At 41.0% G+C, this 72,089-nt stretch overlaps 4 protein-coding genes across 4 annotated transcripts; 2 read left to right on the top strand and 2 right to left on the bottom strand.

Moving 5' to 3' along the window:
- Positions 24,746 to 25,771, top strand: LOC109234653 (uncharacterized mitochondrial protein AtMg00810-like). Its single transcript, XM_019400722.1, has one exon. It carries the CDS (start codon positions 24,746 to 24,748, stop codon positions 25,769 to 25,771), a length of 1,026 nt encoding a protein of 341 aa, XP_019256267.1.
- Positions 33,186 to 35,169, top strand: LOC109234029 (nodulation-signaling pathway 1 protein-like). Its single transcript, XM_019399848.1, has one exon. It carries the CDS (start codon positions 33,311 to 33,313, stop codon positions 34,988 to 34,990), a length of 1,680 nt encoding a protein of 559 aa, XP_019255393.1. The 5' UTR covers positions 33,186 to 33,310; the 3' UTR covers positions 34,991 to 35,169.
- LOC109234030 (2-hydroxy-6-oxononadienedioate/2-hydroxy-6-oxononatrienedioate hydrolase-like) lies at positions 35,266 to 38,287 on the bottom strand. The gene is made up of 4 exons (XM_019399849.1): positions 37,440 to 38,287; positions 35,845 to 35,937; positions 35,672 to 35,739; positions 35,266 to 35,582 (listed from the first exon to the last, which is right to left on the bottom strand). Exons 1-4 carry the CDS (start codon positions 38,157 to 38,159, stop codon positions 35,438 to 35,440), a joined length of 1,026 nt encoding a protein of 341 aa, XP_019255394.1. The 5' UTR covers positions 38,160 to 38,287; the 3' UTR covers positions 35,266 to 35,437.
- On the bottom strand, positions 59,066 to 59,542 carry LOC109234652. Its single transcript, XM_019400721.1, has one exon. The coding sequence runs from the start codon at positions 59,540 to 59,542 to the stop codon at positions 59,066 to 59,068; it is 477 nt and encodes a 158-aa protein (XP_019256266.1).

Genomic DNA, 72,089 nt, shown 5'->3' with positions numbered 1-72,089 from the left:
AAAAACAAAGAAAAATAGCAATTACAGAATCCAGTTGAGGATACTACAACACAAGCCTCAACTAAACACGGGCAAACGGATGTGGACTCAAGGCCCGTTTCCATCCAAGAACCAGAAGAAAATGGAGACATCAAAACAACGATTGAAGAGTTGGAGGCTGTAGAACTATTCATACAACGGCCTGAAAGGAAAGTCTANAGGGGAAGAAATTAATGGCGTGACGTACACGGCAGCCAAGAAAGTTTCAAAAGTCACAGTTATACACGGGAAGTGGGTCCGACATATTTGGAGGAAGAAAGTATTACATTTGATGATGCGGACAGCGTGCTAACTCCACATAATGATTGTGATGACCCAAGCGGAGTAGATACCCCCGCCTATTTGAGGCATCAGGTATGTTTCTCGACTCGCTCGAGGACGAGCATTTGTTTAAGTTGGGGAGGATGTGACGACCCAACCCGTCGTCACGTGTGTTACCACCCCGTTTCCCCCATTTTATGCTTCTTCATGTTTCATTATCAGTATTTGATGTGTTAGAGTTGGTTTGGAATGGTTTTGATAAGAAATGAGACACTTAGTCTCTTTTAAGAAGGCTTAAGTTGGAAAAGTCAACCGGACGTTGACCTTTGTGTTAGAGGGCTCGGTTATGAATTCCGATGATTCGGTTAGCTTCGGGGGATGATTTGTGACTTAGGAGTGTGATCAAAAGTGATTTTGGAGATCCGGAGTAGAATTAGGCTTGAATTGGCAAAGTTAGGATTTTGGTGAATTCCGGTCGATAGGTGAGATTTTGATCTGGGGGTCAGAATGGAATTCCGAGAGTTGCAGTAGCTTCGTTAGGTGATTTTGGATGTGTGTGCAAAATTTCAGGTCATTCGGAGGTGTTTTGGTTGGGTTTTTGATCGAATGCGTGTTTCGGAAGTTTTGGAAGAACTTAGGCTTGAATTCGATGAGAAATGATGGTTTTAGTGTTGTTTGAGATGTTTTGATGATTGGAGCAAGTTTGAATAAGGCATTGGATCATGTTTGTGTTTTTGGTTGAGGTCCCGGGGGCCTCGGGGTGAGTTCGGGTGGTTGAACGGAGAGTTTTGGAGTTGTGGCATGTTTAACTTTGCTGGTATCTGGTGTTTTCGCACCTGCGGTTATGGGACCGCAGGTGCGGTCTCGCAGAAGCGAGCAGGAAGGCGCAGAAGCGGAAAAGTTGGTCCATGTCAGGTTCCGCAGAAGCGGAAGTTAGGACCGCATAGGCGGNCGCTGGTGCGAAATTTGGGCCGCAGAAGCGGTCAAGGCCCTTAAGTGAAGGTCCGCAGAAGCGGACGTGGACCGCAGATGCGGAAGTCGCAGAAGCGACATTTTACCGCAGAAGCAGAAACAACTGCTCAGAAGATGGTTTTAATTCCTTAGCAAAATTTTACAGAACACATATTTTAACTTCGTACTTGGGGTGTTCTTGAGCGATTTTGAAGAGGGAATTCAAGGACTTCGATCAGGTAAGCATCCTTGAACTTAGAACATGATTTTATCATGCAAATACATGAAATTTGACTGAAAACTCAAAGAATTAAGTTAAAAAATGGTGGCTTAGGGCTTGAAACCTAAGAGAACAAAAATAGGAATTTGAGGGGTCATTTGGACTCCGATTTTGGTGTTCTTTATATGTATAGACTCGTGGCGAGATAAGGAATCCGGTGATGTTAATTTTCTAATTTTTTGAGAAGTGGGCCCGGGGCTCGGGTTTTGCCAACTTCGTGATTTTCGATGTTTTTCGAGTCTTTTCAATTGGGTTATATTCCCTTAGCATATTGTGACGTATTCATTGTGGTTTTGGTCAGATTCGACGCACGAGGAGGCGAATTCGAAAAGCAAGGGCATAGCAAGCTAGGACTTTGGCCAGCTTGAGGTTAGTAATAAATCTAAATGCTGCGTTGAGGGTTTGAAACCCCGAATTTGCACATCGTAGTGCTATGTGAGGTGACTTGCACGCCGGATAACGGGCGTGGGGTAGAGCACCATCGGGGATTGTGACTTGGTCCGTCCCGCTTAATAAAATTACTACCTATTTGATTGTAGTTTTGTGATTCCTTATAAAAATGGATTAAATTGTTATATTTGGGCTTTGTGCCAACTACTTGAATCCTTCAGGGATTGTTTTAAATAGTTTCTTACCATAATCATAAAATATTAAACTCAGTCCTGGCATTTAATATTTTGTTTGGAAACTCAGCCACCTTTCTTAAACTTGAAACTTAATTATTATTTTTAAATGAAGTTTGGGCTGAATATTTTTATACTATCATGTGAATTTGGACTGAGTATGAGATCGGGTTGCACGCCGCAGTGGTATAATAATGATATTGATATGAGGCTAGGGGTCTGTTTGATGCCACGAGATGGCTTATTATTGCGCTTGGGCCGTAAGGGGCCCCTCCTGGTGTCTGCACACCCCAAGTGAGCGCCGTCGACATTAAATAAATGGAGCGGGCTGCACGGCCACAGCGGGGTACTGGAGGTACTGGTTTATGTGTTGCATTGCATATTTTAATTGTCATTTATTCTTTATCTGTTGTGGTATTATTAATTGTCTTCGCTGTTTTACTGTATTTATAGCTTTACCTTGTGTTTAATTGGGATTTCTTATCCTCAGACTTTATTTATATTTATTACTTTCTGGGTTGGAAGTACTCACAATACTCCCTGCACCTTGTGTGCAGATTCAGGTACACCATAGGGTAAGTGAGGACTTGTTGGCTGAGCAACGTTTATCCGGGAGTATCGAGGTAGCTGCATGGCATTCGCAGCCTTGATCTCTCCCATCTATTTTATCCTTTTATTCGTATTTTTCCTAGACAGACTTGTGATAGGTGAATATTCCGTTTTAGAGGCTCATGTTCGTGACACCAGATCTATGGGCTATTTAGTATTTTATCTTGGGGGTTTTCGAATGTTAGAAATTATTTCAGAGATTCCACATTTAAATTGTTATTTTTACTTGTGAATATTTATTTATCCATCTAGGTTATTTGGTTAAGGTTGTGTAAATGGTCGGGCTTGTCTAGCAGTGTGTTGGGCGCCATCACGACCGGGGTTTGGGTCGTGACAAGGTGGTATCAGAGCCTACGTTACTTGGTCTCGCGAGTCATGAGCCGGTTTAGTAGAGTCTCGTGGATCAGTACGGAGACGTCTGTACTTATCCTCGAGAGGCTGCAGAACCTTTAGGAAATACTTCATATTCTTGAAACTCTTGTCGTGCGGTTTTGTTGAACTGTGAACTAAATCTTTGCTATTCTATTCTCTCACAGATGGTGAGAACACGAGCTACCGAACGTGACGGACGACCACCAGTGCCACCTACTGAGTCCGCCAGAGGCCGTGGACGCGGTCGTGGTCGTGGCAGGGGTAGAGTAGGCGGGGCAGCACCTGCTAATCCGATAATTGCCCCAGCTCAGGATCAGGCTCCAGCGGTGGAGACTCCAGCAGCACCTGCTCTGGCACCAGCTGTGCCTATTGTGATTCCGGGTCTTCAGGAGACCTTGGCACAAATCTTGAAGGTCTGTACTGGATTGGCTCAGGCAGTTTCAGCTACTACAGCAGCAGCAGTATCTACTTCACAGACCGGGGGAGGCAATCAGACCCCCGATGCCCGCACACCTGCGTAGGGAGTGCAGGGAGTGCAGGGGCTACAGACACTGGAGGCACCTCCAGCTCAGCAGGTTGCACCAGCTCAGGGTTTTGTGGTTCCAGTTATGCCAGACGATGAATAGCGTCGTCTCGAGAGGTTTGGTAGGCTCCAGCCTCCGACTTTCGGTGGTGCTGAGGGCGAGGATGCCTAGAGTTTTCTTGACAGATGCCAGCGTATGCTCCGTACGGCGGGAAACCTCGAGTCGAGTGGTGTGGCATTCAATACATTTCAGTTCACGGGGGCTGCTCTTACTTGGTGGGAGGACTTTGAGAGGCGTAGGTCTGCCGGTGCAGCACCTCTGACTTGGCAGCAGTTCTCAGCTCTTTTTCTGGAGAAGTATATACCTCAGTCCCGCAGGGAAGAGTTGCGTAGGTAGTTTGAGTGGTTGACACAGGGAGACATGACAGTGACTCAGTACGAGATGAGGTTTTCCCAGTTGGCTCGTCATGCTACTTGGATGGTTCCATCAGATCGTGAGAGGATCAGGAGATTTGTGGATGGTCTTAACTACCATCTCCGTATTCTGATGACTAGAGAGAGAGTACTGGGTGCTACGTTTGAGGACGTGGTAGACATTGCTCGTGAGATTGAGTCAGTTCGCCGTAGAGAGCGAGAGGAGAGGAAGGCTAAGAGGCCTCGTGGATCGGGCAGTTACAGTGGTGCTCCTTCGAGAGGTCAATTCCAGCAGGGTAGAGGTCGCTCTTTCAGGCCTGCTCAGTCAGCTCGTCCAAAATATCGTGGGGGATCTTCAGGCTGTGGTCATCATGGGCCCCAGCAGGGTCAGACTTCACTCAGCGCTCTCCCAGCTCAGAGTTCACCTCATGCCCCATCAGTTCAGGGTTCTTCTGCGCCGAGTGCATCTGCTAGTCACTCCAGTGCGAGAGGTTTTCATCAGTCCCCATCTTCAGTACCGGGCAGCTGCTATGAGTGCGAAGAGTTGGGTTATTTTAGGAGGCAATGCCCTCGCCTCCGTGGCAGACAGCATCAGCAGAGGGGTCAGCCCTCGACTTCTGCTCCAGTTACTTCACCACCCGCCCAGTCAACTAAGGGTGGAGATCAGGCAGCCAGGGGCCGCCCCAGAGGTGGAGATCGATCAGGCGGTGGCCAGGCTCGTTTCTACGCGATGCCGGGCAGGACAGATGCTATTGCTTCAGACGTTGTCATTACAGGTATTATTTCAGTCTGTCACAGAGACGCCTCAGTATTATTTGATCCCGGTTCTACCTATTCATATGTATCCTCATACTTTGCTCATCATTTGGGTACTCAGGTGCAGTTGAGCACAGCCTTTCACCCTCAGACGGACGGGCAGTCCGAGCGCACCATTCAGATATTGGAGGATATGTTACGTTCCTGCGTTATTGATTTTGGAGGGTCATGGGATCGGTTTCTACCGCTTGCAGAGTTTGCCTACAACAATAGCTATCAGTCCAGCATTCAGATGGCACCGTATGAGGCCTTGTATGGGAGGCAGTGTGGATCTCCAGTTGGTTGGTTCGAGCCCGGGGAGGCTAGATTGTTGTGGACAGATTTGGTTCAGGATGCATTGGAGAAGGTGAAGGTGATTCAGGAGAGACTCCGTACAGCACAGTCGAGACAGAAGAGCTATGCAGACAGGAAGGTTCGAGATGTATCTTTTATTGATTGGTGAGAAGGTCTTGCTGAAGGTTTCACCCACAAAGGGTGTTATGAGATTTGGGAAGAAAGGGAAGCTGAGTCCGCGGTTCATTGGGCCTTTTAAGGTACTTAGGAGGATTGGGGAGGTGGCGTATGAGCTTGCCTTGCCACCTAGCTTGTCGGGCGTGCATCCAATTTTTCATGTGTCTATGCTCCGGAAGTACATTGGGGACCCGTCCCACATTTTAGATTTCAGTACAGTTCAGCTGGAGGGTGACTTGACTTATGAGGTAGAGCCAGCAGCCATTTTGGATCGTCAGGTTCGGAAGTTGAGATCAAATGATGTTGTATCAGTGAAAGTGCAGTGGAGAGGTCGGCCCGTGGAAGAGTCTACTTGGGAGACCGAGCAGGAGATGCGGAGCAGATATCCTCACCTATTTGAGACTTCAGGTATGTTTCTTGACCCGCTCGAGGACGAGCGTTTGTTTAAGTTGGGGAGGATGTGACGACCCGACCCGTCGTCACGTGAGTTACCGCCCTGTTTTCCCCATGTTATTCTTCTTCATGTTTCATTATCAGTATTTGATGTGTTAGAGTTGGTTTGGAATGGTTTTGATAAGAAATGAGACACTTAGTCTCTTTTAAGAAGGCTTAAGTTGGAAAAGTCAACCGGATGTTGACTTTTGTGTTAGAGGGCTCGGATTTGAATTCCGATGATTTGGTTAGCTTCGGGGGATGATTTGTGACTTAGGAGTGTGACCAAAAGTGATTTTGGAGGTCCAGAGTAGAATTAGGCTTGAATTGGCAAAGTTAAGATTTTGGCGAATTCCGATCGATACGTGAGATTTTGATCCGGGGGCCGGAATGGAATTCCGAGAGTTTCACTAGCTTCGTTAGGTGATTTGGGATGTGTGTGCAAAATTTCAGGTCATTCGGAGGTGTTTTGGTTGGGTTTTTGATCGAATGCGTATTTCGGAAGTTTCAGAAGAACTTAGGCTCGAATTCGATGAGAAATGATGGTTTTAGTGTTGTTTGAGGTATTTTGATGATTGGAGCAAGTTTGAATAAGGTATTGGATCATGTTTGTGTTTTTGGTTGAGGTCCCGGGGGCCTCGGGGTGATCTCGGATGGCTAACGAGATGAAATTTGGAGTTTAAGGACTACTGAGTGGTCTGGTATCTGGTATTCTCGCTTCTGCGGAAATGGACTGCATAAGCGGTTCCGCAGAAGCATATGAGGAGTCGCAGAAGCGAGGTTGGACATTTTGGATATTTTTGCAGAAGCGGACTATTTCCCGCATAAGTGGCTTCCGCAGAAGCGGTTAGTGACCGCAAAAGCGATCCAAGGTAATAAGTGAGACTCTGCAGATGCGGTAGTCGCAGAAGCGACAAAGGCACCGCAGAAGCGGAAATAACTGATCAGAAGTGGGTTTTAATTCCTTCGCAAAATTTTACAGAATACATATGTTAACTTCGGACTTGGGGTGTTCTTGAGCGATTTTGAAGAGGAAATTCAAGGACTTCGATCAGGTAAGCATTCTTGGACTTAGAACACAATTTTATCATGCAAATACATGAAATTACACTGAAAACTCAAGGAATTAAGGTCAAAAATGGTGGTTTAGGGCTTGAAACCTAAGAGAACAAAAATGGGAATTTGAGGAGCCATTTGGACTCCGATTTTGGTGTTCTTTATATGTATAGACTTGTGGCGAGATAAGGAATCCGGTGATGTTAATTTTATAATTTTTTGAGAAGTGGGCTCGGGGCTCGGGTTTTTGCCAACTTCGTAATTTTCGATGTTTTTCGAGTCTTTTCGATTGGGTTATATTCCCTTAGCATATTGTGACGTATTCGTTGTGGTTTTGGTCAGATTCGACGCGCGAGGAGGTGAATTCGAAAGGCAAAGGCGTAGCAAGCTAGGACTGTGGCCAGCTTGAGGTTAGTAATAAATGTAAATGCTGTGTTGAGGGGTTGAAACCCCGAATTTGCACATCGTAGTGCTATGTGAGGTGACTTGCATGCCGGATAATGGGCGTGGGGTAGAGCACCGTTGGGGATTGTGACTTGGTCCGTCCCGCTTGATAAAATTACTACCTATTTGATTGTAGTTTTGTGATATCCTTATAAAAATGGATTAAATTGTTATATTTGGGCCTTGTGCCAACTACTTGAATCCTTCAGGGATTGTTTTAAATAGTTTCTTACCATAATCACAAAATATTAAACTCAGTCCTGGCATTTAATATTTTGTTTGGAAACTCAGCCACTCTTCTTAAACTTGAAACTTAATTATTATATTTAAATGAAGTTTGGGCTGAATATATTTGTACTATCATGTGAATTTGGACTGAGTATGGGATCGGGCTGCACGCCGCAGTGGTATAATAATGATATTGATATGAGGCCAAGGGCATGTTTGATGCCATGAGATGGCTTATTATTGCGCTTGGTCCGTAAGGGTCCCCTCCCGGAGTCTGCACACCCCCAGTGAGCGCCGTCAACATTAAATAAATGGAGCGGGCTGCACGGCCGCAGCGGGGTACTGGAGAGTACTGGTTTATGTGTTGCATTGCATATTTAATTGTCATTTATTCTTAATCTGATGTGACTTTATTATAATTGTTTTCAGTGTTTACTGTATTATGTTATTGGATCACGTTGTTGTATTTATAGCTTTGCTTTTTGTTTATTTGGGATTTCTTATCCTCAGACTTTATTTATATTTATTACTTTCTGGGTTGGAAGTACTCACAATACTCCCTACACCTTGTGTGCAGATTCAGGTACACCACAGGGTGAGTGAGGACTTGTTGGCTGAGCAGCGTTTATCCGGGAGTATCGAGGTAGTTGCATGGCGTTCGCAGCCTTGATCTCTCCCATCTATTTTATCCTTTTATTCGTATTTTTCTTAGACAGACTTGTGATAGGTGAATATTTCGTTTTTGAGGCTCATGTTCGTGACACCAGATCTGTGGGCTATTTAGTATTTTATTTTGGGGTTTTCGGGTGTTAGAAATTATATCAGAGATTCCGCATTTAAATTGTTATTTTTGCTTGTGAATATTATTTATCCATCTAGGTTATTTGGTTAAGGTTGTGTAAATGGTCGGGCTTGCCTAGCAGTATGTTGGGCGCCATCACGAGCGGGGTTTGGTTCGTAACAAGGTGGTATCAGAGCCTAGGTTACTTGGTCTCGCGAGTCATGAACCGGTTTAGTAGAGTCTCGTGGATCGGTACGGAGACGTCTGTACTTATCTTCGAGAGGCTGCAGAACCTTAGGAAATACTTCATATTCTTGAAACTCTTGTCGTGCGGTTTTGTTGAACTGTGAACTCAATCTTTCCTATTCTATTCTCTCACAGATGGTGAGAACACGAGCTACCGAACGTGACGAACGACCACCAGTGCCACCTACTGAGACCGCCAGAGGCCGTGGACGCGGTCGTGGTCGTGGCAGGGGTAGAGTAGCCGGGGCCGTACCTGCTAATCCGATAATTGCCCCAGCTCAGGATCAGGCTCCAGCGGTGGAGACTCCAGCAGCACCTGCTCAGGCACCAACCGTGCCTATTGTGATTTCGGGTCTTCAGGAGACCTTGGCACAGATCTTGACGGTCTGTACTGGACTCGCTCAGGCAGTTTTAGCTACCATAGCAGCAGCAGCTACTTCACAGACCGGGGGAGGCAATCAGACCCCCGATGCCCGCACACCTGCGCAGGGGTGCAGGGAGTGCAGGGGCTATAGACACCGGAGGCACCTCCAGCTCAGCAAGTTGCACCAGCTCAGGGTTTTGTGGTTCCAACTATGCCAGACGATGAGCAGCGTCGTCTCGAGAGGTTTGGTAGACTCCAGCCTCCGACATTCGGTGGTGCTGAGGGCGAGGATGCCCAGAGTTTTCTTGACAGATGCCAGCGTATGCTCCGCACGGCAGGGATCCTTGAGTCGAGTGGTGTGGCATTTAGTACATTTCAGTTCACGGGGGTTGCTCTTACTTGGTGGGAGGACTTTTAGAGGCGTAGGCCTGTCGGGGCAGCAGTTCTCAGCTCTTTTTCTGGAGAAGTATATACCTCAGTCCCGCAGGGAGGAGCTGCGTAGGCAGTTTGAGTGGTTGACACAGGGAGATATGATAGTGACTCAGTACGAGATGAGGTTTTCCCAGCTGGCTCGTCATGCTACTTGGATGGTTCCATCAGATCGTGAGAGGATCAGGATATTTGTGGATGGTCTTAACTACCATCTCCGTATTCTGATGACTAGAGAGAGAGTACTGGGTGCTACATTTGAGGAGGTGGTAGACATTGCTCGTGAGATTGAGTCAGTTCGTCGTAGAGAGCGAGAGGAGAGGGAGGCTAAGAGGCTTCGTGGATCGGGCAGTTACAGTGGTGCTCCGTCGAGAGGTCAGTTCCAGTAGGGTAGAGGTCGCTCTTTCACGCCTGCTCAGTCAGCTCATTCAGAGTATCGTGAGGGATCTTCAGGCCGTGGTCATCATGGGCCCCAGCAGGGTCAGACTTCGCTCAGCGCCTTCCCAGCTCAGAGTTTATCTCATGCCCCATCAGTTCAGGGTTCTTCTGTGCCGAGTGCATCTGCTAGTCACTCCGGTGCGAGAGGTTCTTATCAGTCCCCATCTTCAGTACCGGGCAGCTGCTATGAGTGCAGAGAGTTGGGTCATTTTAGGAGGCAGTGCCCTCACCTTCATGGCAGACAGCATCAGTAGAGGGGTCAGCCCTCGACTTCTGCCCCAATTACTTCATCACCCGCCCAGTCAGCTAAGGGTGGAGATCAGGCAGCCAGGGGTCGTCCCAGAGGTGGAGATCGATCAGGCGGTGGCCAGGCTCGTTTCTACGCTATGCCGGGCAGGACAGATGCCATTGCTTCAGACGCTGTCATTACAGGTATTATTTCAGTCTATCACAGAGACGCCTCAGTATTATTTGATCCCGGTTCTACCTATTCATATGTGTCTTCATATTTTGCTCATCATTGGGTACATCCCGAGGGTGTCTTGCCTTATCTGTTCATGTATCTACCCCGATGGGCGACACTATTGTTGTAGACCACGTATTCCGGTCATGCTTGGTGACTATTGGGGGTCTGGAGACCCGAGTTGATTTATTGCTATTGAGCATGGTAGACTTCGATGTTATCCTGGGCATGGACTGGTTATCTCTGTGTCATGCTATTCTAGACTGTTATGCTAAGACAGTCACTTTGGCTATGCCGGGTGTACCGCGGATCGAGTGGCGTGGTGTGACTGACTATATTCCTAGCAGAGTTATTTCTTTCTTGAAGGCCCAGCGTATGGTTGGGAAGGGTTGTCTTTCCTATTTGGCATTTGTTAGAGATGTGGGAGCTGAGACTCCTAGCATTGAGTCTGTTCCCGTTGTGAGGGAGTTTCCCGATGTGTTTCCTGCAGACCTGCCGGGTATGCCGCCGGACAGGGATATTGATTTTGGTATTGACCTGGTGCCGGGTACTCAGCCCATTTCTATTCCACCATATCGTATGGCACCAGCGGAGTTGAAAGAATTGAAGGAGCAGCTTCAGGAGCTCCTGGATAAGGGGTTTATTCGGCCTAGTGTGTCACCTTGGGGTGCACCAGTTCTATTTGTGAAGAAGAAGGATGGCACAATGAGAATGTGCATCGATTATAGGCAATTGAACAAGGTAACAATTAAGAACAAGTATCCCCTACCTCGCATTGATGATTTGTTTGACCAGCTTCAGGGAGCGAGGGTGTTCTCCAAGATTGATCTCCGTTCGGGTTATCACCAGCTGAAGATCAGGGATTCAGATATTCATAAGACTACTTTCAGGACTAGATACGGTCACTATGAATTTCTTGTCATGTCTTTCGGGCTGACCAACGCCCCAGCAGCTTTCATGCACCTAATGAACAGTGTGTTCCGGCCTTACCTGGATTCATTTGTCATAGTGTTCATTGATGATATCCTGGTATACTCGCGTAGTCAGGAGGAGCACGCGCAACACTTGCGAGTTGTGTTGCGGAGATTAAGGGAGGAGAGGCTTTATGCAAAAGTTCTCCAAATGTGAGTTCTGGCTCGGTTCAGTGGCTTTCTTAGGACATNTTCTTTATATGTATAGACTCGTGGCGAGATAAGGAATCCGGTGATGTGAATTTTATAATTTTTCGAGAAGTGGGCCCGGGACTCGGGTTTTGCCAACTTCGTAATTTTCGATGTTTTTCGAGTCTTTTCGAGTGGGTTATATTCCCTTAGCATATTGTGACGTATTCGTTGTGGTTTTGGTTAGATTCGACGCACGAAGAGGTGAATTCGAAAGGCAAGGGCATAGCAATCTAGGAGTTTGGCCAGCTTGAGGTTAGTAATAAATGTAAATGCTGCGTTGAGGTTTTGAAACCCCGAATTTGCACATCGTAGTGCTATGTGAGGTGACTTGCACGCCGGATAACGGGCGTGGGGTAGAGCACCGTCACGGATTGTGACTTGGTCCGTCTCGGTTAATAAAAATTACTATCTAATTGATTGTAGTTTTTGTGATATCCTTATAAAAATGGATTAATTGTCATAATTGGGCTTTGTGCCAACTACTTGAATCCTTCAGGGATTACTGGTTTCTTACCATAATTATAAATATTGAACTCAGTCCTGGTATTTAATACTGTTTTGTAAACTCAGCCACTTTTCTCAAAACTAGAAACTAAATTAATATTTCTAAATGAAGTTTGGGCTGAATATTTTTATGTTATTGTGCCCGAGGGGCTTATGTGATTTTGGACTGAGTATGGGATCGGGTTGCATGCCGCAGCGGTATGATATGATATTGATATGAGGCCAAGGGCATGTTTGATGCCATGAGATGGCTTATTATTGCGCTTGGTCCGTAAGGGTCCCCTCCCGGAGTCTGCACACCCCCAGTGAGCGCCGTCAACATTAAATAAATGGAGCGGGCTGCACGGCCGCAGCGGGGTACTGGAGAGTACTGGTTTATGTGTTGCATTGCATATTTAATTGTCATTTATTCTTAATCTGATGTGACTTTATTATAATTGTTTTCAGTGTTTACTGTATTATGTTATTGGATCACGTTGTTGTATTTATAGCTTTGCTTTTTGTTTATTTGGGATTTCTTATCCTCAGACTTTATTTATATTTATTACTTTCTGGGTTGGAAGTACTCACAATACTCCCTACACCTTGTGTGCAGATTCAGGTACACCACAGGGTGAGTGAGGACTTGTTGGTTGAGCAGCGTTTATCCGGGAATATCGAGGTAGCTGCATGGCGTTCGCAGCCTTGATCTCTCCCATCTATTTTATCCTTTTATTCGTATTTTTCTTAGATAGACTTGTGATAGGTGAATATTTCGTTTTAGAGGCTCATGTTCGTGACACCAGATCTGTGGGCTATTTAGTATTTTATTTTGGGGTTTTCGGGTGTTAGAAATTATATCAGAGATTCCGCATTTAAATTGTTATTTTTGCTTGTGAACATTATTTATCCATCTAGGTTATTTGGTTAAGGTTGTGTAAATGGTCGGGCTTGTCTAGCAGTATGTTGGGCGCCATCACGACCGGGGTTTGGGTCGTGACATTATACCTATTGATGAAGTTCTTCCTAACAGTCCGTCCTTATCCTATCCTCGTGCATTATCTTCTGATAATGATATTAATCCTAACTCTATTTCTCCAACTGCACCTTCTGCTTCTTTGTCAACTCCTGCTTCACCTCCCTCTCCCAATCCTGCTTCTCCTCCTTCTCCTAATCCTGCTTCACCTATTTTCAATCCTGACACAATTCCTCCTGTTCTTGAACCTCCTGCTCCCCCCTTAAGGAATCTGACAGACCACACCATCTTCCATCGTATCTACAAGACTATAAGTGTCAGCTCCCTACCTCCTTTTCTTGTTCTTCTACTCAGCCTACTGAATCTGAACCTTACACCTATGCTAAGGCAGCACCTATTCCAGCATGGCAAGATGAATTGAGAAAGGAGTTTGAGGCACTAGATGCCAATAATACTTGGGATATTGTTGAACTATGTCACGACCCGAAATTCCCACCATCATGAACTTGATGGCGCCTAACATCACACCCGCTAGGCAAGCCAGCGTTAGAGTTTTATTCACCTTTTCCCTTTTATTGCGCATGTTAAAATTAACAAAGCTAAATCAAGCTGAAATAAATGCAGAAGTACGTAATGTATCGGTTATCTATATACTATTAACAATACCGAAACTGTTACCACCCAGAAACTAGTGTACAATCCACGAAAATACTATGAATATCTACAGACATTAGTCTGAAAGAAATTACATTTGTTCGCCAGAGAAAAGAAAACAAGAATGTAGAACATAGGAGGGGACGCCAGGGCCTGCGGAGCCAGCAGGATTACCTTGGGTCTCCTAGATGAAATGTCTGCAACCGACCTCTCGATCAGCCACTGCCAGCTCTAAAATTTGCACAAAAAAATGCAGAGTGCAGTATCAGTACAACCGACACCATGTACTAGTTAGTGCCGAGCCTAACCTCGACAAGGTAGTGACGAGGCTAGGGTGGAGAATTTACAATATAACCTGCATACGATATATAATAAAGCGAAAAGGGAATACAAGACAAAATGAAATAGTAACTTGCAGCAAAAATGGATACGAAACTCAAATATCTTGTCAGTACTCAGCTATAACCAAATCCTTAGGTGAGATACAAAACTACGAAATAAATTCAGTGCAGAAGAAGGATACATAAACAATAAACTGATGCGGCGCGCATCCCGATCCCACCATATAAACAGTAGCAATATGAACATTCACCCTTATAACTCCCTATCAATCCACCCTTATTCCTCCTGTTGCGGCGTACATTCCGGTCCCACAGTACAATAACAATCCACCCTTATTACTCCTCAATATATCACCCTTACTCCTCCTGTTGCGGCGTGCAACCCGATCCCACCAGACAATCACATTTCACCCTTATTCCTCCTCAATATATCACCCTTATTACTCCTGTTGCGGCGTGTAACCCGATCCCATCATATCAATACCAATCACACAGTAAGAATAGAAATTTCACAATTTGGCTCGAAACACTCCACAATAATTAAGCCTCAAACCAAAGCAAACAAAAGGCTATACAATTATGAAACTTCACCCAACTAATACTACATAGCGAGACCAACCAAAATATACCAACTTAAACCAACAATGTAATACAATGGAACTACGGAATAATTAATACCTTCAACAAAGAAAACAACATCTAACAAGAAACAATTAAACATGGAAGCACCATTAAGCATGTAGCAGTTAAGACAGGAAGACAATACATTTGGAACGGAGAAAGAATTAGGCTAAACAGAGAATTTGGCGGCGCATAGGTACTCATCACCTCACCTATACGCCACACATATGGATTTTCACATAGCAATTAAGTCGGGGATTCCTAATCCCTCAAGTCAAAGTTAGACATAACACTTACCTCAATCCAACGGCCAACATAACGCTCAATTACCGCTTTTCCTCTAGATTCCACCTCCAATCCACTCGTATCTAGTCATAATTAACTTAATTACATCAATTATCGCTAAAGAAATCAATTCCAATGCATAATTATAAGTTTCCCAACATTTCCTCCCAGAAGTTAAAAATCGACCCTGAGCCCGCTTGGTCAATACTCGAGGTTCAGACCAAAACCCGTTCACCAATTCACCCCTGACCCCAAATATATAATTAGTTCCGAAATCCGACCCAAAATCGAGGTCTAAATTTCCAATTTATAAAAACCCCCAATTCTTCCAAAAATCCCTAATTCTACCATGAAAGAACAAGATTTAGGACTAGAAATTTAATAGGTGTTGATATAAATTGAAGGAAGTGAGTTAAAGAACACAAACCTATGATTTGGTGTTGAAATCCCCCTTCAAGAATCGCTCTAGGTCGAGCTCTAGTGAGGAAGATATGAAATTTTGAACAATTCCTGTTTTGAAGTCTGATTTTAAAACATTGGACATTTCTTCATCGCGTTTGCGAGAGACCTGTCACGATCGCGATGCACACCGGCCTAAGGCCTTCGTGTTCGCGAGCCTATCTATGCGCTCGCGTAAGGCAACTCTCCCCCCGGCCTTCGCGTTGGCGACCCAGTGGTTGCTTTCGCGTAGAAGAGCATGACTCCCTCCCCCAGGTCCAATATTCTTTGCGTTCGCGATAGACAGGTCGCGATCGCGAAGGGTAAAGCCCCCCGCTGGTCCGCGTTCGCGACCAGTCCTTCGCGTTCGCGAAGAGGATATTTCACCTGCCCTATTTTACCTTTTGCGTTCATGATGCTACCTACGCGAACGCGAAGAAGGACATATCAGAACAGCTGCTGCAACACAATACCAGATTTTCTAAGTATAATACATCACGTAGCCTATCCGAAACTCACCCGAGCCCTAGGGGCTCCAAACCAAACATGCACACAAGTCTAAAAACATCTTACGAACTTGCTCGCGCGATCAAATCGCCAAAATAACACCTAGAACTACGAATTTAGCACCAAATTGCATGAAATTTTCAAGAAAGTTTCAAAACTTCTATTTTCTCAACCAAAGGTCCGAATCACGTCAAATAAGTTCCTTTTCTCACCAAATTTCACAGATAAAGTATAAATATCATAACGGACCTGTAACGGGCTCCAAAACTAAAATACGGACCCGATACCAACGAGAACAAATATTAACCAAATTATTAAAAGCTTTATAATTTCAGTCTTATAATTTTCATCAGAAATTCATTTCTCGGGCTAGGGACCTCGGAATTCGATTCCGGGTATACGCTCAGGTCCCATATTTTAGTATGGACCCACCGAGACCGTCAGAACATGGGTCCGGGTCCGTTTACCCAAAACTTTAATCGAAGTCAACAAAAATCAACCTTTTAAGCCAAAAATTATTATTTCATCAAATTTTCACATAAAAGCTTTGCGGATACACGCCCAGACTGTGGATGCAAATCGAGGAGGAACAAAATAAGGTTTTGAACACCTCAGAACAAGGCATCGAGTTCTGAAACATAAGATGACCCTTTGGTTCATCACATTCTCCACATCTAAAACAACCATTCGTCCTCGAATGGACATAGAAAAGTACCTGAGATGGTGAAAAGATGGGGATATCTGCTCCGCATATCGGACTCCCAGGTATCTGCCTCAACATGTTGACCTCTCCACTGCACTCGAACCAAAGGATAACTCTTCGATCTCAACTGACGAACCTACCGGTATAGAATAGCTACCGGCTCCTCCTTGTAGGTCAAATTATTGTCCAACTAGACAGTACTGAAATCTAACACGTGGGATGGATCGCTGTGATAATTCGAAGCATGGACACATGAAACACTAGATGTACCAGTGATAAACCCGGTGGCAATGCGAATCTGTAGGCCACCTCTCCCACTTGATCAAGGATCTCAAAAGGCCCGGTAAACCTAGGGCTTAACTTGCCCTTCTTCCCAAACCGCATCACACCCTTCATGGGTGACACCCGAAGCAACACTCTCTCTCCGACCATGAATGCCACATCACGAACCTTACGATCGGCATAACTCTTTTGCCTGGATTGAGCTGTACAAAGTCTCTCCTGAATGATCTTAACCTTATCCAAGGCATCCTGCACTAAATATGTACCCAATAATCGATCCTCCCCCGGCTCAAACCATCCAACCGACGATCGACACCGTCTACTATATAATGCCTCATAGGGAGCCATCTAGATGCTTAACTGATAGCTGTTGTTGTAGGCAAACTCCGCTAACGGCAAGAACTGATCCCAAGAGCCTCCAAAGTCGATAACACAGGCGCGGAGCATATCCTTCAAGATCTAAATAGTACGCTCGGACTGCCCGTCCGTCTGAGGATGAAATGTTGTGCTTAACTCGACCCGCGTACCCAACTCACGTTGAACTACCCTCTAGAAATGTGAGGTAAACTGAGTACCTCGATCAGAAATAATAGACACGAGCACACCATGAAGACAAACTTTTCACGGATATAAATCTCTGCCAACCGCTCCGAAGGATAGGAAACTGCCACAGGAATGAAATGCGCTGACTTAGTCAACCTATCCGCAATAACCCAAACATCGTCGAACTTCCTCTGAGTCTGTGGGAGTCCAACAACAAAATCCATAGTGATACGCTCCCACTTTTACTCAGGAATCTCTATCTTCTGAAGCAAACCACCAGGTCTCTGATGCTCGTACTTTACTTGTTGACAATTCAGACACCGAGCTACATATGCAACTATATCCTTCTTCATTCTCCTCCACCAGTAATGCTGCCACAAGTCCTGATACATCTTAGCGACGCTTGAGTAAATAGAATACTGGGAACCGTGGGCCTCCTCTAGACTCAACTCACGAAGCCCATCCACATTAGGCATACAAACACGACCATGCATCCTCAAAACTCCATCATCTCCAACTGTAACCTACTTGGCATCACCGTGCCGCACTGTGTCCCTAAGGACAAGCAAATGAGGGTCATCATACTGCCGATCCTTGATGCGCTCAAATAAGGAAGACCGAGCAATTGTGCAAGCTAAAACACGACTGGGCTCAGAATCATCCAACCTCACAAACTGATTGGTTAAGGCCTAAACATCTAATGCAAGCGGTCTCTCGCCGACCAGAATGCATGCAAGGCTGCCCATAATAGCTGACTTCCTACTCAAAGCATCGGCCACCACATTGGCCTTTCCGGGATGATACAAGATGGTGATATCATAGTCTTTCAATAGCTCCAACCACCTTCTCCGGCTCAAATTGAGCTCCTTCTACTTGAACAAGTACTGCAAACTTTTATGATCCGCGAACAACTCACACGACACGCCATATAAACAGTGCCTCCAAATCTTCAGCACGTGAACAATGGATGCCAATTCTAAGTCATGAACTGGATAATTCTTCTCATGAATCTTCAACTGTCGCGAAGCATATGCAATAACCTTGCCACCCTACATCAATACTGCACCAAGTCCAATACGAGATGCGTCACAATATACTGTATAGGGCCCTGAACATGTGGGCAACACCAACACGGGTGTCGTAGTCAAAGCTGTCTTGAGCTTTTGAAAGCTCGCCTCACACTCGTCTGACCATCTAAGCGGGCACCCTTCTGGTTCAACCTGGTCATCGGGGCTGCTATAGATGAAAACTCCTCCACAAACCGGCGGTAATAACCCATCAAACCTAAGAAACTCCGGATCTCTGTAGCTGATGTGGGTCTAGGCCAGTCCTTGACCGCCTCAATCTTCTTAGGATCTACCTAAATACCCTATACTGATACAACATGGCCCAAGAAAGCAATTGAACTTAACCAAAACTCACATTTCAAAAACTTAGCATATAAATGGTTGTCCCTCAGGGTCTGAAGTACGATCCGAAGATGCTGCTCATGCTCCTCTCGGCTGCGGGAGTAGATCAAGATATCATCAATAAAAATAATCATGAAGGAATCTAGGTAGGGATTGAACACTCGGTTCATCAAATCCAAGAATGTTGTTGGGGCATTTGTCAACACAAATGACATCACTAGAAACTCATAATGCCCGTACCGGGTCCGAAAAGCTATCTTAGGGACATCGGATGCCCTAATCCCCAACAGATGGTATCCAGACCTCAAATCTATCTTTGAAAACACCTTTGCACCCTGAAGCTGATCAAATAGGTCATCAATCCTTGGCAATGGATACTTATTCTTGATGGTGACTTTTGTCAACTGCCGATAGTCTATGCACATTCTCATCGACACATCCTTCTTCTTTACAAACAACGCCGGCGCACCCCAGGGCGAGACATTAGGTCTAATAAAGCCCTTATCAAGCAAATCTTGCAACTGCTCCTTCAATTCTTTCAACTCTGGCGGGGACATGCAGTACGGCAAAATAGTATGGGCTGAGTGCCCGGAGCCAAATCAATGCAAAAGTCAATATCCCTATCGGGTGGCATCCTCGACAGGTTTGCAGGAAATTCCTCTGGGAACTCCCGAACAATTGGTACAGAATACATGGAAGGAACCTCCGCACTAGAGTCACGAACATAAGCCAAATAAGCCAAACACCCCTTCTCGGCCACACACCGAGCCTTCATATAAGAGAAAACCTTGCTGGTAGAATGACCAGGAGTCCCTCTCCACTCTAACCGAGGCAATCCCGGCAATGCTAAGGTCACGGTCTTACGTGACAGTCCAATATAGCATGATAAGGTGATAGCCAATCCATCCCCAAAATGACATCGAAATCAACCATATCGAGAAGTAGGAGAACTACGCTAGTCTCAAGACCCCTAAAGATAACCACACACGAGTGATAAACACAATCTACAACAATAAAATCCCCCACCGGTGTGGACACATACACGGGAGCACTCAAAGAATCACGAGGCACAACCAAATATGAATCAAAATAAGATGACACATAGAAATATGTAGAACCTGGATCAAATAGAAATGAAGCATCTCTACTGAAAACCGAAACAATACCTGTGATAACAGTATCAGACGACTCAGCCTCAGGCTTGGCTGGGAAAGCATAACATCTGGGACGACCCTACCACTCTGAACCATATCCCTGGACGACCTCCTGCTGGCTGGCCTCCACCTCTAGCAGCCTGACCTAGCGGGCTAACCTCTACCTCTGGCTCCCTGACCCCTACCTCTAGCTGGCTGGGCAGCCGGTGCCGGGATCATGGCACGAGAACCCTACTGCTGTGACTGAACACCCACTACTCTCGGACAGGTCCTCCGGATATTCCCATACTCACCACACTCGAAACATCTATCCTGATACTGCGGCTGAGGAAGCTGAGACTGATCCTGACGAGTCAAATGACTGCGATAATAACTGTGAAGAGGAGGTGCTCTGATAGGAGGTGGTGGTGCACTATAAGCTGGCTTCGCTGAAGGAAGTACATAAGGACCACGACCCCCTGAAGCTCCATGGGATGTCTGAAATGCTAAATGAAATGCCTTGGGAGGATGGCCTCTACCCAAAGTACCTCGACCTCCAGATGAGGTCCCACTGAATCCACCGGAGTGACGAGGCCTCTTGTCAGACCCCTGACCACTCCCCTAAGCTAAAACCATCTCAACTCGTCTAGCCACATTGGCTGCATCTTGGAAAGAAATCTCACTCCATGTCTCCTTAGCCATCTGCAATCTGATAGGCTGAGCTAGTTCCTCAATAAATCTCCTCACCCTCTCTCCCTCGGTAGGAAGTATAAGAAGAGCATGACGGGCCAAATCAACAAATCTAGTCTCTTACTGAGTGACAGTCATAAAACCCTGCTGAAGGCGCTCGAACTGCCTCCGATAGTTCTTTCTCTAAATAATAGAAAGATACTTCCCCAGAAATAGCTGAGAGAACTGGTCCCAAGTAAGAGCTGGCGACCCAGCTGGTCTATCCAAACAAAAATCCATCCACCATTTCTTGGCGGAACTTGACAAATGAAAGGTAGCGAAGTCGACCCCATTGGTCTCCATTATCCCCATGTTCCGTAATAACTCGTGACAACTGTCCAAATTATTCTGGGATCCTCTGAAGATGTACCGCCATAGGTAGTGGTAAAAAGCTTGGTAAACCTATCCAATCTATACAAAGCCTCAGAAGACATAGCTGATCCATCGTCGGTCTGTGCTGCAACACCCGGTGGAACTACCCCAACTGGCTGAGCTGCTGGAGTCTGAAACTGGAGAGCCATCTGCTCCGAAGTGTGAGTAGCGGGAGTTTGTGCTCCTCCCCCAGCCCGAGAGATGGCTGGTGCTACAGGGAATGTGCCGGCCTGAGTAGCACTCTCCATAAGGCCCACTAGACGGACTAAAGAATCCTGAAGTACCGGGGTAGCGATGAACCCCTTTGGAACCTGAGCTGGCCATGTTGGAACGGTCTGGGCCGGAGCCTCCTCATCAAACTCTACCTGAGACTCCGCTGCTGGTGCTGCTGCTCGAGCTCTAGGCTAAGGCCTGCCCCTGCCTCGGCCTCTGGCGCGCCCTCGGCCCCGTCCTCTGCCCCTCGTAGGAGCTGCCACTGGGGGCTCGGGCTGCTGATCAGCTGATGAAGCGGTACGTGTTCTCGCCATCTGCAAAGGAACAAGAATAGAGAGTTCAATTAGCATTGAGAGGTCAAATCGCACGATAGAGAAGAATAGAAGTGAAATTGTTCCTAAACTCTGTAGCCTCTGGGGATAAGCACAGACGTCTCCGAACCGATCTCTCAAACTCTACTAAGCTTGTCCGTGAATTGTAAGACCTAGGCACCTAATGCTTTGATACCAACTTATCATGACCCGAAATTCCCACCATCGGGACCGTGATGGCGCTTAACATCGCACTCGCTAAGCAAGCCAACGTTAGAGTTTTATTCACCTTTTTCCTTTCATTTTATTGATTAAAATTAACAAAGCTAAATCAAGTTGAAATAAATACGGAGGTACATAATTAACCGGTTATTTGTATACTATTAACAATACCGAAATTGTTACCACCCAGAAACTGTTGTCACAATCCACGAAGAAACTATGAATATCTACAAACATTAGTCTGAAAGAAATTACATATGTTTCGAAAGAAAAGAAAACAGGAATGTAGAACATAGGAGGGGACGCCAGGGCCAGCGAACGCTAGCAGGACTACCTTGGGTCTCCTAGATGAAATGTCTACAACTAACCTCTCGATCAGCCATAACCAGCTCCAAAATCAGCACAGAAACTGCAGAGTGCAGTATCAGTACAACCGACACCATGTACTAGTAAGTGCCGAGCCTAACATCGACGAGATAGTAACGAGGCTACGACGGGGCATTTACAATATAACCTGCATACGGTATATAATAAAGCAAAAAGGGAATACAGGACAAATTGAAACAGTTAATTGAAGCAAAAATAGATACGGAACTCAAATATCTTGTCAGTACTCAGCTATAACCAATCCTTAGGTGAGATAGAAAATTACGGAATAAATTCACAACAGAAGAAGGATGCATAAACAATAAACTATTGCGGCGCGCATCCCAATCCCACCATATAAACAGTAGCAATATGAACATTCACCCTTATTATTCCCTATCAATCCACCTTTATTCCTCCTGTTGCGGCGTGCAACCCGATCCCACCATACAATAACAGTCCACCCTTATTACTCCTCAATATATTACCCTTATTCCTCCTGTTGCGGCGCACAACCTGATGCCACCAGACAATCACATTTCACCCTTATTCATCCTCAATATATCACCCTTATTACTCCTGTTGCGGCGTGCAACCCGATCCCACCATATCAGTACCAATCACACAATAAGAATAGAAATTTCACAATTTGGCTCAAAACCCTCCACAATATTTAAGCCTCAAACCAAAGCAAACAAAAGGCTATACAATTATGAAACTTCACCCAACTAATACTACATAGCGAGACCAACCAAAATATACCAACTTAAACCAATAATGTTATACAATGAAACTACAGAATAATTAATACCTTCAATAAAGAAAACAACATCTAACAAGAAACAATAAAACATGGAAGCACCAATAAGCATTTAGCAGTTAAGACACGAAGACAATATATTAGGAACAGAGAAAGAAACAGGCTAAACAGATAATGTGGCGGCGCATAGGTACTCGTCACCTCGCCTATACGCCACACACATAGATTTTCATATAGCAATTAAGTCGGGGATTCCTAATCCCTCAAGTCAAAGTTAGACACAACACTTACCTCAATCCAACGGCCAACTCAACGCTCAATTACCGCATTTCCTCTAGATTCCACCACCAATCCACTCGTATCTAGTCATAATTAACTTAATAACATCAATTAGTGCTAAAGAAATCAATTTCAATGCATAATTATAAGTTTCCCAACATTTCCCCCAAAAAGTCAATAACCGACCCCGGACCCGCTTTGTCAAAACTCGAGGTTCGGATAAAAACCCATTCACCAATTCACCCCCGAGCCCAAATATGTAATTAGTTCCGGAATCTGACCCCAAATGGAGGTCTAAATCCCCAATTTATAAAAACCCCCAATTCTTCCAGAAATCCCTAATTTTACCATGAAAGAACAAGATTTAGGGCTAGAAATTTAATGGGTGTTGATGGAAATTGAAAGAAGTGAGTTAAAGAACACAAACCTATGATTTGGTGTTGAAATCATCCTTAAAGAATCGCCCTAGGTCGAGCTCTAGTAAAGAAGATATGAAATGTTGAACAATTCCTATTTTGAAGTCTGTTTTTAAAACACTGGACAGCTCTTCATCGCGTTCGCAAGAGACCTGTTGCGATCGCGATGCACTGTCGCGATCGCGATGCACACCGACCTAAGGCCTTCGCGTTCGCGAACCTATGTATGCGTTTGCGAGCCTATCTATGTATTCGCGTTAGGAAACTCTCCCCCTGGCCTTCGCGTTCGCGACTCGGTGATCGCGTTCGCGTAGAAGAGCATGACCCCCTCTCCAGGTCCCATATTCTTCGTGTTAGCGATAGACAGGTTGCATTCGCGAAGGGTAAAGCCTCCCGCTGCTCCGCATTCGCGACCAGTCCTTCGCATTCGCTGAGTGGAAATTCCCCTGCCCCATTTTACCTTTCGCGTTCACAATGCTACCTACGCGAACGCGAAGAAGGGTATATCAGAAAAGCTGCTGCAACACAATACTAGATTTTCTAAGTCTAAAGCATCCCGTAGCCTATCCAAAACTCACCCGAGCCCTCGGGGCTCTAAACCAAACATGTACATAAGTCTAAAAACATCATACAAACTTGCTCACGCGATCAAATCTTCAAAATAACACCTAGAACTACAAATTTAGCACCAAAATTGCGTGAAATTTTCAAGAAAGTTTCAAAACTTCTATTTTCTCAACCAAAGGTCCGAATCGCGTCAAATCAGTTCCGTTTCTCACCAAATTTCACATATAAGGTATAAATATCTTAACGAACCTATACTGGGCTCCGGAACCAAAATACGGACCCAATATCAACGAGATCAAATATTAATCAGATTCTTAAAATCTTTATAATTTCAGTCTTACAATTTTCATCAGAAATTCATTTCTCGGGCTAGGGACCTCAGAATTCGATTCCGGGCATATGCTCGGGTCCCATATTTTAGTACGGACCCAGCGGGACTATCAGAATATGGGTCTGGGTCCGTTTACCCAAAACATCGATCGAAATCAACAAAAATTAACTTTTTGGGCCAAAAATTATTATTTCATCAATTTTTCACATAAAAGCTTTCTAGATACACGCCCGGACTGCGCACGCAAACTGAGGAGGAACAAAATAAGGTTTTGAAGACCTCGGTACATGGCATCGAGTTCTAAAACATAAGATGACCCTTTGGATCATCACAAACTACCTGCTGGGAAGAAACCTATAGGGTGTAAATGGGTATCTAAAATCAAGTATAGAGCTGATGGTAGTGTAGAGAAATATAATGCAATGCTTGTGATTAGGGGTGATACACAGGTGGAAGGAGTGGATTTCACTGAAACTTTTTCACCTGTTATGAAATTGTCCACTGTTAAATGTCTTGTAGTTGTTGCTGTCAAGCATGGTTGGTCTATGTTTCAGCTTTATGTGAATAATGCTTTCCTTCATGGTGATCTACATGAGGAGGTTTACATGAATCTCCCTCAAGGTCTTTCCATTTCCTCTTCTTCCTCATCTTCCCCCTTAGTTTGCAAGCTAAAGAAATCCCTCTATGGCTTGAGGCAAGCTTCCAAACAATGGTATGCAAAGTTATCCCAAGCTTTATGGTCAAGAGGGTACACTCATTCCTTGAATGTTTACTCTCTATTTGTCAAAGGGTCTTCTTGTGATATTGTCATTCTTGTTGTATATGTAGATAATATAATCTTGACAGTGAACAATCTTGTTGAAATTTCTACTCTTAAGAAGTTTTTGGATAATGAGTTTAAGAAAAAAGATTTGGGTCTCTTACACTATTTCTTGGGGATTGAGGTTAGTACTTCACCTGATGGTGTATTCTTAAATCAGAGAAAATTTGTTTTGGATTTACTTAAAGAGTATAACTGTTTGGAGCTGTCTTCTGTTGTTTCTCCTTTGGATTTAAATTCCAAGTTGAAGGCTGATTCTGGTGAGTTGTTTGCCCATCCTGAAAGGTACATGAGTCTAATTGGCAAGCTTCTCTTCTTGACTCATACTAGACCTGATTTATGTTTTGGTGTACAACATTTAAGTCAGTTTTTACAAGCTCCCAGATTGCCTCATATGACTGCTGCTTTTCACATGTTGAGGTTCTTGAAGGGTACCATTGATGTTGGGCTATTCTATTCTAACTCTCGTGATTGTACTTTCACAGCTTATTCTGATAGTGATTGGGCAGCATGCCCTGATATTTGCAAGTCTGTCTGTGAGTTTTATGTTTTTCTAGGTGATTGCTTGGTAGCATGGAAATCTAAGAAACAACCTGTTGTTTCCCTCTCCTCAGCTGAGGCTGAATAGGGCACTCAGCAAAGTGGTGGCTGAACTAACTTGGCTCACAAGGCTGTTTCCTGACCTTTCTGTTCTTGTTCCTTATCCTGTTTCTATTTTTTGTGACAACCAGGCTGCAATTCACATTGCTAGAAATCCGATGTTTCATGAGTGAACCAAACACATCGAGGTGGATTGTTATTTTGTCAGAAAGAAGTTAGCGGATGGCTTGATTCAGTTGTTTCATGTTTCCACCTCTAATCAACTTGCAGACATCTTCACCAAGCCTCTTACTGGTGTGCTCCATCACTCATTCTTGTCCAAGTTCAAGGTGTTCTCCCCGTCCAACTTGAAGGGGGGGTGTTGGGCTATCTGACTATTTGGCCTCAGGCCCAATAAGGAACACTTAGTATTTGGGCCGGCCACTGGCCATTATTTTATTTTGTACATAGCCAAAGTTGTAATTTGATTAGTTTTGGCTCCTTTTGTAAATGAGACTTGTATGTAAACGGACCACATATAAATAGAAAAGGGCTCAATGCCTAATTAGCTTTTCAGCCATAAAACATTGTCTCTTTTCTTCTTCTTCTCGAATATTCCACAGAACCCTAATCTGCATCTTCCTAAATTTCCACTCGATTCAGGATGTTCACATAATGCAAATCCCTAAAGTCTAAGGTAGTCCATAAAAACATATATTCTGACAGAAGTTTACGTGCAAACACAAGTCATTAATTTTATTCATTTGATATAAACTCTTATTGTGGAGTTGTGGATAAGTTTTTACCCCAAAATCCTACTACGAGGGAGTAACATCTTTAGATTAAGCTCCTTTCAATAGACAATTTACAGGGTTTAGATTTTTATTTCTGTTTATGTCCAAGTTGTTGCTATTGAGAGCATCAGTTGTATTTATATATATAGTTGTATAGTTATATTCATAGTCAGTTACAAGTTGAGTAGATAAGTAAGGGTATTCTTGTAATTAGCCAATAGTAGTTGTCATTATGATTTTCCTTTCTCTTACATGTATATATGGGATATACACTGAAGAATAAAATTAGTTTTCCTTTTCCAAAATATTCTTCTTCTAGAAGTCTCTACTGTTCTCTCTTCTTCTTCGTTTGAGCTCAACTGCCATAACAATGACAGCTTGAGATTAGCTTTGATCTCTCAATTCTAACATGGTATCAGAGCCCAGGCTCACGTACAGCTCAATTCTCGTTCAAGTTTATCATTTTTGTCATTAATTTCTGCTCGATTAGCACTCACAGATCGGGGATCGCGAAACCTTAATTTTTCACCCACATTTCACAGATTGTGAATTATCTCAACCTATATCATGGCGGTAGATGGTGATTCTTCGAATTCAACTGATTTACCAAATGCAAACAGGGATACGTTAGACTCAACCAATCCTTTGTACATGCATTCTTCAGAAAGTGCCGGGTCGACACTGGTGTCGGTAGTATTTGACGGAACTGGCTATAGATCTTGGAGAAGAGGCGTCCTCAGAGCTCTCTCAGTGAAGAATAAGGTCGGCTTTATCAATGGAAAGTGTAAGAAGCCAGATTCCAACCATCCGACGTTTGAACAGTGGGAGAGGTGCGACGATATGGTAACGTCGTGGATTCTCAACTCACTCTCAAAGGATCTAGCGGACAGTTTGCAATATGTAGTCGATGCGAAAGAACTATGGCAGGAACTGGAGGATAGGTACGATCAGACGAATGGAGCAAAATTGTACCAGCTTGAAAGGGAAATCAATGACCTAAGTCAGGGAACCCTAGACATTACAGGATACTATACGAAAATGAAGAAGATTTGGGAAGAATTAAACACTCTAAATGTGCATACTCAATGCAAATGCCAATGTACTTGTGGTGCCAAGGCAAGTATGCAGAAGGCAGAACAGGACAGGAGGTTAATTAGGTTTTTAATGGGATTGAACGAGGTTTATACAGTCGTGAGAGGGAGCATTTTGATGATGAACCCGTTGCCCGGGATTGCACAAGCCTTTTCTATTTTAATCCAAGAAGAAAAGCAAAGGGAAGTTAGACCAAACAATCATCTGATGATAGAGTCTGCCTCAATGAATGTCAATGGACCTGCAAATCCAGGCTTTAGGACCAACTATGCTCAGCAGAGAAATAACATAGGGAACAACTCATATAGAGGCAATTATCCATCAAACAGGGCACGCCTATTTTGTGATTACTGCAAGAAGCAAGGACACACTAGAGACAAATGCTACAAATTGCACGGATTCCCCCAGGATTTTAAATTCACTAAAGGGAAAAATGTAGCATTTGCTGCAAATGTGCATGGAGGGATAGAAGAGATGGTTTCAGGAGGGCACAGTGAANATAATTTAATTGCCCCCTTCACACATGACCTATTATATGGTTTATGTCCAATATTATACGTTGATTTAGTATCGACAATACACTTTGCCTTTAAAGATTAAATTTTGTCCCTTAGAATTTAGGATAATTGTTTGGAGATCGATGACATGTTATTGTCAACATATTTGATTTCCTATGTAATTTAGTTCCTTGTATCATACAGAGTTTGGAAGGTTTTGGATTATTTTGATTAAAAATACATCTCTTTCAAATGATATAGTTGTTGATTTGGTTTCTGCTTTTCATATTGATTAGTTCAAGTTCATTCCTATTGCTTGTTGTGTGATTTGAAAATGAATTTTGATTTCACTGTCTTAAAAATAAGCTTCAGAGTTCATTATATTTGTTATGATAAAGGGTAATGAGATAATACTTTTTAAGCACATTAATGCAAAGTTCTCATGGCTTAAAATGATTTAAGGTCAGAATTGGCAACCTATGGTAGGACAAGGAATGGTCTGTACTTCCTCTGCTCAGATGTCAGTTCCTTGGTTCTACTACTGTCTCTACTCCTCTCATTTCAAATTCTGTTTCTGGTGGAAATTCAAACAATGTACAATCACACACATTACTCACTGTAAATAATGACCATTTAGGAACATATCCTGCTGATCCCCTTTCACCATCATCATCTGTAAATGTTTCATCTTCAAGCAATAAGAAAGGGTCTTGTACATCTTCTTGTTCTACCAATGCTTCTGCATCCTTTTCCAATTTTTCATCTTATGGAAAATGTGTTGATTACTTGTGGCATAATAGATTAGGCCATGTGCCTTTTGTGAAAATGAGGGGAATATCCTCCATACCTGTAAACTTTGCACCCAAACAACCATTCTTGTGTTCAATTTGCCCTATGGCCAGACAAATAAGATTGCCATTCCCTCAGAAAACTACTTCTTCCACAAAGGTTTTTGACCTCTTACACATAGATCTCTGGGGACCATACCACACAGTGACCTATGATAATTACAAATATTTTCTTACAATAGTTGATGACTTCAGTAGGTCCACATGGACATATCTTCTAAGCTGTAAGAGCAACACTCTTCAAGTGCTGAAAAATTTTGTATACATGATAAAAAACTAGTTCAGTTCTTCCATTAAGTCCATGAGGTCTGGTAATGGAATGGAATTTGTCAACAATGAAACCTCATCATTCTTCAATTCCAAAGGCATTATACACCAGAAAACCTACCCATACACACCTCAACAGAATGGTGTGGTGGAAAGGAAACACAGATATTTGCTAGAAACTGCAAGAGCCCTATTATACCAATCCAAATTACCCATCAAATATTGGGGTGAATGCATCCTTACAGCCACATACTTGATTAATAGAATACCCTCTACAATCCTAAATAACAAATCACCCTTTGAAATGCTTTACAAGAAGAAACCCAAGTATTCACACCTTAAAAGCTTTGGATGCTTGTGTTACCCCACTGTCCTCAAAACTCATAAAGACAAATTTGAACCTAGAACTGAGCCCCATGTCTTTGTGGGTTACCCCTTTGGCACAAAAGGTTACAAGGTGCTGAATTTAGCCACTAAGAGAATACACATTTCCAGGGATGTACAATTCCATGAGCATGTTTTCCCTTTTATAGTGTCTCCCAATCACACTTCTTTTCCTTGTCTCTTGCCATCTTTTCACTCTGATCATACATGTGAGGGTCATAAAGATGATATTTTGGGTAATAGTCAGCCACCAAGTAGGATTGCACCAAGTTCTGTCACTAATACTTTCTCGCCAAATGATCAAAATATTTCCTCACCTTTAGATCAAGGTAACTCTCCACCTGTTGATATGAATTCTTCTGAGACTTCACCCAGCACTTCAGACACTTCAAACCACCATTCCACCAATACTCTAAACACCAGAAGTGATACAAGACCATCCAGAATAGTCAAAACACCAAGTTACTTAAATGAATATGTGTACTCTCTTCCAAATCTAAAGAATAATACCTCACACACTGCCTTACTAAATTTTACCCCTTTAAACCATCAACATATTTGCTTTACTGCCTTAAATAACAATAGTCAGCATATGATGAGAAATATTTCACATGATTCTGAACCAACTTCTTATGAGGAGGCAGCCTTAAACCCTGCATGGCAAGCTGCCATGACACAAGAGTTTGAGGCTTTATATGCTACCATACATGGGACCTAGTGACACTGCCTGCAGGTAAGAAGGCCATAGGATGCAAATGGGTGTATAAAATCAAACACAAAGTAGATGGGACTGTTGAGAGATTTAAAGCAAGACTTGTAGTAAAAGGATACACACAACAAGCAGGTATAGATTATAATGAAACATTCTCTCCAGTTGTCAAGATGACAACTGTTATGACCTTGATTAGTATAGCAGTTAAAAGAGGCTGGGATTTGTTTCAATTGGATGTAAACAACGCATTTCTACATGGAGATTTACATGAAGAAGTGTACATGGAGGCACCACAGGGACTGCAGATTGAGGTTCCTGGCCTGGTTTGCAAGTTGAACAAGTCCTTATATGGACTGAAGCAGGCAAGCAGGCAATGGTATGACAAGCTAACTACAGCATTATGTACCAGGGGTTTCAGACATTCAGAAAATGATTATTCCTTGTTCTATAAAAAGAATGGGTTTTCAATTGTATTTGTGGCTGTTTATGTCGATGATGTGATTCTTACAGGCACAGATGTAGAAGAAATTAAGGCACTGAAGTCTTTCCTCCATGATCAGTTCAAAATCAAGGATCTGGGGAAATTGCACTACTTCCTGGGACGGGAGGTGTTCTACAAAAACAATGGGGTTCTCATTTCACAAAGGAAATTCACTGCAGATTTATTGAAAGAATATGACAGTCAATACACCACAGTCTTTTCTCCTCTAGATTGTACTCTCAAGTTGAAGGCAGAAGAGGGAACCTTACTGGCAGACCCTACTTATTACAGAAAATTAGTTGGGAAGCTCAATTTCCTTACCAATACAAGACTTGATATTGCTTATAGTGTACAACACTTAAGCCAGTTCATGCAAACACCTAGAGAGCCACACCTTAAGGCTGCTTTCCATGTCTTGAGGTATCTTAAGAATGATCCATCCTTGGGCATTTTCCTCTCCAACTATCCAGATTGTACTGTAAAAGCCTATTGTGATTCAGACTGGACTGCATGCCCTGATTCTATACGATCAGTGAGTGGATATCTTGTCTTACTGGGGGAGAGTCCCATTAGCTGGAAATCCAAGAAGCAGGAAACAGTCTCACTTTCTTCCGCAGAAGCAGAATACAGATCAATTAGGAAGGTGGTTGGAGAACTAGTCTAGCTCAAACGCTTGCTAGAAGAGTTGACAGTACCTTGCCCACATCCTATACCAGTCTTCTGTGATAGTCAAGCTGCAGTTCACATGGCAAGAAACCCAGTGTTTCATGAACGAACCAAGCATATAGAGGTAGATTGTCATTTTGTTCGCGACAAGTTGTATGATGGCCTCATCACCCTACATCACATCTCCACAGATGTTCAGCTAGCAGACATTCTTACCAAGGCCTTGACAAGCATCAAGCATACCTCTGTTCTCAACAAGTTGGCAGTGAGTTCCTCACCTCCAACTTGAGGGGGTATTGAGAGCATCAGTTGTATTTATATATATAGTTGTATAGTTATATTCATAGTCAGTTACAAGTTGAGTAGATAAGTAAAGGTATTCTTGTAATTAGCCAATAGTAGTTGTCATTATGATTTTCCTTTCTCTTACATGTATATATGGGATATACACTGAAGAATAAAATTAATTTTTCTTTTCCAAAATATTATTCTTCTAGAAGTCTCTACTGTTCTCTCTTCTTCTTCGTTTGAGCTCAACTGTCATAACAATGGCAGCTTGAGATTAGCTTTGATTTCTCAATTCTAACAGTTGCCCCACAATCTTTGATTCATTGTTTGAATAGACTAAGCATCATTCGTTGGTTATCTTAACATTTTCTGCAACATTAAACTCTACATAAGGTTACATATAAAAGAGGTGCACATTCCGCACCTTAATTGTTGAAAAAAGATTACTTAATTGTTGAAAAAAGATTATTGACGCAGTGAATTCACCAAGTAAATTTATAATTCAAAGAATATTTTTGATAACCTTCAAAGACTAAAATTAGCATCATAACTTTGGGATGTTACCCTTTGGATTGAACTTTAAGCAAACATTGAGTCAACATGTAAGTTAATGATAGGATCATTAGTCGATCTTTGGCAACACAGGTTGTCCAAAAGACAACTTTCGTCTATTTGTACAGAACTTGTAAGAGAGTTTATTCATGGTATTGATGATAGTATTATTAGTCGATCTTTGTCCAACAAATAGGATGTTTCAGATCAGCGCGTAAAAATAATTATTTTCTTGAAAAAAGACAAGTATTGAAAGTTGTTTCGAGGTCAATTTTTGGATTTGAAAAAAATGCCAAAAAGTGCTTAACCCAATGTCCTGGCGAAGGCATAATCAAACAAAAACAAAACTAATTTAATCAGGATGATGAAGAGTTTGCCGTCCCCTGAAATTTCTAACCCAAAACCTGTCACCATCCCACAAACTTAAGATAAATAATAATCGGAAAAGGGCCAAATACATCCTTGTACTACCAGAAAAGGTTTAAATGTACCACTCGTTATACTTTGAGTCCAAATATACACTTTTTCCGTTAAGTTTGTCCAAAGTGAACATCCAATCCTACGTGACACTGATATTTAATGAGTCGGTGAAGGTGGTGGTGGGATGACACATGGCTTGCCAATCCTACGTGGCACTGACATTGGACCCAAAGTATAACAAAGGATTATATTTAAAACTTTTCTCATAATACCAGGGTTATTTGGCCCGAATACTAATTTAGTGTCTCCAATTGTGTTGTTCATTGCACTCTTTAACAATCGTGACACGCCAGAAAATAAGTCAAAGAACAGCACGAATCAGAGACAAGATAACCAGCTTTAAAAATAATATCTGAATACAACAGCATAACTTCCAAAATAACAGCAAGTATGTCCCTTAAATATGCCCAGTTCTGTCTCTTTTCGCTAGAAAAAAACCTTTTGTCTCATTTCTTTTAGCAACTGAGTGTTTAATAAAAACACATAACATATTCACATCATAAACTCTTCTCTATTTGCATTAGTCAATGATCAAACACCAAAATAGTCTCTCCTATCATCCTTCTTCCTGGTTTTTTGATACAATGACCATTGACGTGCCTGAGCCTAATTCCAATTCCGACCCCATCTCAGACTGGCTAGATACTTTATCCGATGTTCCATCCTTCCTCGACGAACCTTTTAATTACCCCGAGGATTTAAATTTCTATGGAGACTCATGGTGGATTCCTCCAAATCAAGATAAACATATCGTTAATCACGATATCATCGACAACGATATTTGTACATCATTCGACTATAGCTCCCCGGTCAATACAGCAACTAGCACAATTCCTCCCGAGCCCATCATTCTGGATCATCCACAGCCGTTGGATCTGTCCAAGAAGAGGAAAACATCAGGCTCTGATCATAATCCAAAGGTGTCAAGGAAGAATCAGAACCGTCAGATGAATGAAGCCGATGAAATCAAGAAATCAACAGGACACAAGAGAGTAACAAACAAATCTACAACGAATAACGGTAACAATAAAGAAGGAAGATGGGCAGAGCATTTGCTCAACCCTTGTGCTGCAGCTATTACTGTTGGTAACATGAACCGCGTGCAACATCTGTTGTACGTTCTCCATGAGCTCGCGTCGTTCACATGCGACGCGAACCATAGGCTCGCGGCTCATGGACTCCATGCGCTGACACATCATCTCTCTTCCCCTGGCTCATCCTCTTCATCTGTTGGTGTTACTAATTTCGCTACTTATGCAAATCATAAATTCTTCAGGGACTCGTTGATCAATTTCAATGATATTAATCCCTGGTTTCGAATCCCGAATAAAATTGCAAACTTATCCGTTCTTCAAATTATCGGTGAACAGGATAAGCTAAAGAAGCTTCACATCCTTGATATTGGAGTCTCTCACGGCGTTCAGTGGCCAACTCTTCTTGAAGAGCTGACTCGACGATCAGGTGGGCCACCACCGTTAGTTCGACTAACGGTTATTACGCCCACCACTGAGAATGGAGAATTCAGAGGCACCCCATTTGTGATCGGCCCAGCTGGTTACAATTTTTCATCGCAACTGCTAGCTTTTGCTAAGGCTATTAACATTAATCTACAGATCAACAGACTGGACAATTTCCCTCTTCAGAATCTTAACTCTCAAGTCATAAAATCTTCCTCGGATGATGAAACCTTAGTCATATGTGCTCAGTTTAGACTCCACAATTTGCATCACAGTAACCCCGATGAAAGGACAGAGTTGTTGAGAATATTGAAGAATTTGGAGCCGAAAGGAGTAGTTCTCAGCGAGAATAACATTGAGTGTAGCTGCAATAGTTGCGGGGACTTTGCGACGAGCTTTTCAAGGCGAGTAGAGTACTTATGGAGGTTTTTGGACTCCACAAGTGTAGCGTACAAAGGACGTGAGAGCGAAGAAAGGAGGATGATGGAAGGAGAAGCAGCAAAGGCGCTGACGAACGTGGGAGAAATGAATGAAAGGAAGGAGAAATGGTGTGAAAGAATGAGGAGTGTTGGATTTGTGAAGGAAGCGTTTGGAGAGGATGCCATTGACGGGGCTCGGGCGTTGTTGAGGAAGTATGATAGCAATTGGGAGATGAGAGTGGAAGAGAGAGATGGCTGTGTTGATCTATGGTGGAAAGGGCAGCCTATTTCATTCTGTTCATTATGGAAGATAGATTCTCAATGCAAATGAGAATTTGAAATTCCAATCAATTGTAGAGTAACTCAATTTTAGTTTCAGGAATGTATGAACTGTCAAGTAATCAAAAGTGTAGTTCCTCGTGTATCTGCCTACCATGTTAGACAATATTCTGATTAGTGTATTTGCAGAGGCAACAAGTCAAAAATCATCTAGTATTTCCCTAGAAATTGATTAGACGTATGTGCTCGTTCAATGTGGATAGTTTAACATTGTGTAAACTAATCCTGATTAAGCTGAATGCTTTAAGGTTGAAGCTATTTATCTCGTCTAATAACTTGTACGAGAGTTTTTCATACTTGAAAGTCCCATTAACAGTTAATAATTTACAAACAGGGAGGCAATAACAGATAAATAAGCTTAGTAACATCGACATTGACAGGATTAATTCCTTTGTGTCAACTAGATGCAACCATTTATGTCCATGCTTTGATGAAAGTATCATGTGAACTTGACATGCTCCTCTTCTTGGTTACGCTGCAAGATAAATGCTTTAATCAAAGCATTGACTGAATCAGGAGATTCGATGTTCGCTGCATGTCCTGTGTTCTTGATTATTTCCAGTTTCGCTCTAGGCCCAAGATGTCTGCAAGTTAAGATATATGAATTCAGTATTAACAGTCTAGGTGTCCACTTTAAACTTAAGGTCATGAAGTAAAGTCGAGAGCAAAGTACCTTTGCAATTGTTGGCCGAACATAAGAGGGAAAACTCTGTCTTTATCACCCCAAATAAGCATCGTTTCCTATACACACCAAATCAACAAAGTTGTTTCTGGTTATGTAAACAGTCAATAGAATGATTGAACAACCAAGAAAGTTTTGCTATTTTGTCCTAGGAGGAATTTGACCTGAGTTAAGATGGGCAATATGCAATCTGTATGATCGGACAACAAGTGGTACACTAGCTCTTGCTTCTCCTTCAGGTAACTTCTGCACATTACCTTTTTAAGAAAAAAAAAAAACTTTTTAGGTCTCAGCAATCTTGAAGACTTGAACGATGACTCATATTGGTGCAGAAAAATCCAACAAGTTCCATTTGGATTGGCAACTTTTTAGTGCCCAATTAACCTTCTGCCCTCTAATGGCTAATATGTTACATTGATCTTACCAGTTTAATAGGAGTATCTAATATGCCATCGGCCGACACGATTTTAACTTAATTTTTTTTTTTTTTTTTTTTTGGGAGGGGGCAGAATTTCTCACTAATCAGGTGTGATCAGTCTCATCCGTGTAAGAATTAGGAGGGGTTCATCAAGGTAGCTTGCTACCTGGGCCTTCACATGTCGCCCTTGCATTGCACTACTGCTAGGGCTTGGGCGCAGGGGCAGCTCAAGTAAATGTGTGGCCTAAAGCCAAAGTTTTAATGTGAGGCCTAAATCTTTAAAAGAATGTGATAATATATATTTTTATTTGAAGTCTATTTTTCTAGCTTTTTGAGATGCAAAGTCGTTAATAATTTTTTAATATTGATTTTCTCTAATAATTCCTTTTCAATTGATAGTATAACTAACATATTTAGTCTTTCTTGAGACATTGTTGATCTTAGGTAGGATTTTATCAATTATAATTTTGAAAAATGTATTTTCTTTGAGACAACTATTATAGAAAAACTCTACTTAAGTACTAGATATTATAATTTTAAATACCTATAAACATATTATTTCTAAAAGAAATGGGGCCCCCAAATTTGGACCCAAAAAAAAAGTAAGGACAAAAATGAAGGAAAAGAAAAAAGAAAAAAGAAACTACTCAGGTATTCCAGTAGATTTGACGGATTTTAGATTTATGAAATAAATTTGAAATCGATTTGACATGCTCACCTATAGTGCTTTTAAAATAACTAATTGCATGTAGGAACAAAATACCAGAACGACACTTTCATTACCAAAAATTTGGTACCTAAACTGCTAAACCAATTACTGGAATGATGCACGGAATTCGTTTTGCATCACATTTTCGGCAATTAAAAGTGTAGTGCTGGACTAATATACTGTTCCCTCCTTTTTCGTTCTCCTTTTTTCACTTGATGTGAACCTATGTAATTGTACTCGAAATTTAAACAAAATTAAACTTTTGAAATTTATAAATTCAAATATAGCATGACGTTTTGTATGACTATAATATCATAACATTAAAAGTACAATGAAAAGTTTAAAATCAATTTTTAAATTTTAAAAATATTACTCCTTAAAAAAAGAATATTTCTTTCTATATTTGGTACTAACTCTTTAACTCTAACTTTTGACATGGCATATTTAAAATTGCAAGAACTAAAAGTCTTCCCTATTTTCTTAAACGCTGCTCAGTCAAATTAACACATATAAATTGAAACAAATGAAGTAGGAGTATTATTTTTTATACAACAAACTAAAAAGAAATAGTGTTACTTAAAATTTAAAAGGAAGAGATTAGCTGTACTATTGAACAACAAGGAGCAACTCACATCGATGAATTCCTGGAGAAAAGCATCAGGGGCCCACTTAAAAGGGTTATACTTGTAAATTGACATGTTCACCAGCGCATGCAAATCCTCCGGTTTTGCTGGTATTAGCAATTCCACCGGATCTCTTCCTATCCTTTTCAATTGCTCCTCCTTCTGTTCTTTCGTGCATCCAACTCCACTACTCAGTATCACCACTTTCTCCACCATTTCCGGATACATCTCCGCCATTTTATACCCCACAAATCCACCGTAGCTAATAGAAAACATTGAACACTTTTTCACTCCCAGTCCTTTTAACCCTTCCACTACGCATTTCGCTTGAAATTCCTCGGTTCGTTCGGGTCGGGTCGTATACGATTTCCCGAAGAAGAGAAGGTCCGGAATATATAAATTGAACGATTGAGCTAAGGATTTGACTTGGTACATGAATTGCCACTTAGCGTCGCCGCCGTAACCGTGGATCAAGACGAGATTAGGCTTATTGAAATGGCGATGATTAGGGGCCCAGAAGTGGATAGTGGTGTGCTCGTCTAAATCGAGGGTGCATGGGGAGAGATTGGAGAAGCGGAATAAAAGGGAAATGTAAGCGTCGATGAAAGGGACGAAGATAGGGAAGCGTTTGATGGAGGGTAAAGGGGAGAGAATCAAACGGAGAACGGCGGCGAAGACGGAGAGATAGAAGGATAAGAGATTGTGGAAGCAGAGGCGCAGAGTTTCCATGACTGCTTGCCTCTACAGGATATTGGAAGAGAACATGATCTGCCAAGGCAGCCCATAACATTATATAATAAGCTTCATTTCTATGTCCATGTATACATTTTTTTTATTATATCATGTTAAATTGATCTCTGGACGTAAAAGAAAGATTAAATTGACATACAATAATGAGTAACTTTTTAAAAGAAAACCAAACATGATAGACCTGAACAATCGAGTAATAATATATTATTACATCGATAGTATAAAAATAAGTTACTGACTACTACTACATTTTCTATGCATATGTTAGATGTCATGGAGTAAAATTTAATGGGTAGTCATTTAGCTTTGGGTTCATTACTCAAAAGTTTTTTTTTATTTGTTAATTAAAGATTATTCAATTTTGTGTTTATTGCATAAAAGTCATTTTTTTTCTTTTGTTACGCAAAAATCATTTTACTATGATATAGTTATCACAATAATCACTTTAATAATATCTTATAAAATTTCACCTGAAAAGTCTGTTATGCCCTTAATATTGTAAATCCTCTCATTTATGTAATACCTTATATATTATATATTATATAATATATTTTCACCTAGGTATTTTATTTATAATTAACTAACTTTATACCACTTTATTTTTATATTATAATACATTCATATATTTAATTTTTTCATGGCACTGAATTTGTTTAATCATATCCAAACATGAAGATATTGTAAAATATAAAAACGACACAAAAAGTTTATTTGAAATAATAAAAACATATTTGTTTAACAAATTTTTTTATAGACAGTAATTTATTTTTTTTAAAAAAATTCAAAAATATTTGTGTTTAATATTAAGCTTTGTAAAAGTTATATCTATTAATTTTTTTTTTTTTTGAAAGTGTTAATTTGGTGTGTAGTGTTAAATGTTGGTATTTTGTTGATTGGATTAATGAATATGCCTTTGCTGATAAATCAGTGAGCTTTGATTTTATAATTTTTATTAAAAATATTTAATTAGGCAAGGACGTTGACTTGAGATTTGTTCACAGTAATGTTACTGACAAATTTAATAATGCTACCAATATATCTTGAAAATTAACATTAAAAGAACATTAAATATAGAAATATATTATAAAAATAATAAATAAAATAATATTAAGTTATAATTATAGATAAAATACCTAGGTAAAATATGCTATATAGTATATAATATAGAAGGTATTACATAAATGAGAGGATTTATATAATATCAAGGGCATAATAGACTTTTCAAGTAGAAGCATTATAAAATTTGGCCAAGGTGACTTTTGTGATAATTAGGGCAAAGTAAAATAATTTTTGTGTAACAAAAGAAAGAAAAATAACTTTTAAGTAATGAACACAAAATTGAATGATTTTTACTTAACACAAAAAAAAGAAAAATGAATTTTGGGTAAATAAACACAAAGTTGAATGACCACCCATAAATTTACTCGATCTTATGTTACTTGCATTAAATTGACATTGTAAAATTTGTCTTATATTATCAAATTAAGTTGATCTACAACAAATAATTTTTCATTAACCTACTAAATATACTTTACACTTAGTAGATAACTTCTATTATTATTGGTATATTATTTATTATTATTATTATTATTATTATTATTATTATTATTATTATTATTATATTATTATTATTATTATTATTATTATTGTTATTATTATTATTTAACACTTCATCTGTTTCAATTTATGTGAACCTATTTCCTTTTTAGTCCTTGCAAAAAAAATGATCAATTTCCTCATTTGGAAACACGTTACTTTTTTGCAATAATTTATAGACACACAAAATATATATGCTTCATTTTACACCATAAGCTCAAAAGTCTTTTCTCTTTTCTTAAATTCCTTGTGCAGTCAAATAAGTTACATAAATTAAAATGAAGGAATTACATATTATATTTTTATTTTATTTTGATAATGATAATGCACTTAACTAAATGAAAGTAATGAGGTTTACATCACCTACCTCTAACTTACTATATGTATATTCTATAATATATAACTTGCAGTAGTTTCATTCATCTCGGTTTCTGTGTTGTCAAACACAGTTAAGAGTGAACCAGATTCCTTTGGACACATTAAGGAAATGGGTAAAGAAATAGGAGAACTGTTCCATCCCAATGTTTGTCTTTTTCTTTTAGAGCCGATCCTACGTGTTGAATTTGTTGGCCTTTTGCAAGGTTTGACATGTCCTTTTTTCCAGCTAAAGAGTCTCAAACTGTCATGATTTGGCCCAAAAAAATGTCTAAAACTATATTTGAAATTTGAAATTTTAATTTTCTACAATTCATTAACTAGATTAGTTCTATAAAACAAACAGATATTTAAAATATTTTTTTGAAAAAAAAATTCAAAACTTATGGCCAAACGCCTAGTAAGATTGATGGAGGAGCATCGTTTTTTTTTTGGGCGCTAACATCTCGATTTGGCTAAATTGTGATATTCCTATAAACAAATTAGTAGAAGCACAGTACTGATGCCAATGAAACACACCAGAAAGAGTGAGCAATCATCATATCAAAATTAGAACTGTTTGACCAAAAATATATAGATCTTGATTCAGATAATTAGATTTATGTAAATAAGGGTTAATCTTAGCTAATAATAATATCCTTAGATAAGACTCTTAAAGAGAAAATAAATATGACACAAATGTGGTCGGTCAGTAACGGTGATGTATAGCAAGCATTCACAAATCAGAAATGATAGTATTGCATTTAATAACAATGATTAGCAATAAATGATATTTAAATAAATAGAGGGAATGAGTCACCCAAGAAAAGATGGAATAAATGGGTGTTCTTCCTGACAATGACGAATGATAAACAATCCCTTGAATATTCGAGTTATTCTCGGATCAAGTGGAAAAGTATGGACAAGAATCTCACTGATAAGGTGATGTTTGTATCTTAGCAAGTGAAAACCGAGTCTTTAAGTCAAACTATGTTCTTTACAAATGAATATCACATGTCTCCTATCATTGTCTCTTTTTCTATTTATATGATACATGTTCCTAAGAAACCCTAATAGTATAAATTTAGTATCCTATCTTGAAAACTAGACGTTACAGCTCTGTCAACGGTACTCAGCCTCGACCTCAACCTCGGCCCTTGTTGACACCTCGACTACGACTCTCGTTGACTCTTCGACCACAGATTTCGCCGCTTCTCGGGCCATTTTGACAAAGAACGACTTGGGAACTCTTCCCTTAGTATTATCTTGGCTTAAATATTATAAATATATATATATATATATATATATATATATATATATATATATATATATATTTTAACCCATACAGTTAGTCCCTCCGCTTATTGAGGCTGACTTCAGGGGGGTTCGATGAGTGGATTTTTTTGCTGTGGTCGTAACAATCGAACGAGTTGTACAGGTCGTGCTGGTTACGGCGAACTGGCAACGTGGCCCTACGCGGGCCGCTCATTTCAAACGCTTCGATTTTCCCAGTCGATTTGTAGGAGTTGTGCTATCCACGGATTAGGATGACATCATGACGTCATGCGTCATTATGACGCATATTCCCGATGTGTTGCTTTGTTTCGTGTGTGACCCCTGATGGAACCTGCCGTTTCAGTTCCGATGCTAGTAATGATGAACCGTTTTCGGTCTTTGTGCCAAGATCCTTATAAATAGAGGTATTTGGGTGCGATTTTGAAGTTTTAAGTTTTCTGTTGTTTCGAAACCTTATATTTCTCTCTTGCTTTTTCCTTGCTTTAAAACTCTCTCTTTGTCCCAGCGAATTGCATAGTTCTCAGTTCTTCATCGTTTAATACTTCTATTTCATTTTTCAAAACATGTCTAACATGCCTTCTGAGTCTAGTGAGGGAAGTGATGCGATCCCTTTGGTGATGGTGTTTCCTCCTCACGAGGAGAATGTTCTCGTCGTTGTCGAGGATGGAAGCTTCCCATTGGTAGAGGAGATAATTCCTCGCAACCCTAATACTAGATCTGATTTCTCCAATTTACCTGATGCTGACCCTGGGCCTTTCGGTCAGTGATGATGGAGAAGGAATTGGGAGAGCTCAAGACTAAGTCCCGCCTTCTTTATCACGTTGAATTAATCTCGGCTGGGTGGGATACGGTGCAGGTCCACCGTCCTAGGTATTGTGCCTTCTATGCCTACCCCTTCCAAGTTGGCTATACTCTCACTTTTCTTCCGTTGGCGGAGGAACTATGTCGTTATTACGGCGTTTGTCCTGCTCAGCTTGCGTCGTACGTTTATAAGCTTATAATGATGCTTACCAAATTTTCGAGCTAGCCGAGGTCGAACTGACTCTTCAGCATTTGATACATCTGTTCGCCCCCAGCTTTTATAGGGAATGATGCTAAACCTTCACCATCGAGGAGGCAAATGCTTGGTAGTGAAGATGGATGACAAAGCTAACCGCCAATTCTGGTTCAACTTCTTCTTCGTCAGAACCGAGGACGTGGTGGCCAACTTCGACGGTTTTCCTAAGGCTTGAAATTATACTCGTAAGTGTCTAATTTCATTGTATGTTGGTAATTGTTTTTTCTCCCGTGCTTGGTCGTGGGCTTTGACCTCTTGTCCTTTTCTTATGCAGGCAAGACTTCGCCTCCTCCTTTGGTCGAAGACATTTCTAACTGGGTTGGTCGGCTCCCCCCTCACATCATAAGGATCCGTGAGTGTTCAGGTTTCTTCAAGAAGTTTGGGCATGCTCACCCTTCGACTGGTGAGTTTCTTTTATCACTTGTGTCTTAGTTCTTTCTCTTTTTATTTACTATTGCTGACCTTTCCCTTTCCTTGTATTTTCTCTAGCTTCGGTCATGGGATCTTCGAGGAGGTCGAAAGCTACTGCGTCCTCGGCTTTCGCCCCTTCTTCGACTGTGGCTACTTATGTTCGTGCCTCGGTCCCTTCTTCGACGGAGGTTGCTTCAGTTTGTGCCCCGGTCTCTCCAGTGGTTGTCCTTTCTTCAGCCGCGGAAGCTTCGGCCGTGGAAACCTTGCCTTCTCCATTATACCGTCTTTTCGATGAGGATGGGAAGCCTTTGTCTGGTGATGGGGATTTGATGCCTCATAAGAGAAGGTCGTAGTCGGTAGCCATTGATGTGGGAGACTGCGGCTTTGTCCTTCGAGAGACGGCCACAGTGCATATCAGGGAGAGCCTAGAGGCTAAACCCGAACCATTTGTTTTGAGGATACGGATGTTCTACCTGAGATTGCTACGGTCGAAGGCGTGGCAGGTGACGACCCTGTAATTCCAAGACGCGAAGATGCCTCAGCTTCCGATGTTGCGGCAAACGTACCTCCTTCGACTGATGATAGGAGTAAGGTTGTTGCTGAGGAGGATGTTGGATCTGATTTGGACATGGATGCAGATGATCTGAGGATGATCGACGAGCGGATTACTCGGCTTAAAGTGGGGTTCGAGGACTATTGCGATCCTAATGGACCGTAATATTCTTGTGAATACCGCGAAGATTATCCCTTCCCTTGTCCCTCCCAGTTCTGAAGTTGAGAGTATGACCCTCAAGGATATGAACGATAGCGACTTGTCAAATAACATTGTTGGCCTCGCCCTTCGAGTAAATACATTCGCTGTTAGTTGTTTTTCCTTTGGTTTCGTTTCTTCACATTCTCTAACTTCTTTTGTTCATTTTGTAGACGATCGTCTTAGAAATTGAAAGTGCTCATAGGGAGCAGAAGCGTAAATACATTCATGTGAAGTTAAAGGACAAGTACTTCAGAGTTCTTGAGAAGTACCGGGATCTTCGGCGTCAGCTTTGTGAGGGTGACAATCTGCACCGACTGAGGGAGGACTTAAAGTTCAGGGATGAGGAGCTGGTATAGATAGTAGGGAAGTGCAGCACCCTGGAGGAGACGTTGAGGAGAAAAGAGGAAAGCTTGAGCTCACCAAGGGGGTCGAAGCTCAGTGTAGCAATCTCCACGCTCAGGTGGTTTTGCTGCTTGCCCAGCTTGAGGAGTGTCATTCAGGGCAGATGCTCTAAGTGGAGAGGTCGCCAAGAGGGCATAGGATCTTGAGAAGGAGGAGTTCGCTCGATCAGAGGCTTTGAGGAAGGTAGAGTCTCTTGAGGTGTTGATCCGGACTATCTGTTTTGAGCGAGAAAATGACTTAAAAACGGTAAATCTTAAAGAAGAGTGACTCGATGAGAGGATTGGACAGTTGGAGAAAGAGACTTCTTGCCTCTACGACCGAGTTGCTGCTCTTGAGGCCGAGAAGACCCGATTATTGGCACAGTCGTCTCCTTCTCGTATTTAAGATTTTCCTAATATTCCTGGGGAGTTGTATGAGGAGTGGATGCATGACGAGGCCCAGTTAGATGTGTTTAGAGATTTTCATAAGGCGGGATCCGTTTCTGAGGTCGCCCTCGAAGATATTCGTGTTAAGGCTCGTGAAGCTCGAGTCGCTCGTGGGTATGATCCCGCTACGCCAGAGGCCTTTGATGATGATGCATATCCTGAAGGTGAAGGTGGCGATGGCGAGGGTGCTGATGGTCAAGGAGGCAACGTTGTTGAGGGCCAAGTCGGCAGGGATGTTGAAGGCCGCGATGGTGGTGGCCAGTAGTTTTCTTTTTTCATATTTTGTATATTTTTACTCGGCGTCTTCACGAGCCTATTGTAAACAGTTTTTAGGTATATGAAATATTCGAGTTGTTCCTTGCATCTTGTTCTCTTCTTGCGATTTATTTACTGTACTTGTGTATATTTTTGTTTCTTTGTTGGGATATGGCCGAGGGACGATAGGTGTTTGTTCGAGCGAAGTCAAACATAACCTTTCGTTAGATCGCGGTCGAGGGCCGATAAGTACTTGTTCGAATGAGGTCAAACATAACCTTTCGTTAGATCACGGGCGAGAGCTGGTAGATGCTTGTTTGAGCGAGGTCAAACGTAACCTTTTATTAAATCGCGTTGATGGCCGGCATGTGTTTGTTTGAGCGGGGTCGAACATAACCTTCATTAAATTGCGATCGAGGGATAGTAAGTGTTTCTTCGAGTGGGGTCGAATGTAACCTTTCATTAAATCGCGGCGGGGGGCCGGTAGGTGTTTGTTCGAGCGAGGTCAAACATAACTTTCTGTTAAATTACGGTCGAGGGCCAGTAGGTGTTTGTTTGATAGTAATCGAACATAACCTTAATACGGTAAATGTGTGCTGATAAGCATAAAGTTTTTTGCTTTGACATTGTTGCTTTGGTTACATACTTGGAGAAATTTACAGATTTTTGGGTATTGGCTAGCGTTCCAGTCATAGTCTATCTAGTCCCTTGATTGATCGATCTTGTCACTCTACGACCTCGGGAAGCGTGACTGATGCTCAACCAAGATAACCCGCTCAAGCAATCCTGCTGGATACTTTCTACCCGACCTTGCAATGAATAGAGTGGAGATGTACTCCATTAATTAAACATTGAAAGGGTTTCATAAACAACACTTATTTCATTACCATAAACAGCTTTATACATAATTTCCAAAATACATTACAAAATCATAGTTTGAAGTGTAACATGTGATGCAAACACAACATTCTACTTTAACTTCCCAATTTCCAAAAATACAACCCACACTATGTCTAGGAAGCCTCTACTAGATAGGATGACATGATAGTGCCGGCGACAAGGCCCCGGATATACCTTAAACATTATACACATGAGGCCAAAAGGCATAAGACCCCGATATGAAGTGGGGCTCACCAAGTCAGGGGATTGGAGGATGTACCGCTATCACTGATCGATGCCGCCTGCTATGGAATCACCTACGTCTATTAGAAGATGCAGTGACTCCAGTTAAAGGGACGCGAGTACATATGGAATAGCACTTGTATGTAAGGCAGATAGAACAACATAAGGGAATATGGTAAATCAAATAAGAGGCAAATAAAGCACATCAAGAAACTACATACGACCCATAGAGTCACATTTCATGTCTTATTATACTTACTTCATTCTAAACTTCTTTTGGGATCGAGTGTGGCATATGAACTATGTGTGGGATACAGAATATAATGTAAATGTAACAACATGTACAAACAAGGGCAATGGAAATGGAACCTATTATTCGTATTGGCTATGCGACCGTCCATAGTGTTCATATATTATATATATACGCCTATGCGTTTCATAGACCGTCCATAATATTCATCCATATTATACACCTATGCGTTTCGTATACCGTCCATAGTGTTTATTTGCCGTACACCTATACGTTTCATAGACCGTCCATAGGATTCACATATTATACATCTATGTGTGTCATAGACAGTCCATAGGATTCATATATTATACACCTAAGCGTTTCATAGATCGTCCATAGGATTCACATATTATACACTTATGTGTTTCATAGACTTTCCATAGGATTCACATATTATACACCTATGTGTTTCATAGACTGTCCATAGGGTTCATAACACATCATTATACACATGATCATTGTGAGCACGTGATTTTTGCCCTAGGTGAATTACTCCAATAAATTCAAAACAAAATAATTTCTTTCAGTGTTTACAATTTTGTGGATTTTTGTGGCATTTTCTGTTAATTGTTTGTATTTTGGCTGTGCATGTAATTCATGAAAAAAAAAATCAAAAAATACATTGCATTTGCATTTAAGATCCAATTTTCTATTTTTAGGATAATTAGTTATTTTGTTACAAAAATGAAAGAAAATAACAAAAATAGCTCTTTTGCATTTTTAATTTTTTGTTTTCGAATTTATTATAGTTTTCTTTAATTTAGGACTTAATTAATTTTGAGGAAGCAATCAGTTTAGTTTTGGAATTAAACCAGGTCTTTTTATTTTAATTTGCACTTAACAAAATCTGAAAATAAAAAAAAGAAAAGAAAAGAAGAAAAAGAAAGAAAATGAAAAGAAATGGGGTTATTAATAAAAGACCCGATTCTGGGCCAGCCCAAACCAAATACCCGTCCAAAATCACCCAAAATCCCGGCCCAGTTCGTCTCAACCCGGTCAGCCCTTTCCACTCTTCAAAACGACACAGTTTTGAGTTTCCATTACTCAAATTGATCTGAGCCTTCCATCCCAGTGCATCGAACGGCTAGAATTACCCCTCCCATTTTAATTAATATGTCCGAACACCCCCACATTAACCTAAGACCAAAAGAACTCCCCTCTGTCTCTCATCCCCTTCAACGAACCCTAACGCCGCCCTTCATTCCTCTGCCATTTCCGGCCGGCGGCGGAGCTCGAATGCCACCCAAACTTCATCCATGCAACCATCGCCCTTCCCTTAACCCCAATCCACCACCATTTCTCCCTAAATCCTCACCAAATCAGTCCTTTCTTGAATCTGAAAAACGAAGAAGAAATGAATCCGTCAAGCCTTCAAGTTTCCTTGAGTGATAGGGCTTGAAGCGGGTATTGACCGTTTGTTTTCGTAGAGAACATACGGTAATACCTGTTTCGAGTCAAATCGGAGTTTGTTAGGATTTATCGGCTTTGTTCGTTGATTTTAGATGTATTCTTTCCATCCCCTTCCGTATTCCTCGTTTGTCTTCACCTTCTCTTGTTTCTCCTCCATTTCTGTTCTTTTTTTTTTCTTTTCGTTTTTCTTTTGTTTATGTTGCTCAGAGCTTAATTTCGCATAGCAGTAGTTTTTAGGTTAATTCGTTTTGATTTTGTTGAAAGATTAAAATTATTTTGTTTTGTTTTCATAAGTCAGTATTAAGAATTGTTAAGTAACCTGTTGAGGTGTTTTGTTTGAATCTATTTATTTAGCTCATAATTGTTGATAGGTGAATTAAAATTGTTTACTTGTTTTATGGAATCATCTGAGTTCTTTGGACTCAGCCCTTTGACCATTTTTCTTTTGTTGCCATTAGTTTTCTGTCGTGGCTTGAACTTTGGGCTCACCCATTTGTGACCTGTGGTCATTTGAACCAATTTGGGTTTCAAGGATCAGAGGCCCAAGAGTTACTGAACTTATTAAATGCAGTAGCCCAAAGTTTTGGGGTCAAGCCTAACCATTTGATGGTCAAAGTAATTTAGGTTCATTTGGGGGGTAGTTTGGGAATTTTGGGGTGGGGAATCTTTAAATAACCACCTGAGGTAGAAGCTGAAAAGAGCTTTGCTTGGCAAACAAGCCAAATTTTGAGGGATCAAGTAGCAAAAACAAAAATTAGAAAAGGGTAGAGTTGAAAAAAAATGAAATCTGATAGTTGCCCTATTGCTTGCCTATAAAGGCATCTTATTCTTGCCTTTCAAGGCAGGGAATTGGAGCTAAAATTCAGAAAAAAGATAGACGGCTAAATTGCTACTGTTTCATTGGATTTTGAGTGATTTTCAATTTCTTTTCAACCTCTGAAACTCCTTCAAACCACTTGAATGGAAATGGATTGAGCTTAGTCATCAAAAACTTGGTTTAAAGTTTGGTTGGGTCGTGGGTTATTTGACATTTATTACTTGGAGCTGGTTATATATCATTCCTGGGGTTTTGAGTTGTTTTGGCTGACTGTTTGTTGTTGACTCCTGCTGTGTATGTGCTGATTATTCACCCCCATTTTCTTTCAAATTTCTAGGTACCTTCTTAGCTCATGATTGAGGAATGAGTGTTGCACATGTAATAGAGTTGAAGTTTTGTTAAATGAAGACTCCATTTGAAGCTGATTTCCCTTTTCCTTTTACTATTTCCATGTCCTGTAATTAGATTTCAACTTATAGATGTTAATTAGGGTCTCTTCCTCTTCTCTGAGTGATAGGGCTTGAAGCGGGTATTGACCGTTTGTTTTCGTAGAGAACATACGGTAATACCTGTTTCGAGTCAAATCGGAGTTTGTTAGGATTTATCGGCTTTGTTCGTTGATTTTAGATGTATTCTTTCCATCCCCTTCCGTATTCCTCGTTTGTCTTCACCTTCTCTTGTTTCTCCTCCATTTCTGTTCTTTTTTTTTTCTTTTCGTTTTTCTTTTGTTTATGTTGCTCAGAGCTTAATTTCGCATAGCAGTAGTTTTTAGGTTAATTCGTTTTGATTTTGTTGAAAGATTAAAATTATTTTGTTTTGTTTTCATAAGTCAGTATTAAGAATTGTTAAGTAGCCTGTTGAGGTGTTTTGTTTGAATCTATTTATTTAGCTCATAATTGTTGATAGGTGAATTAAAATTGTTTACTTGTTTTATGGAATCATCTGAGTTCTTTGGACTCAGCCCTTTGACCATTTTTCTTTTGTTGCCATTAGTTTTCTGTCGTGGCTTGAACTTTGGGCTCACCCATTTGTGACCTGTGGTCATTTGAACCAATTTGGGTTTCAAGGATCAGAGGCCCAAGAGTTACTGAACTTATTAAATGCAGTAGCCCAAAGTTTTGGGGTCAAGCCTAACCATTTGATGGTCAAAGTAATTTAGGTTCATTTGGGGGGTAGTTTGGGAATTTTGGGGTGGGGAATCTTTAAATAACCACCTGAGGTAGAAGCTGAAAAGAGCTTTGCTTGGCAAACAAGCCAAATTTTGAGGGATCAAGTAGCAAAAACAAAAATTAGAAAAGGGTAGAGTTGAAAAAAAATGAAATCTGATAGTTGCCCTATTGCTTGCCTATAAAGGCATCTTATTCTTGCCTTTCAAGGCAGGGAATTGGAGCTAAAATTCAGAAAAAAGATAGACGGCTAAATTGCTACTGTTTCATTGGATTTTGAGTGATTTTCAATTTCTTTTCAACCTCTGAAACTCCTTCAAACCACTTGAATGGAAATGGATTGAGCTTAGTCATCAAAAACTTGGTTTAAAGTTTGGTTGGGTCGTGGGTTATTTGACATTTATTACTTGGAGCTGGTTATATATCATTCCTGGGGTTTTGAGTTGTTTTGGCTGACTGTTTGTTGTTGACTCCTGCTGTGTATGTGCTGATTATTCACCCCCATTTTCTTTCAAATTTCTAGGTACCTTCTTAGCTCATGATTGAGGAATGAGTGTTGCACATGTAATAGAGTTGAAGTTTTGTTAAATGAAGACTCCATTTGAAGCTGATTTCCCTTTTCCTTTTACTATTTCCATGTCCTGTAATTAGATTTCAACTTATAGATGTTAATTAGGGTCTCTTCCTCTTCTCTGAGTGATAGGGCTTGAAGCGGGTATTGACCGTTTGTTTTCGTAGAGAACATACGGTAATACCTGTTTCGAGTCAAATCGGAGTTTGTTAGGATTTATCGGCTTTGTTCGTTGATTTTAGATGTATTCTTTCCATCCCCTTCCGTATTCCTCGTTTGTCTTCACCTTCTCTTGTTTCTCCTCCATTTCTGTTCTTTTTTTTTTCTTTTCGTTTTTCTTTTGTTTATGTTGCTCAGAGCTTAATTTCGCATAGCAGTAGTTTTTAGGTTAATTCGTTTTGATTTTGTTGAAAGATTAAAATTATTTTGTTTTGTTTTCATAAGTCAGTATTAAGAATTGTTAAGTAGCCTGTTGAGGTGTTTTGTTTGAATCTATTTATTTAGCTCATAATTGTTGATAGGTGAATTAAAATTGTTTACTTGTTTTATGGAATCATCTGAGTTCTTTGGACTCAGCCCTTTGACCATTTTTCTTTTGTTGCCATTAGTTTTCTGTCGTGGCTTGAACTTTGGGCTCACCCATTTGTGACCTGTGGTCATTTGAACCAATTTGGGTTTCAAGGATCAGAGGCCCAAGAGTTACTGAACTTATTAAATGCAGTAGCCCAAAGTTTTGGGGTCAAGCCTAACCATTTGATGGTCAAAGTAATTTAGGTTCATTTGGGGGGTAGTTTGGGAATTTTGGGGTGGGGAATCTTTAAATAACCACCTGAGGTAGAAGCTGAAAAGAGCTTTGCTTGGCAAACAAGCCAAATTTTGAGGGATCAAGTAGCAAAAATAAAAATTAGAAAAGGGTAGAGTTGAAAAAAAATGAAATCTGATAGTTGCCCTATTGCTTGCCTATAAAGGCATCTTATTCTTGCCTTTCAAGGCAGGGAATTGGAGCTAAAATTCAGAAAAAAGATAGACGGCTAAATTGCTACTGTTTCATTGGATTTTGAGTGATTTTCAATTTCTTTTCAACCTCTGAAACTCCTTCAAACCACTTGAATGGAAATGGATTGAGCTTAGTCATCAAAAACTTGGTTTAAAGTTTGGTTGGGTCGTGGGTTATTTGACATTTATTACTTGGAGCTGGTTATATATCATTCCTGGGGTTTTGAGTTGTTTTGGCTGACTGTTTGTTGTTGACTCCTGCTGTGTATGTGCTGATTATTCACCCCCATTTTCTTTCAAATTTCTAGGTACCTTCTTAGCTCATGATTGAGGAATGAGTGTTGCACATGTAATAGAGTTGAAGTTTTGTTAAATGAAGACTCCATTTGAAGCTGATTTCCCTTTTCCTTTTACTATTTCCATGTCCTGTAATTAGATTTCAACTTATAGATGTTAATTAGGGTCTCTTCCTCTTCTCTGAAATTGGTTATGTGAAAGTGACTTGCAGTAGCATTTTGCATCTGTATCAATAGGTGAACAATGGACTTTAATTATTCAGATTCATGTTTGATGTTGTATTCTGGGTTATAGCAGTTGTTAGTTTCCTGTAGAGAATCATTCAGGTTCTAGTCTTGAAGGGCTGAATGTTGGACTGTGTGTGTATTGGTTTATGCAAATGAAGTTTTGTGAGCATGACTGTCACGAGTTTTAGAATTTAAAATTCATGTTTAAATTACTCCTATAACAATGAAGTTAGTTAGAAGGTTGATTCCAGTCATGATAAACCAATGATTGATCTGGAGTCATTTGATCTTTTATTTGGAGTTTGATTGTGTTCGATCTTGCATCCTTGCCATGCCAATGCATCATGTTGTTGAATTGGTTTCTGCTTTGGGCCTAACTCAGGTCATTTTTTTTAGTCATTAAGCTGGGCCCAGTCTTTAAGCAATGGGGTATGTCTTTTGGGGCCCAATGCTCCTTAACTTCCACCCACTCGTCTTCTCTTTGTGGGTTGTTAGTTTATGCTGGGAATACTTCAAGTTTTGTCTTGGTTTTCATATTTTTACTTTGATAAACTGAAATCGTGAGGTTACTTAAGTGTTTTAATATGAAGTCAGAATCCAGCATATGAATTAAGGCTACTCTAAATCTTAAGTCATTTTTTTTCATTAGCAATTCATATTAGTGCTTTTAAGTAGTAAAATGGTATTCGAATGCTGAAGGTCATTTACTTGGGCAGTGATTTTGGCCCAATAGTGCCAAGCCCTTTTCTGATGTTCCTGGTTCTGGGCTTCACTTTGGAGCCCATTTGTGGCTTTTGCTTGTTAACTAAATGACCATAGGGAACCTTTAGCTATATTTAGTGGTAACTAATTAAGCCCTTCGAATAGGTTGAGGTGAGCCATAGTAGATAATAAATAGTTTATGGCCCTCCGAACTTCAATCTGAATACCCTTTTAAAATAGAATTGAGGTGCGCCACGCCAAAGAAAATCTCAAATGTGTAGCCCTCACTTAATAATTTCTTTTAAAATTCTTAGAATTCGAGGCGTGCCATTTAGCAAATTTCCATGGCCCACACAAAGTTAAAAATGCGTAGTTGCTATAGGCGCGTATTTTAATGATATTATCTTCCTAAACTCGGGTGTGCATTTCATGTGATCCAACCAAATCCTTATAACGTTGAATAAAATGTGTTTCGGATTACGGGTGCATTTCATGTGACGTGATCCAAAGACATATTTTAGACGACGTTAAATCTTCTTTTAAAATGAATAAAAGCGGTTAAAAGTAAAAAATGCACATAGGTTTAAAATTGTTCTAAAATCAGATAATTAGGCCAATAATAACAGTTGAGCGGCCGTGCTAGAACCACGGAACCCGGGAATGCCTAAGACCTTCTCCCGAGTTAACAGAATTCCTTACCCGAATTTCTGGTTCGCGGACTGTAACACAGAGTCAATCTTTTCCTCGATTCGGAATTTAAACCGGTGACTTGGGACACCATAAATCTCCCAAGTGGCGACTCTGAATTTTTTTAATTAAATAATCCCGTTTCAATTGTCCTTTAAATAGAAAAACTCCCCTTATTATGCCCTTCCGGGGTTGTAGTAAAAAAGGAGGTGTGACAATCGTATATAAACTCAAGGCGACATGATTAACAATACACTTATGGTCGTAATTTCCCATATCATTGGAATACTTCATGTTCATTCTCATCATGGAGAAACACAACTCATTACATTAGCATATGCATGGTAAATCAATAAGTCGATTTCAATGGCACATGAGCCCAATTTCTTTTCTTAAGGTTCATCGTCATTTAGCATAGGACTTCTCCCTTTCATCTCGTTATTCACTCACTTGTCATCTTGAGGTCATTATCTAAGATCATGATTCTTAGGGACTTAACATCGAAGTGATTTGCATTTATTATTCTAGAGCTTACATACTATGATTGAAACCTGTTCGAACATACAATGCCTCATAATTCTCATTTTGGCAATGCGGCCACATTTCATGTTCATGCTATTACTTACTTTAACTATCCATGGGTGATCATAGGATATTAATAACATTTATCATATAAAGGAGTCAAAACCCGTTTCATAATATTTCACACATTATTTTATTTCATTGGCACCATTGGCCACAATTGTAATTCTCACTCTTGGCAAAAAGGCCGCATTTATCACATCTCATACTCGCTTCTCACTTTCAAGCATTACCAAAGGTTATCAATAATAAGAGAACTTCAAATCAAGATTTCTGGTACACATATGAGCACTTAAGAGTCTTAAGCACATCGAGTTTTTCTCACACAATTTAGCCTCATGACTTCCCTTTGAAACACGACTCCAAGCCATAACATTTTAATACACATATCATTCTTGAACACATTCGTGAAGGATAACATAATGTGATAGGAGCATTCAGAACACGTTTGAAATACATAACTTTCAATACATTGCTTACTCAGGGCAATTGAATTTATTGGGAACAACTCGGAACATGGGAATAAGGAACTTGAGCCAACTATACTTGAAACTTATGGGAACATCATGGAATTCGATTCTAAGAGAGTAGTTTAGCCAACATACCTTGCTTGAGCTTTCTTTAGATTACTACAATGTTTTGGATTTCCTAGCAACTTAAATTTATTTAGAAACATAACAAAATTGAACCATCATTAGAAAGGTATTCATGGTTTCAGCTCATTTGAGCATTTTATCAAACACTAGGTGTGCAAATTTGACCATAAGGTTCTTCTACAAGATTTCCTTCACTCCACAATCAATTCAATACCAAGAGTTTACTCATATTAGCTCAATTACCTTCCCACCATCCTTATAGCTATATGCATGCATAAATAACAACTTTCATACCCAAGAATCACTCTCTCAGTTACCCATCTTCTACCCAAACTCAAAATTGAAGACTAGGGTTAGAACCTTACCTCTTGGGTGAAGATCTTATGAGATTTTCTTGTTGGATTTCAAAGCTTGGACGAGATCTTGATGAACAAAGCACTTGGGATTCCTCCTCTATCTCTAGAACACTTTCACTTCTCTCTAAAAAAATCATATTTTTGCCTTCAAAACGAGCCCCAATGGCTATTATCAAAATGGGGTCGGGTTATAAAAATAGAAAATGGACCCTCCGAACTCAGGTCAGCGATCGCAGAATGGACCGCGGAACTGCTATGCAGCCCACAAAATAGACATCACAATTGATGCCCAAAACTAAACTGGTCTGGACCAGTATGTGACAGATCTGCGTCCGCATACCAATTCTACGACCACAGATTGGACCGCAGAACCACCTCCAGAAATTTTCATATTGGTTATGTGATGAGTTGTGCGATCCATAAAATGATTATGCGGCCACATAATCGATCGCATAATGGTCCTCAAACTTGGCTCGATTTCTATTTCACTCTGCGATGCTTATGCGGTCCGTGGAATAGTTCTGCGATCGCGAAATTTATCGCATAATCGCCTTCTTCAGCCAAAATTATTTATCAACAATTTAGTGCATTCTTCAACCCAAAAAGTCGAGCCGCGGATCGCAAGCTCGCCTGGAAAAAATTTCTACAACCTTTCACACTCATTAGTCTACCTCGGCGCCACATGACCTTAAATTTCTTAGCGGCATTTTACGGGGCCTTACAAATCTAGAGAGTATTAAGAGATTGGGCAATGAAATAGTAACCACGGCCCTACCTTCGCGTAATTTGACTCAAAGCATTCCCTTTGCCTCCTAGTTAAAAACCTCCTTGAGATAACCCCAATGGGACAAAATTCAAGCGAGGGAAAAAAGAGTACGGTTTGGGGGATGCTTTTTCTCTCAGTAGTTAAAGTATTTGAGGTGGCTAATATTCCAATTGTTTGGTAGTGGCTTTCCATCCATTGTCTCTAATTGGAATGAACCCTTATTTGCTTCGTTTTTGATTTTGTACGAACCATCCCAATTTGTTCTCAGCTTGCCTTCCTTGGATCTTTGCTCGCTTGAGTTTTAACTTTCCGTACGTAGTTCTCGACTTTGAGCGCCCTGAGCTTTACTTTCTTGTTGTAATAGCCTTCTGCTTTTTTTTGGGGCGACCATTATTATGTAGGCCATATATCTTCGTTCGTTGACTTCGTCGAGTTCCTGCCTTCTACTCTCGTCGTTACTCATGTCGCTCTCACGGGAGTACCTTAGGCTGGATTCTCCGACCTCGACTAGTATTACTACCTCGGTCCCGTAGACCAGAGAGTAGGGCGTCGCTCTTGTGCTTGTTTTCGGAGTTGTTCGGTAGGCCGATAATACTTCTGGTAGTAGTTCCGGCCACAGTCCCTTGGCGTCTTCGACCTTCTTCTTCATGATGTTTAATATTGACTTATTGGAGGACTCCGCTTTCCCGTTACCCGAGGGGTGATATGGGGTTGAGATTATCCTCTTGATATGCCATTTCTCGAAGAATTTCTATTTTCTTTCCTGTGAACTGGGGTCCGTTGCACAGTTGATTTATTTGGGAAAGTCGAACGGGCAGATGATGTTTCTCCATATAAAGGTGATTACCTCATGTTCCCGTATTTAAGCGAATGCTTCTGCTTCCACCCACTTAGAGAAATGGTCAGTTAAAACAAAAAGGAATCGTAATTACCTTGCCTTGCTAAAAGGGGGCCTACGGTGTCCATTCCCTATTTGATAAACGACCAAGGGGAGGTGACTGAGTGGAGATGTTTGCCTTCTTGGTGAATCATTGGGGAGTACTTTTAGCACTGCTCGCATTTCCTTACGAAGTCTGCGACATCCTTTTTCATGGTGGGCTAATAATATCCCGCCCGTATGAGGCATCTGACCAGTGCTCGATTGCTGGAGTGAGCTCAATAATGGCCTTTGTGGACTTCTTCGAGGACTCCCTGAGTGTGGTTCGAACCCAAGCACTTCGCCAAAGGGCCGTCGTAGGTCCTCTTGTACAGATTGCTACAGAAAATACTGTACCTGGCCACTTGCATTCTTAGTTTCTTGGCCTCTTTTTTGTCGCCATGGAGAATGTCATCCTACAAGTATGCGAAAATACAATTGCGCCCGTCCCAAGTTACGTTTATGGTTCTTACCACGACTTGGTCTAGTGATGAGTTGAGGAGATCGACCATGCTTTTGTCTCCGATCGCAATATTTTTGGTAGCTGTGACTGATTTGGTGAGGCCATCTGCCTCGGTATTATATGTTCATGGGATTTGATCGAGCTAACATTAGTCGAACTCAGGCAGTAGCTTGCAGATTTTGGTCTGGTATTTTTGCAGTCTTTGTTCCTTGATTTGGAAAGTCCATGTGACTTGGTTGTTTACGAGCTGGGAATCACAACGCAGTTTTAACCGTTTCACTCCATATTTGAGTGCTAGCCTTAACCCTGCAATTATAACCTCATATTCGGCCTCATTGTTAGTCATATTCGGGGCACCTTATGGACTGGCGAATCACTTCGCCTATTGGGACCTAGAGCACGAGTCCCAGCCCGGACCCTGATGCAGTGGATGTGCCATTGGTGTACAGGACCCAGAGGTCTTGTGTTTCGAGGGAAGTATGGGTGGATTCCCTTTCAACTTTAGGCATTATTTTTGCGCTGAAGTCGGTGAGCACTTGTGCTAGTACGTAATATCGTGCTCACTTAGCTCGGTGGCCCATTTGGCCAGCCTTCCTGATAGCTCGGGTTTATGCGAAATTCTCCTTAGGGGAAAAGTTCTGACGATCGAGATGGGGTGACATTGGAAATATGGTCTAAGCTTCCGTGAAGCTACGACCAAGGCCGGAACCAAATTTTTGAGGTGTGGGACCTCTTCTCGGCGTCGACGAGTGGTTTGCTAATGTAATAGATGGGAGATTGTGTACCTTTGTTCTTTGCGGATCAAGACAACTTATGGCAACCTCAGATATGGCTAGATAGATGAAGAGTTGCTCCAGGTTTGGATTTCAAAAGCAAGGGCGGTGATGACAGGTATGCCTTTAGTTCTCGCAGAGCCAGGATGCACTCGGAAGTCCATTTGAGGCCATTGTCATTCTTGAGTACGCCAAAGAATTTATGGCACCTATCCGACGACTGCGAGATGAACCTTGATAGGGCAGCGATGCGACTAGTCATCCTTTGGAATTTTTTTGGTGGTTAATATTTCTGGTATCCCCTCAGTAGCTTCGATTTTGTCTGGTTTAACCTCGATCCCTCGCTGCGATACCAGTAAACCCAAGAATTTTCCCGGGGCTACCCCGAATGCATATTTCTCCAGGTTCAGCTTCATTCCGTACCGTTTGAGTATGCCGAAAGTTTCTTTCAAACGATCGATGTGATCTTCTCCCCTTTTGGACTTGACCAGCATGTTGTATATATATACCTCCATTGTTTTGCCGAGATGGTCTTTGAACATACATGTTACCAATATTTGATAAGTAGCCCCATCATTTTTTAGTCCAAACGGCATGACCCTGTAGCAATACATTCCTTGGTGGGTGATGAACATGGACTTTTCCTGTTCTTATTTTTCCATGAGGATCTGCTTATAGCCTGAGTAGGCGTCCAAGAAACTTAGTAGCTGATGCCCGGCCGTTGCGTCAATGAGTTGGTCGATATGAGGTAATGGGAATGAATCCTTCGTACATGCTTTGTTTAAATCTGGGAAATCCACGCACATCCGCCATTTCCCATTTATCTTTTTGACCATCACCACGTTGGCGACCCACTTGGGGTACTTTGACTCCCTGATGAAACCATTTTCTAACAATTTTTCCACATCCTCGCGAGTGCGCCGTTGATGGCGGGGTTGAATTTATGCCTTACCTGTCTCACTGGGTGGAATGGGTGTACGTGGCGATTTCCTTTGGGATACCTAGCATATCTCCATAGTTGAAAGCAAATAAGTCTGCGCTAGTTGTTAAGAATTGACGGAATTTACCTAGTTCCCAAAGCTTGCAGCCAATATAAGCCTTCTTGTTATGATCATTGAGGTCCAATTGAATGGGGTCGAGGTCTTCTATGGTCAATCTTGTGGCTTCGACCATGTCGGGATCCTTGACGATGTCATCAATCTCATCTTGCTCCGACCTCGACCCTATTGATTGCTATGCCTCTTTTTCTTTGTATTTTCATTGTTGGGTGATTGTGTTGTCTAAGGCAATGCGAGAGTATTCCCGGGATGTGTGTTGATCTCCGTGTATACTGAATATCCCCCATAGTGTTGGGAATTTGATCACTTGGTATAGGCTGGAAGGGACGGCTTTCATTGGATGTATTCATGGTCGACCCACTATGGCATTGTATGTGGTGGCCTGATCCATGATTTGGAATGTTATATCCAGAGTTACGCCGCCGTCCAAGACGAGTAGTGTAATTTCCCCGGACGTGCGCTCAACTGCATTATTAAAATTGGTTAATGTGATGCAGCACGACACTATTTTATCCTCGAGCCTTATTTGGGTAAGGACTCAGGGATGGATAATGCATGCACTGCTTCCATCGTCTATCGTGATGCGTTTGACATCGGTATCTAAAATTCGTAAAGTAATAAACAGGGCATCTTTCTGAGGAAAAGTGAAACCGTCGACATCTGACTCGTCGAAGATGATACTCTCTCCGTGTCCACCATACCGTTCGCAGGTGATCGGCCGCTTGAGTTTGTGGGTTGTGGTAAACTTTACGCTGTTGATAGAAGAGTCATTGCCGCCGCCAATGATCATGTTGATGGTACGAGCTGGTGATGGCGGCTTTGGCGGGCCATGATGTCCGCGTCCTCTGGCGAAGTTGGTCCTACCATTGTTGCTTAATAGTTCTTTGAGGTGCCCTTGCCGTAACATTTTTATGACTTCCTGTCTGAGGGCGACACAATCTTCTGTTTTGTGCCTGTGTTCCTGATGGAACTCACAAAGGGCGTCTGACTTTCTGGTGTTCGGGTCTGACCTCATCTTTGGCGGTCACTTCACTTCTGTTCTGAGTTTCTCAAGGGCGTAGATTATTTCTGTAGGTGAAACACAAAAATTGTGAGCAGATAATAAAGGAGGCATACCTCTTTCGTTCCGATGAGTCCCCCTCCTTGGTCTGGACGGGCCTTTTTCATAGCGAAAGGGGGTGCGGCGGCCGCCCTGACATATGGTTGGTGTCGTTCCCTGTTAGGTCGTGGAATTGGGTGATCTCTGTTGATACCCAATTTTTCCCTATAATATTTTTTAAAGTATATATATAATTTCAAAACTATGCATTAGCATCAATTGATATTTCTCCATAATTTTAATATTTTTAAATTGATTTTATCCTAGTATTTTATTTAGATAAATAATTAAAAATCGCATCACAAATGGCTTTATAGCATTTCATGACTTAATATTGCTATTTATAGTTATATTAAGTTCAAATTATTTCACAAATGGCCAGATTTACACCTTTTGGTTCCAATTTCACTAATTTTTGCAATTATAGCCCATGTATACATTAATACATCAATGCATTATTTTACCAGAAATTGGTCCATTATATTTTTAAAATATTGAATAATTATTTTAAAGCACTTCTATGCATGAATTTTTTTTTTTCTTATTGATAATTATTTTATAAAATATTTTTTATCAATTATTTGGGTATTTAACAAATAGCCTTTTAATTTCTCTAATTTTTGGACCTAACCCACTAAGAACAGGCCCAAACCAATAAGACCCAACCCCAATTAAACCTAACCCGACCCAGGCCCCTCCTAATCATGGTCGTTGATCTTTGAGATCAACGGTCCTTATTTGTTCTTACCTTTTTTAATCAAACGACCCCCCTAAACCCTAACCATTCTCACCAAACAGCCGCCCTAAAATCCTTAATGCTCTCCGTCTCTCTGAGATCCAACCTTAACCCTATCCGCCGCCACCCAAAACCAGCCCTAATCCCTTCGATTCCTATTCGATCTATGGATTTCCATGGTTGTATGAGACCTCTACTTGTCTCCTACTTCCCCTGGTTGCTCGATGTTGTGATTTCGTGGAAGGACCTCGAAGAAATCTAGTCCAGATCTCGTTCAAAACTCTCCAAGAGTCTGTCTATGGTCTATGAGTGCTTTCTATCGATGTTTTACGGTTCAAATCTCTGATTCAAAGGCCAGATTCTCTTTAACCTTTCTCTTTTCTTCAAAAACCTAATGTTTGGACTTGAATCGGTTCAGACCTCTGTAGATCTAGAGCGATTCCGAGTTTATCACTGATTTTCCTTAAGGTTCCCTTATTTCTTTACTGATTAACCGATTTTTGAGCACTTTGTCATAATAGGGTTTGGTCTTCTTGTTGTTTGTTGGTCAAATCTCTGTGCATCTGAAGTGTTTTCAAATTCCCATGGTTGTTCTTTAAGGTTCTTTTACTTCTCTACTAGTAACCGATTTTTAGCACTACGCTACTTTAGGTTTTTGACTTCTGTTGTTCGAATCCCTGTATGTTTGAAGTGCTTTCAAGTTTCCATGGTTGTTTTCTTTATGGGTTCTTTGACCTCTATATTGCCAATCCACTTTAAGTATTTTCAAATTATGGTTCTTCCCAGACTCTTCTTCAAGAGGTTTTTCTACTTTCAATGTTAAAATATATTCATCTCTTTACGTAATTGGTTAATCTTTGTATGTATGCTCGAACCCTAGATGTTTCTAATGGTTACACTGATTTCTTCTATTATGTCTATTTCTGTGTACTAGTCGTATTAACTGACTTTATTTAGGGATTTGAGTGATTTTCCTATTAAGTCCAGTATTCTTTGGGATTTTGTTGCTTAATTGATTTTTTTTAGGGAATTCGAATAATTCTTTCCTGATTAAAATCAGTATTTTCCGGAATTTTTACTTGTTTCCCTATTGTGACTAATTACACTTGCCTTAGTTAGTTATCAGTAGTTTGGGGATTTGATGGACTCCTTATATGGTATGGTATTTATTTATTACCTTATTTGAGTCCCAGTTCTGACCGTTAATTTATTGCCCTCAATTAAGGGGTCTATTCCGGACTCCTCTTTGGGAATTGATTCTGTGACTGATTAATTGCTCCTAATTGATTGAACTGTGATTCTTTCACCTTATTTTGATTCACCCCTAAAGTTCTATATATACACTCTCATTCTGCTCGTTCAATACACGAACAGTAGTTCAGAATACACACACATACATTCAAACACTCTCTCTTTTTTTTTGCTACTTGTGCTGATTCTTGGCCTAGCCGGCTGAAAGCCAAGGCTAGACAGTGGATTTGCATCTGCTTCTTTCATATTCTGCATTTTTCTTCTTTAACTGGTATGTCTCTAGTTAAATTCTGAAACTCAACCTTATGTGATCTATGTCTATACACCCATGTTTATTCCTGCATTAGTTACTCAACTTGTTTCTCTGTTTGCTGTTATTAAGCATGTCTAAGTTATGCCTTATGTGTAATCAGCATGTCTAACTTCACTTATTTATTTGATACCTGCCTAGCATGTTTACTTGGTTCCCTCACCCCCTCCCTTTTAATGGGTATGACTATGTAACTACTTAGTTTTCTAGTGCATTCAATTAGTCTTGATTGTATGTCCCATGCTGTTTAACACCTCTATGTCTTCAACATGATCCTGCTACATCCCTTATCTATGTCTTAACTGACTAGTACCATGATTGACCTGATTCAGTAGACTCCTAGTGGTTATGTACACTTGCTATATCAAATGCTCCTCTCTTTATGTGATTTCAGCCCTATATGTTCACAATCCCCTTCACCCTTGTTTATAAGTCTATTTGTTGAGTGAATCTGAGTACTCTATGACCAATTGGGTTGTTTGTTGAGTATGCTTTCTTCAAGGTGATTTCAAAACTACTGCTTTTACTCCTAGTATTCTTCTCAAAAACTGGTCACTCCCAGTATCTTTTTTTTTTAAAAAAGTAGTTTCTGGATCTCTTTTACTTCTAACTGTTTTACTAAGTCTTTCAACACTATGTCCAACACTCTCACCCTACTCTTTATTAAGTTTTGCCCCTCTGGTATGTGTACTGCATAGGGATCCTCGAGATCTCTCTGAACTATGGCATATCAGGCTGGCCCTTCCACACTGCACATAATCAATCCCTATTTGAGAATGGTCTTGGTGCGAGCACTGCCCGGGATCCTTGAGGTCCTTAGGGAACTCTGACACACCAAGGCACACAGTATTGGCTATGAGATCTATTGGCTTCTGAGATTCTGTTGAAGGTCTGGCATTCCCAGTTTTACTTTGAGCCTGATTTAGGTTCCCTATAGCATAATTTCTATTTACTTATGTAATTCATTTGATTCTGGTCTGTAATAATTTTATTTGTAAACAAATATTGCAGAAAACTAGTAAAAAGGGGGGGTTCCTATATGATGTTTGTGGGAAATTGGGTAGATACCATGCTTTAGGTTGATACATAACCATGCCCTTAGTCTATATGCATATTTGCAACAGCCATCCTGCTTTGAGTTTATGTCACGATAGAAAAACATGCCTTAGGTCCATACGCTATGCTACTTGCATCAAAACATGTCATAAGTTTATAATATTTGCATTAGAAACCTGCCTTACGACACTCACGTTTATATTCTGCATATTAGAAACATGTTATAAGTTCATCACTTCTTTCTCTGATTTTGCATAAGTTATTATCACCTGAAAATCATGTCATTAAACTGTTGTTGTAATCTTGCTTAATAAAAAATGATCATCTTTATGTGCATTAGAAATCCTGATTTAGGACTTTGTTTGCATTGGCTCTAACCGTGTCTACGTCGTTTTGAATAAGTAACTACTGTCTATAAATGGTTCAAAACACTCCAACACCTAGATATCATGTCCTAGTGTAAACATGCATAAAATCACTTGTTATAACCTTTATCACTTAGATCGGCATGCCTATAGGATAAAAGAACTTCAAATTGTTTCCAGATTATGACTGCATATACGCGCCTAGGCAAGCCTTCGGCCTTTAGATAACTGTGAAGTCAGGTTTTGTTTATGTGTGAAACTGTCCAGGCTTAACAGGCTATAAAACCAGTAGGCAAACTGATTAGGATTCTGCCACTCCCCTTAAAACAAACGCTGCATGTTCTGCTCTATAATGTTCATCTAGATATCATGTTCCTAGGCTTTCTGAATTTCTTTAAAAATCAGTTGTTTGAGACATGCTGCTTATTTGCCTATGTATAAGTGGAGGTAAATATGAGCCTTTTATCTGCTTCCTTAACTGACAGTCCTATGTGTTATTTGTTGTCGCCGAGACTTTTGCCCTTAAACACCTTAGGATTGTCTAGAACTGCCTAAGTCTAGAGGTCCTAAACTCCTCCGGGACCACAAGGAAGGCGGGTAACAGCACGCTTAGAGTTCGTTAATCAAAACTCGCTTATATAACCGCTAAGGGGTGGGATAATGGGTAGTAAAAGGATATGATGACATGTGCGCTAATGCAACGTGTAACCTCTCTCACCGAGGAGTGATTATCGGGCATTGCATGGATATGATCCTATAGGTAAACAACTTAGGACCTCTCTTATCCCTTTTACATATGTGTGCTTAGATTGCTTATCTGTTAAAAGTCTTCATTCCTTTTACATATGTGTGCTTAGACTGCCTATTTGCTAATTGACTAATTCACAAAGTAAGTTTGGCCGGGACCCACCGTTGTGGACCTCGAGGGGTGCCTAACACCTTCCTCTTAAGGTTATTTTGATCCCTTACCCTAATCTCTAGTAATGCAAACTGGTTACATGAGTTAATTGCTCTAGGTGACCTAACGCACCTTAATCCGTTAGGTGGCGACTCTTCAAATACCCAATTCCCAAAAGGAAACGAGTTGTTCCCCCATGAATGTCGAAATTCGAACTTCCCCGCAAAGGGAAAAATGGGGACACGACAGCACGCCGGTGGGGATATTCTAGGTTGTTACTATAACGAACTTATTTTTTGAATTAGTCTTAAACATGCTTTATCTCGTGCACCCTCCCCCTTATTTGGTTTTAACTGCTTATTTATGATTTCCTTTATTTCTTGAAACTGATTTATCTCTTTGATTTCTTTCTCCGTAACCGTCTTTCAATTATTTAAATACTGCATTTACCATTTTTTTACGTGCAAATACTTGACAACATGCTATTTATTGTTGCATAAATCATGCTCCATATCATATTCCACTCGTGCGTATCAAATCCTATAGTAACGCTTGATGAGTGGTTGCGCTCTTCCAATTTATTACCCTTAAATTCGGAAAGGCTTATTTGCGGTAAAACTAGTCGATCAGCGGTGCAGTCGACGGTTCCGTGCCTTTCCCCCTCAAGTTGTTCACTTGAGGGTACCAGTCTAGACCCCCATATTAACCTTACTCTTATTGTAATTGTGCATGCATCATGGTCAAACCTAGTCGGATTAATATGTTGTCCACATAATAATCCTTTAAGACGTGCCTTATCCGAAGTCCGTCGGGGTTTCCATAATCCCAACGGACATAACCATGTTCTGTGCATTAATTTGGAGAACTAAATGCCAATATGCTAATCATGAATGTACAAAAAGTCGAGTCTGGTGGGGGAGAAGGGCCTAACCTTTTTGTTTTATAGAAATGAGGCACGAGGTCCCCAGATTCGGCATGGTCAGCAACATTCCACCATTGCTACTATATTGGTGGGAGGACCTTTCCTCAAGTGACAAGAAGCACCTGAGAAAGCACTTGGGCAATTTACCTTCTCTGCTAGACATTCAGCCAAACAATATGCTGATCGAGGCTGCAACTTTGTTCTGGGACAATGAAAGGGCTGTGTTCTGTTTCGGGGATATGGAAATGACACTACTCTTAGAAGATATTGGGGGACTTGCGGGACTGACTTGGGATAGCCCTGGGTTGTTGGTACCGGAAAACCGTACTGGTAAAGGGTTCCTAAAGATGATGGGGCTGAAGAAAAATGCTGACTTGGAATGCCTGAAGAAATCCTACATACCCTTCGAATACCTGTATGAGAGATATGGCCATAGCAAGTCCTACCGCACCTTCCATGACGAGCTTTCTATCACTTATCTAGGACACATCCATCGCAGAGTGTTCATGTTCATTCTGTGCTTCTTAGGCTTGATAGTGTTCCCGATGAAAAGGGGAAGAATCCATACTAGATTGGCCATTGTCGCCAAGACTTTGATGGAAGGGATCAATAGACAGACATACACTATAGTCCCCATGATCATAGCTGATATCTACAGGGCTCTGGAGCGCTGTCAAAGGGGGATCAAGCATTTCGAGGGTTGTAACATGTTGCTGCAGTTGTAGTTATTAGAACAACTTCAAAGGGGCCAGTATCGCCAAGAACTTCCGCGAAGGGCTTGGAACGACCATATTGCCTTCCATCACCCCAAGCGGATGACTAACATTTCAGACAGGTTTGCTCAGCCGGAAAGTGCCAAAGAGTGGGTAGAGTTCTTCGACAATCTAACCAAGGAACAAATGCAATGGATGTTTGAATGGTTCCCAACAGACGAGTTCATCATCAGATCCAAGGACGCTCCACACTTAGTGCTGATTGGGTTGAGGGGAATATACCCTTATGTCCCTATCCGAGTTGCGAGGCAAGCGGGCGGGAAGCAGGTTGTACCAAGGGTTGCCAAGATGAGTCACTTCAGAGCAAACTTTCAGGACGACGACGTCCCTTGCAAGTGTCAAGCTCAGCACATGTGGCACTGCAAGATCGTTGTGGAAAAGAACACCATTGAGCCAGACAGGTATCACGCTGGGTGTGAACCTCTCTACCCAGCATGGTTAGAAGACAACCTAAAGGGAATGGTGAGGCCAAGAGCTGATCGAGGGAATAGGATCATAGACGAAGATGTTGAGGCTCAAGTCAAATACAACAGACTATGCAAGAAGGTCCACGACTCTGAGAATGAGCACCGGGAAATACACGAGACAAATATGAGGCTGATCAACGAATAGAAGGAAATGGTTGTCACTTACAACAGAAGGTTGGAGTATCTGGAGCGAGGATTAGTAGAGTTGGAGGGCAAAATCATAAAGAGGACTGAGGATTGCCAGAATGCTGAAGGAAGCGAAGGAGGGCATTTGGCTAGAGCCTACCTACTGCTGGGTCTGCGCGAGCTGGGAAACCTGTATGATGGAGTCAAGAAGATCAAATATGGGGAAGGTCCTTCTGGGACCAATTAGGCTAGATTTATTCGCTTTCCTAAGTGTAATAAGGCCAAGTGCCAATAGTGACTTACTTTTCTATTATCTTCGTGTCGTTTTGGGATTCGTCTATTTTCATATTCTGAAATGAGGCATTTATTGGCGTCTAAAGTTCTTCAAATCTATTTGTCGCTAAGACTACCTCGGGAACAACGAGGCTCCCAAATTAGGACACGAATTTACATTCCCATAATATGTGTTTAAATACTGCAAACAATTCAGAATCATTACTGACTTGGCTACCTTTTGTTTTTCTTTCTTTCTTTTTAATTATTCAGATCCCCTAAAAAGGTTAGTTCGTGCATACTGGCATCATCAGCTTATCCCACAAGATCCGGGGGGGCTCCACCTTCTCCTCCTCCTAGTCCACCAAAAGGCAAGGGACAAGCAAAAATGGAAGATTTGAACGGCACCAGAAAGGAAAACAACACAGGGATTGAACACGCAGAAACTTCTGAGGGTCGGGGTGCTCAGGCCCCAAATGATGCAGTTTCACGGCTCGAACAGAAAATACTGGAACTCTAGAGTGAGCTCGAGCATGTCCGGAATATGGCAAACCTATCCTTCACATTCATCGTCCCAGACATCAGTTATCCAAAAACTCCACCACCTCAAAACACGCCCAACAAGCGCTCATAAAATCTACTTATGCCTCACCATTATACAACTCCACCCCAAAATCAAACGATCCCACCACAATACCCGCCAAACACCTACCACACTCCACAAAATGCTTTACCAGTCATTCCTGAACCCTAGAATTCCACCAATGATCACCACCATACTCAGATTCCAGGCCACCAAAACAACCATATATATGTAGAAACCCTACCTCATTCCCCTCAACCCATCTCCTATGCATCGGAATCTATTGAGAAGGACATGCTCAATAAGAACCTGGCCGATGAGCTCAAGAAGTTGACCAGCCGAGATCAAGGCGTAGAGGGAGGCAAGGGGATAGAAGGTCTGAACTACGAAGAGCTATGCATACAGCCGGATGTAGAACTGCCAGAGGATTACAAACCTCCCAAGTTCGAGATGTTTGATGGTACGGGTGATCCCAGGGTTCATCTGAGGACCTATTGTGACAAGCTTGTCGGGGTCGGAAAGGATGAAAAGATCCGGATAAAACTCTTTATGAGGAGTCTTGAACTGCCTAAGGCTAGAACTGCTTAAGACTAGAGGTCCTAAACTCCTCCAGGACCACAAGGAAGGGCGGGTAACAGCACGCTTAGAGTTCGCTAATCAAAACTCGCTTATATAACCGCTAAGGGGTAGTATAATGGGTAGTAAAAGGATATGATGAGTTGTGCGCTAATGCAACGTGTAACCCCTCTCACCGAAGAGTGATTACCGGGCATTGCATGGATATGATCCTATAGGTAAATAACTTAGGACCTCCCTTATCCCTTTTACATATGTGTGCTTAGACTGCTTATCTGTTAAAAGTCTTTATTCCTTTTACATATGTGTGCTTAGACTGCCTATTTGCTAATTGACTAATTCACAAAGTAAGTTTGGCCGGGACCCACCGCTGTGGACCTCGAGGGGTGCCTAACACCTTCCCCTTAAGGTTATTTCGAGCCCTTACCCTAATCTCTGGTAATACAAACTGGTTACATGAGTTAATTGCTCTAGGTGCCCTAACGCACCTTAATCCGTTAGGTGGCGACTCTTCAAATACCCAATTCCTAAAGGGAAACGAGTTGTTCCCCATGAATGTCGAAACCCGGACTTTCCCGTGAAGGAAAAAACGGGGGAGCGACAATCTCTTCTGGTATTCTCTCTTCATTTTTTTCTGGATTCATCTTATACCAAGGTTAGCTAGTGAGTTAGTCCATTGAGATCTTCCTCATCTGCTCGTACTTTGCACAATAAGCATTATTAACCGACTCAATAGTTTTCTAGTTGCAATTGAGCCCTCTCGATTCAACCCGTTCTGAAAAGCTCTGACTGCCATCCCTTTGGATATATTTGGCAGAGTCATCCCTACTCTATTGAACCGGGCGAGGAAGTCCTTTAGTCCCTCTCCCAAGGACTACTTAATAGCAAATATGTCGTTCACTCTCGCATCGGCCTTCTTGGCTCCGACATAGGCGATCACGAACTTGTCAGCCATTTCTTCAAAAGTTTTTATAGAGCGTGTTGCTAGCTGCGAATTTCGTCTTAATGCCCCTCCCATGAGGGTTTCGACAAACTTCTTCAGTAAAATAGAGTACACTTGTTCCTTGGCGAGATCGGTGCCTTTCACGGCGGTGACGTAGTGAGTCATATGATCTTCAGGGTCGGTCGTGCCGTCGTATATACTAAGTTAAGGCGGGATTTTAAAGGTATTTGGTATGGCATGCGGGGCTGCATCATCATTGTATCTGCTCGATAAACCAGCCGGCGTCCCTTTTCGGCAACAACTTAGGAGCGCCTAGTATCTTGTCAACCCATTCTTGGTGTTCTTTCATCTGGCCTCGGAGCGCCTTGTTTTCATTCTCTATTTCTTCCATCCTTTATAGAATGGAAGTGAGGGCGTTATCACATGCACTATCATTGACATTGTGAATTATACCTATCGTTGGATGAAGGGGTTGGTTGCACTGCTCGTCCATTTGTTGTAATGTGCAAGTACTTGCGGTTTTTGCAGTCGTGCCTGGAGCGGTTTGTTGAGGATGTTTTTTAGCATGTCGGTTAGCCACTCGAGGAGTTTTATCACAACTGGGGTCGTCCCTTTCTCTATAGACGTGAAGGCCCCTTTACCATAGGGTTTCGTTATGCTGGAGTGTGGGGGCGGTGATCTCTCTCGCCTAGGGGACGCACTGGGCGTCGTATCCTCGCTTGCCATTTCACAACTTTCGTTGATGACATTCATAAGGTTGGTTAGGAAGTCACTTGTTATTCTCGTCCTTTCTCCTTGGTTACCTGCCATGTAGGGTATTGTATACACAAAGAAAGGAGATCTTGGATTTTTTCCCCCTTAGTGACCTGTGTTAGTCGTAGATCTAGAAGAAACTAAAAATTTAACTCCCATAGAATACGCCAAATTGTTTGACCAAAAAATATATAGATCTTGGTTCAAATAATTAGATCTATGTAAATAAGGGTTAATCTTAGCTAATAATAATATCCTTTGATGAGGTTCTTAAAGAGGCTATAAATATCACACAAATGTGGTCGGCCAGTAATGATGATGTGTAGCAAGCATTCACAAATCAAAATTGATAGTATTGTATCTAATAATAATGAATAGCAATAAATGGCATTTAAGTAAATTGAGGGTATGAGTCACCCAAGAAAAGATGGAATAAATGGGTGTTCTTCCTGAGAATGATGAATGATTGACAATCTCTTGAATATTCGAGTTATTCTCGGATCTAGTGAAAAAGTATGGACAAGAATCTCAGTGAAAATGTGATGTTTGTATCTTAGCAAGTGAGAGGTGAATCTTTAAGTCAAAGTGTGTTCTTTACAAATGAATATCATATGTCCTCTATTATTGTCTCTTTTTCTATTTATATGGGACATGCTCCTAAGAAACCCTAATAGTAAACATGTAGAGAATATCCACTAAAATATTCTCTTTAGTATACTATCTTGAAAACTAGTCGTTACAGCTCTATCAACGGTACTCGGCCTCGACCTCGATCCTTGTTGACACCTCGACTACGGCTCTCGTTGACTCTTCAGCAAAAGACTTCGCCGCTTCTTGGGCCATTTCGATAAACGACGACTTGGGAACTGTATTATCTTGGCTTAAATATTTTAAAGACGGATTTTGACACATCCAAGTACTATATTGGTTCTAAATATTTGTGATATCCAGCACGTGGAAAGTGTTCATATATACTACTCCCTCCGTCTCAAATTATCTGTCGTAATTCACTTTTAGACGGCCTTAAGAAAATATTAAATATGAGAGGTTTTTTTTACTATATACACACATATAGAGAGAGAGAATTAAAAAACAATGTCATTTCAAGCTTAAAAACTGGGGTTTAATATTTGTTCCCATTTCAAATATATAGACTCAATACCTCCTATTTCATCCTAAATTAAGCATATCTCAGGCATGCAAACAAAAAAACGTAGAGGGAAACAGGTAAATGAGAGCTGAATTTATACTTGAAAATAAGAGAAAAAATAGTAACATTGCTTTCTTTACCTAGTTACTTACAAAGGGCTAGCCAATCATGATAGTGGGGAATGTAGAGTTAATTGTCCACAAATTTTGATTTAAAGTCTTTGTTTGAGGGATGAAAATTACTCCCTCCGGTCCAAAATAAGTGATTTTTTGGTCTTTCTTTGTGGTCCAAAATAAGTGAGTTTTTCAGATTTCAAGAATGAATTAATATTTTTTTTCTACATTGCCCTCAGAGTAAATTGTGTTGGAGTATGTGTTAGGAGTATTTATGTGAAGAGATAGTAAAGGTTAATATAGTCAATTTTATTGCTAATTAATGTTAAAAGGTGAATTTCTTAATCTGTGTGAAAACAATTAAAAAATTACTTATTTTGGACCGATGGGAGTTACAAATTTTGATTAAGGCATACACGTAATAAGGTATGCATTTAAACAAGAAATTAAGGGCTGGCCTATCACAATGGAAGCTTAACATCATCTTGTGGGTTTGATCCAGCGAAGGAAATACTCCCTCCATTCACTTTTACCAGGCACGTTTTGACTTTTTACGCTCTTTAACAAATAATAAATGAAGTGCATAATTTACCATCATACACATATTAATTGATGTATGTTTTATTGGATTTTGAAAAAATAATTTGAAATGAATAATATATATTGTGGGTATAACAGGGAAAAAAAATTTATTTTTTCTTGATATACATAAAGTGACAAGTAAAAATAAAAATCTATTTCTAATATATATGTCAAGTAAAAGTGAACGAAGAGAGTACTACTACTGCCTGTCCGCTTTTCCAAGATAATTTTTTTTTTACTGTTGGGTGGGATTCTTAAGGCTCGAATTAATTTGCGTTCGTGTCCCAAAGAGTTTATGAAATTTTAGTTTCCTATCAATGATGACTCTATTTTTAAGACTTGGACTCCAGACTTTAAATTTAGGTTAAGGAATCTTTATCATTTCACCATATCCCTTAATGACATTGAGATAATATTATTACACAAAAAAATCTGCTTAACGAATTCTAAGAAGCAATTTTTTTATAAAATATATATATATCTTCCTTTGAACGAAACAGATAGGCGTTCTACATGGCATAATCCTTTCTAAATCATGAACGAAAGATCCAAAGAGGGGAAGAGAAGGCTACTGAATCTTCTGGTA

The sequence above is a fragment of the Nicotiana attenuata genome, chromosome 11, assembly GCF_001879085.1.
Source record: "Nicotiana attenuata strain UT chromosome 11, NIATTr2, whole genome shotgun sequence".
NCBI classification, from domain to species: Eukaryota; Viridiplantae; Streptophyta; class Magnoliopsida; order Solanales; family Solanaceae; genus Nicotiana; species Nicotiana attenuata.
Note: the sequence above shows the minus strand (reverse complement) of the source record. Positions and strands in the feature narration are given on the sequence as shown.

What these genes read in the sequence shown, in the direction of transcription:
- LOC109234029 (XM_019399848.1), top strand. Translation starts at nt 33,311, where the DNA reads ATGATCAAACACCAAAATAGTCTCTCCTATCATCCTTCTTCCTGGTTT.
- LOC109234030 (XM_019399849.1), bottom strand. Translation starts at nt 38,159, where the DNA reads ATGGAAACTCTGCGCCTCTGCTTCCACAATCTCTTATCCTTCTATCTC. An exon ending in TATTGCCCATCTTAACTCAG is followed by an intron (nt 35,740 to 35,844) that starts GTCAAATTCCTC and finishes TGGTGTGTATAG; the next exon opens with GAAACGATGCTTATTTGGGG. An exon ending in TTCGGCCAACAATTGCAAAG is followed by an intron (nt 35,583 to 35,671) that starts GTACTTTGCTCT and finishes CTTAACTTGCAG; the next exon opens with ACATCTTGGGCCTAGAGCGA.
- LOC109234652 (XM_019400721.1), bottom strand. Translation starts at nt 59,542, where the DNA reads ATGAGGTCAGACCCGAACACCAGAAAGTCAGACGCCCTTTGTGAGTTC.
- LOC109234653 (XM_019400722.1), top strand. Translation starts at nt 24,746, where the DNA reads ATGCTTGTGATTAGGGGTGATACACAGGTGGAAGGAGTGGATTTCACT.